The sequence below is a fragment of the Sturnus vulgaris genome, chromosome 20 (assembly GCF_052056855.1).
Source record: "Sturnus vulgaris isolate bStuVul1 chromosome 20, bStuVul1.hap1, whole genome shotgun sequence".
NCBI classification, from domain to species: domain Eukaryota; kingdom Metazoa; phylum Chordata; class Aves; order Passeriformes; family Sturnidae; genus Sturnus; species Sturnus vulgaris.
This window is the reverse complement of record NC_142262.1, coordinates 7400416-7468300: the sequence shown is the minus strand read 5'-3', so window position 1 is coordinate 7468300 and position 67885 is coordinate 7400416. Positions and strand designations below refer to the sequence as shown.

Sequence of the window (67885 nt, the reverse complement as noted above, 5' to 3'; positions counted from 1 at the left end):
CTAACAAATCCTGCCATAACACAGTGCAGCTCCTGGCAGGTTCTGTGACACTCCTCTGCACCTTCCCTATGTCTCGTTTTGCTCCTAGATATGGATGGGGAGCAGGATATACCAGGGAGCCTCAAAGCCACCTCTGCACTGCAAAGCAAAGGACAGATTTAAGAGTAGTGGGCTTTAACCTACGAGATCCTTTAATCCATTCCCTCTTTACCCCCACTGCCTCAAGACCTGCCACTTCCACAAAGCTGGGGCAGAGCTGAGCTTAGGTTGCAGTGCAAGTGGTGGAGAGTTCTAGGCACACTCGTGGCTTCTCTGAAATGCCTCATATGGCCCCAGTCTGCTGCAAGGAGGGAAGATGCCACATGGGCCACAGAGGGACAAGGTGTGCCCTGCTTGAAACACCACAACCAGCAACTCCTCAGTGCTTTCCTCTCTCCTGCTCCAGGTTTTTAAAGTCTAAAAATTTGGAAAAGCACTACTGGAGGCTGTACAGACCCACAACAGGGGCTTTCCTGCTGCTGACTGCACTCCACCTCTGTGACCGGGTAAGGGTACAGTGATTCTTGCACCCAGAACTGTCTGGAAGTGGGAACAGGGGCAGGGGTGGCTGCTGTCTGCCTCGAGAGTATATGGGCTTATGTCAGCTGTGGAGGAGCAGACTGAAGATGAGAAACATCCCCAAAATAGCTCCCATAAGGGTGGTGAAGCCTGCTGTGACCTAGAGCACATGATCTCCCAGTGAGGGGACTGCAGGATCTCTGGAGCCAGTGCTCACAGTCTGCTCCTTCTGGAACCCCACACAGGGTCACCAGAGCAGCCCCAGCTGGCATCTCTGTGCTCACTCCCCGTTTGGGAGCTGTGTCCTGTATTTCACTTGCTCCTTCCATCCCTGGTACCCCTGCCCAGTGAACCCTGCATCTTTCCCAGGTCAGTGCCTATGGCTACATCACAGAGGGGCACGAGAAGTACTCAGATCACTACTATGACAAAGACTGGAAACGTCTGATTTTCTACATTAACCATGACTTCAACCTGGAGAAGCAGGTATGGAAAAGGCTTCATGATGAGAATATCATGAAACTTTACCAGAGAACCTGACTGTGGCAAGGGTCATTGCCTGGGAAATCTGAACAATACCTCACTGTGAAGAGAAGATCACCAGAGCCATTTGCTCGGGACTGCTGGGCACATTTCATCCCCACAAAGACATTTCCCTCCTTCAGCACCTCTGTTATTTCAGAACACTTCAACAAATGTGTGAATGCTGCAGACCCAAAGACCAATGAGAAAATGCAGCATGCCAACGAAGTCCCACGTGGCTCTGCTGCAGGACTCTTGCTGGTTGTTGTAGACGTGGGTATTAAGAGAGCAGAATCCAGGGTGGACATGGTCCCGTGTCCTTTGTGTAATTCAGGCTTTTTCCCTTTGCAATGAGGTGCTCCTTAGGCTGGGGCCACTTCTCTTCTGGGTGCATCCTCTCCTTTAGCAATGCCCATTTTGGAGCTGAGTATTGTCTAAACAAACTCCCTGAGGAGCTGGAGTGGATGGAGGTGGAAACACAGATCCTGTTTCAGGTTGACTTAATTTCTGGGGTGGGGGTTGCACTCACTCTGCTCCCTGCAGATAAAAAGGATGGACTGGACACTTCCAGGTGACTAATTTGAGAGAGAATGAGTTTCACATCTGCTCCCCAGTGTGGCTTTGCTATGACACTCCTAGAGGAGCACTGCCATCAACTCAAGGGCTCTCCATGGTGCACCAGACCTTCTGTACCTGGTACCTCTTGCCCCAGGGCTCCCCTGGCTGCACAAAATGTGAATTTTGTGGCATGGACCTGATGTGCCAAGTCCTTGCGTAGCTGGACTTCGTTGTGCTTGGCTCCCAGCTGTGCCCAGAGCACTGTGTTTGTCCTGTTGCCAGAAGAGGTGGGAGCTCTCCAAGTGCAGGGATGGATGCTGTCTGTCCTTGCAGCTGGCTGAAGTGCCTGTTCCCCATGATGCTGGGAGGGGCCCAGCTGCAGCCAGCAAACCTGGAATTTGTTGGTCTCCTGGAAGGGGTTTTGTAAGCGAAATAAATGGCCCTGCTTTGGCCAAGCTGATCTTTCATGCAGCCCTGTGGGTTGTGGTTGTTTAGTGCCCCAGAACCGATGCTTTAAAGGCTGAGATACAGCAGATGGCAAAGCCAGGAAAGGACTGAGAGTAAGTGAGATTACCTCCACCTGGAGAAGCTCTGCAGCTTGTGTGGACACACCTGAGCCTATCCCTGTTCACCTTGCAGGACAGGGATCAGCACCAGCCAAACACCTCCCTGAGGAAGTGGATGAACACTGCAAGTTTGTCCTTGTCCCAGCAACTTCTCTCCAAGTATATCAGATGCTCAAGGCAGATGCATGAAGGGCTGGATGTTTCCCCCATGACACTATGCAGGCAAAAAGCCACCTCCAGTGTCCCAGCAGGTCCAGTGCATCTCCCTGGGGTTAACCAGCTGCACACTCACTGGACCTGCTTTGGTTGTGAGTGTTTTTCCATTTCTGCAGCATTTCTGTTGGGGGTAGCAGCGTCTCCAGGGACTCCCTGGGGTCCAAAGAAGGCATTTCAGCTGGGACTGTCAGCAGGATTTGGAAATCAGGCTTGATATCCTTTTTCCCTTTTTCCTCGTGCTGCAGACAGGCCAGGCAGTTTCTCTTGTCTCACTGAGCTTGTTTGTAAAGGACAACCAACCTCCCACACTGAGAATCTAAATGCAGAATTCAGCTTCTCTGGAGCAGGTGTAGCCTGTGCCTGGCTGCTGTGCCCAGGGAGCAGGGAGTTGTCCAAAATGCACAGTGCCTCTGTGGGCAATGATGGTCCACAGGGAGCCACGGGCTTTGGAGCAGACCAGAAATCCTTCCTGAGCAGCAAACAGGGAAGCCTGAGTGAGGCTGGCCACCAACCTGAGGAGAAACTCCTGTACCCAGGAGCTCTGGACCTGCTGGATGCCTCAGCCCCTCTTGGTGGCTGTGCACCCCATCCCTAGGTGGCCCTGGAGGTGTCCCCTGTCCCCAGGCCCTGCAGGCTGTCCCTGATGGGCTGTGGGTGGGCAGTGAAGCAGTTTTGTTCCTTCCCTGTCCCTCAGGCACATTGCTGTGGGTTGCTTAGTGACCGGCTCCACCGGGTATTCTTCCTGCCTGAATAGGGCTTTTCTCTTCCCCAGAAGTTGGAAGAAGTTTCTCTCAGACCTTTCCCTTCCCCCCTCTCCTCTTTTGTTCCTCCGTCCTTTGGGAAGCAGGAGGGGGCTGAGCAAGGATTCCCCAGTGGGCGAGGGGGCTTTGGGGATGGGCTGGCAGCCCCCAGCCCATGTTTTTCCCCAGTGCCGAGGCTTCCCAGAGACAAGGGAAGGAAACTTCCCAGGAGGCTTTCCCCAGAGCCTGTTCCCTCCAGGCTTATCTCTCAACACAGCTGACTAAGTTTAATGTTATCAGGGATAATCTTGGCTAGAAAAGGGCCTTTGCTGTCGTGTGGAATTTCCCAGCGAGCTCAAACCACATCCTTCCTGATCCCAGGAAAGCAACTCTGACCTGATGGTCCCCTTCACACCCTCACTTTGCTCCTGGCCCCTGCCCCAAGGCATCCCATCCCACTGTGGGCTGGCTGAGGTGTGACACACTGGGTCACATCCCCTGCAGCACGAGGCCAGCTGTGCCTCACCAGAGCCACCTGATCTTGTGGCATCGTGTCCACAGTGGCCACAGGAAGCTGAGCAGGGTTGGAGGTGGCATTTCCTGGCCAACTTCCAGCCTGGCACAAGCTAATGGAACAAAGCCTGCAGAGAGCAGCTACAGCTGGGGCACCGTTGGCAAGAGCCAGGATTCAGGGCTGGGCAAGCTCCCAGCAGAGTGGGTGTCCCAGGGTGAAAGCAGCCCTGCTGGGCTGTGCTGTAGTAGCTCCATCCTGCTCAGTGCCATCCCAAAATCCAGGTCTCTGTGGCTGGCACACTATCAAGACTGTCCCTGTGCCTCCAGGTGGCAGCTCCTGTTCAGGGATCTGTCTTTGTGCCAGGTCTGGCACATCCTGGTGCCACCGTGTCCTGGTGCTGGGCACAGCCCTGCAGCTGCCTCCCATTTATGGCCTGGGGGCTCCCTGGGGTGTGTAGGGACACAGGGAGCAGAGGTTTGGTACCTTGCAGTCACAAGGTGTGTGCAAAGGTGTGACCTTGGCTCCTGCAGCGTGGCGTGGAGCTGACGGTGGGATCAGGTCTGACATCCTGAGGGATGCTCAGATACAGCAACTCCTCCTGCACAGACACAATACCCAGTGCCAGGGACCAGTGGATTCCCCACTGCTAGCCAGGAGCTCTGGGGGCTGCAGGATTTAAACAAGGAAGTTAGATTTGGAGGATAAATAGACCACTGTGCCTCAGCATGTCCAGAAGTTGCTGTTTTGTCAGCCCTGCTTTCTTCAAAAGCTCTTGGAGTGTACCATGAACTGTTATTACAGCTGTGCCAGACTCCTCCTGGGGTTCCTCAAGAGTTAACAGCCTTTAAATATTCCCCACCAGATTGCAGAAACCAAAACCACCCAGAAACTCTCATGGTGTCACCTTCTTGGCAGGGCTTCAAACTTTTTGCTTCATTTCCACCTCTTCTGTCTCTCAGTGTGCCTGCTCACCTGTACAGCAGAAGCAGAGCCCATCCTGTCCTGTGTGTTCACAGAGCTCCTGGACTGCAGATGGAGCAGGGGGAAGCAGACATTGTCTTGCTGGAGGACAGGGATGCATCTTGGGGACAAGTGAGTGGTGCAGAGCCCATCTCATCCCTGCTCCTGGTCAGTGCAGCCCTGCTCTCTGGATCCTCTCTGGGTTTGGCCTCACCAGGAGCAGGGACAAGGTGGGCTCTGCAGTGTGTCCTGGGGTTTGACAGGTGACAGCCAACCCCAAACCCCACCAGGTGCTGGAGGCAGTCACTGTATGTCCCACACACAGCTCCAAAGCAGCCTTGTGCCATTGGGGCACATCCATATTGTCACTCCTGTCTCTTTCCTTCCCAGGCAAGGAACTGAGGCACAGAGCAGCCAGAGCTGAATAACAGCACAAAGCTTCCCTCTAGATGTGTTACTCATGAGCTTCTGTGGCTGGCTGGATGCAGTGGGAGTGTGGCAGAGCTATGTGCCTGCTCCAGGTCAGCACAAAAACCTCTGTGTTGGGAACTTAGCAGATACTGTTACTGTTCCTCAGTTGCTGAGAGGTTTGGGGCAGGCCTTGGGGGCAGAGGGTGGGAGGTTTCCCCTCCTTGCCTCCTCTATGTGGACCTTCTCCCTTTCTTGGGGATGTGGTAGCAGGTAAATCCAGTTGAACCAGAAAAACTATTGATAATAGGGGAGGGAGAACAAGATAAAGGAGCAGCCCATGGCTTTGTTGTGCAAAAAGCACCAGCTGACCTGCCAGGAGCCCTCACCTCCAGGTGCTGGAGCAGGGCCCTGCAGGTAAACAGCTCCAGGGGGTGCAGCAGGGCTCCTCTGCCAGGCTGAGCAACAGGACCTTGGATGCTGCAGAGCTTTCCCAGCTTGGCCTGGCCAGCCCTTGGAGTGGTCAGTTCTAGAAAGACACTTTCTGAGTTCTAGGGATGTCCCAAGGCTCACTCCATCCCTCCCACGGCAGCCACAGTGTCCAATGGCACCACACAGGTGGGTGGACAAGGGGCTGGGTCTCCCACCCACACTCAAACATGGTGTCCCCTCTCCCCAGCTTTGGGGACAGAGCCTGGCCTGACCCCGGGGATGTGTGGCTTTGAGCAGACCTCGGGGACTGGTTGTTCTGCCAAGAGCAGGGCAGGATCAGCCCACATCTCTCTCTGGTCCAGAGCTGACAAGAAGGGGGAAAGCAGAGGTTTGCATCATCACCCAAATTTCTCAGAGGTGTTTCCCAGCTCTGCACCCCTCCAGGCATAGCTCAGAGCCTCCCAGGTTGCCTCATGGCACTGGAGAGGGGATGGCCTTTGAACTGTGTGTTTGGCTTATCTGAGCCCAGGTCAGCGGTCCGGGGCTGGCCAAGGGCTCTGCCATGTGCAGGCGCCTGCGATAAGAGCCAGGCTGGGCCAGCAGGGCCACGGGGAGCGAGCCAACATGAGCCAGCCTAAGCCACATCCTGTCACTGCTCCCGAGGTCCCGACCTGCCAGTTCAGCCAATGGCTTGTCCCAACAACCTTCCTGCTTTGGGGAAGAGCAGGAAGGGACTATAGGGTGTGTTTTCCTGACGGGACACGTCCTGCCACACTGGCACAAAGATCAGAGAGTCACCAAATCCATCTGGTTGGAAAAGGCCTCTGAGGTCATTGATTCCAGCCTTTGATTGAGCAGCTTGTTAACTAGACACTGTGTCACATCCAGCCTTTCCTTAAACACCTTCGGGGACAGTGACTCCAGCGCCTCCCTGGGCAGCCCATTCCAATGCCTGACAACCCTTTCTGTGAAGAAATTCCTCCTGATGTCCAACCTAGACGTCCCCTGGCACAGGACTGTGTTCTCTCATCCTGTCACTGGTTGCTGGGGAATAGAGCCCGACCCCCAGCTGGCTACACCCAACTGTCAGAGTTGTCATGAGTGGTGACCTCTTCTTCTCCAGGCTAAACAACTCCAGCTCCCTCATAGGAATGACATTCCATACCTTTCATCAGCCTCACTGCCCTTCTCTGAGCAGTTTTGCTGCACTCCCAAGCCCCTTTCCCCACCTGCAGCGCGGGGGTGTGGGCAGGGCAGAGAAGGGCAGAGCACAGCCCTGAGCATCTCTGATCCCGCAGCCACGGCACTGCTGTCACCCCCATCATCTCCAGGCATCCTCCACGTGGTCACTTCTCCTGACTTGGGTTGTAGTAACACCTACAAGTCCAGCACAAAGCCGAGCAGAGAGTGCCAGGGAGCTCTCTCAGCGGGCGCTTTGCCTGGCCCCGTTTGCCCCGGGCAGGGAGCCTGGCAAGAGGAGCTGTGGCTGAGCTGCTCCCGCTGCCCTCCCCGCCCCAGCAGGCAGGGGCCGTGTGTCAGCCTCCCGGGACATCTGCTGATGAATTTTTCATGCTGCCATGGCCGTGCCTCCGCAGGCAGCCATATGGCCCCGCGGTCTCGGGGGGTAACACAGCCACCCGCTGCGGCCGCCAGGCTCTGCGACTCTGCGACCTGCTCTGTGAGCAGATTGTTGGCACTTGCTTAGATATACCTCTGCCCCGTGCTGAATGAATTTGGATATATAAATCCTCCAGGGGATTTTTGGAGATCTCGTTCTCCCACCTGCACAGTTCATCATGGCAAAGACCATGCGATTTTCCTCCACCAACCTGTGGCTGGCAGCCAGCTGGTGCAAAATATGTTTATTCTCCTCTTGTGCTCTCTAGCCATGGGGAGGGATTGGGTTCTGTTTCCAAGAAGTAATCACTGGAATAAAAGGCCCAGGCTAAAAATGATACTTGCTGGTTTCTATTGTAATTTCTTTTATGTTCTTTTCCTAATCTTTATTTGGCAACTACCATCCAAAAAGGTTTTTCACACTTATTTAACTTCTAAATTAAGTACCACTTAATTTTGGGGCATAGTCCAAAATGCATTGTAGCACAAAACAAGTGGAGCAGATGAAGAACTGTGCATATCATTTTCACCCTGCTGAAAATAAAACCAACAGTAGAAAGCCATATATCATGGAAACAGAGAAATGTGAAGAAACCAGCTCCTCCAGCCCTTGAAGCTGCCACTCCACCAGCATTTGCATGATTGGGCCATAAATGTTTCCAAATGGCAAATCCCTGACTCTCCCCAGGTCACTTCCTCTGGACCATTGGTCATCCATCTGGAGCCAAGCCTTGCTATGTCCCTTGTGACTTACTCGAGCAGTTGGTAATAATTAGCTGTGGTTAATGAAGGGCCAGAATCAAGAGCACATGAGCCAAGGCACTGGATTGCAGGGATTGAATCCAGCAGGTCAGAATGAGCAAGGCCAATCCTGAGTCACACCAGGTGGGGACAGCTCAGGCTGGCAGACCTCTGAGCAGGACCCCAGACTTTGAACCACGCTCTGCTGGCTCTGAATCGTCCAGAAAATGCCTGTCCCCCTGAGGGCTGGGAGCAGCTTTAGTGATAGAGGCAAAAAACATCAAATCCCTCCATCCATGCACCCCTATTTCTCTGAGCTGTTTTTTACTACTGGGGTACATGTGAGCCCCTCTTCCTGCCCATCCTTGTGCAGCTTTAGCTCCAGCTGGGCTTTAAGCTCGATTTCATCCCTGTGTGTCCATGTGGCCATGGTCTGTCCTGTCCTTCCAGCTTCTTGCCTGTTCTCTCCTTCCCTGAAACAACTCGTGCCCAGCCAGCCTTCCTGCCACAGCTCCCCTGTGCAACAGCAGGGAGGGTTCCCTGCAAGTTTGCTTTAAAATCAGCCTGGTCAGCATCTCTTAGTGGGGTCCCAGGTCCAGTGGCCACTCCCAGTGGGACAAGGCCAGCAGTGACATCACTGCCGGCCTCGGGCACAGAGCTGCTCCCGTGTTCACACCACAGCCTGGGCACTTGGTGGATGCCAACGTGGTGCCATCCCCACACAGCCAAAATTCCCCAGAGGACCAGGGCTGGCAATGGAGGCATCTGTAGTGATGGAAGCAAGTGGAGATTGAAGCAAACTCCTGTTAAAATGTGTTTTGCTTTTATCTTTCTTTGAACCTGTCTGGGCAGGCTGGAAAGGAAGTGGGGAGTGGTTGGATCTGAGGGGATGAATGAGTGTTGGGGAAAATGCAGCCACAGCAGGACTCGGGAACAGGGATGGGGTTTTGCCCCAGGTTTTGGGGCTGAATAATGAAGGAGGGTATTTGAGGAGGGACTAGAGGTGTGTGACAGCTTGGAACAACACATGAGTGCTCAAGGAGCCATGGGCACAGGGTTTGGATGGAGCAGGGCTCACCATCGTGCTGCTCCCTGAGTCTGGTTGACTTCCTAAAAATCCAACCCCAAAAATTCCCAATAGTTCAACTGAAAATGCTTGTTTGCCTGCTGAGTCCCTTCCCCCGCTGCAACAAACATTTTGGTATGCATATCCTTCAGTTCACAGGCTGGTTCTTTCGGAGTTGAACTAAAATAACGCCTAGTTAGTCTTTCAAAAAAGAAACTGGAGCACATCCTCCCTGAAAATACCAAAATAATTCATGCAAAATTTCCCCCAAACCCTTTTCTCCTTTCCTCCAACCCAAACTCTTTGTCGAGCTTGCCACAAAGCCCCGAAAGGTTTTGTTTGCTGCAAATGCACACCATCCATTCAGCCAAAACGTGGCGCCGGGGACCCGGGGGCAGCACCCCAGCCTTGTTCCCCCTCTTCCCTAGGGACAGCACCCCACCACTGTTCCCCTTTCTTGCCTTTTCCCCCACATTTGCGCCCTCCTGGCGGGTTCACCGGGTGGCTGCGGGTGCGTCACAGAGTGCTGCTATCGGGGACCCTAAGGTCCCGACTTCAGAACCTGATAAGCAGTTTCTGATAAGCACAAAATAACCGGCAAGTGCCCGCGGACACGCTCGGCACCGTGGGGCTGCCGGGTGTCCGTGTGGGTGCAGCCCAAATACGCACGTGTTTGAGTCGGACAAGAAAGTTATAAAAAGAGGAACCCTGTTTATGAGCCGTGAGTGGGTGGTATGAAAAGGAGGTTAAAAAAAAATAAAAATAAAAAGCAAAAAAGAAAATCTCAGTTCCCTTCTGGTCTGGGTAAATGTTTAATCCCCAGCTCGGAGAAAAAGCAGCTCAAAAGTGCTTTTTTTCTCAGCAAGTCTGAACCAGTCAGCCTGGTGCCTCCTCCCTCCGGCTTACACCCTCCCTCCCACTGCTCCGGAGGAATATCCCAGCCTGCTCCGAAGTGCGGCTGGGCACCCGGGGCAGGACGGAGCCAGCCCACAGCGGTGTCCGCGCCCACCGGGCTGGGAGGGCAGAGGGGCCGGCAAGTTTGTGTGCCCGGGACTGGCCACGCTCCCGCTCGCCTGCGCGGCTCCAGCGGCTGAATTGCTCGGGATGGGGTCCCCGCACTGGAAAAGGCTCTGCCTTTTGCTGCTGGCAGGTTTAACATCCTCTCTGCTCCTCTACAGTCACTACCACGCTACGGTGGAGGCGCCCACCAGCCAGAGGATCATAGCCAGGTAAGGGGGGACGGGAATGGGAGAGGGGTGGGAGGCAGGGATCCGTAAATCCAACACGAGGTGCCGTGCGCTGGGATGGGGAGGGGGAATCGGGGTCTCAGCGTGGGCCCCTTAGGGCAGGTGATCCCAGCTCTGCCCCCGGCCAGTTTGGAAAACATGCTGGCATCGGGCTCTGCCCCTGCTCTGAGGAGTCCTGGCCACCGGCTCCTGCCCGCGGCCACCAGCCGAGCCCAGGGGTATCCAGAGCGGGACCCCGAGGCCATGGGGGATCTCCAGGGTGGGATCAGCGCATCACAGCGCAAAGAAACCATTGCTGGGTGCAGGGACGGCTGAGGGTGAGGATCCAACCCGCTTCATGTGCCGGTCGGAGCCGCCGCGTGTTCCCGCCGGGCTGCTGCGGGATCGGAGCCGGCCGATTGTCCTAGGGGAGCTTTGGCCCCCATGGAGCTACACCGGGGCCCCCTTGCAGACGCAGGGCACGGCTGCCCCGCTCTCGGATCCCCCGGGCTGCCCACACCGCTCACCCACTCAGGGCTGCAGCGTTTTCTAAACTCCAGCAATTTGCAGCTCCCCCTTGGTCTGCCTTCCCTGCATCCTCCCAACCTCCCGAAGCCCCTTCCTGAGCCTCCCCCGTGCCCAGCTGGGGTGTCCCGGGAAGCCCCACCGGGTGCGGATGAGCGGGCGGGGCAGGAACCCGCTCAGCGCTTGGGCTGCGGGACAGCTGCCCTGTCCCCTGCGAGCATCAGGTGCTGGGCCAGGAGAGCGCTGTGGGTGTCCCCCACCTCCTCCTGGGTGCTTTAGGGTTTGACAGAGCCCATCAGCCTGGGCGCTGCCCGGGAATGGGGGATGCTGTGGGGACCGGAGCCGGTCCCGTACAGGGTAAGATTTGCAGCGGGATTTGCTGAGGATGCAGCCGGCTGAGCTACCCTGGGGTTCAGACCTTCTCTCTTCCCCAGCTGGGAGCTCTCCTTGCCCCATCCCATCGTGCCAAAGGCAGAGGTCCCCTCTCCTGCCGGGCTGGTGGATCAGGAGTATCTGCAGCAGCCCGGGCTGGCTGTTGGCTCTTTCCACCCTGGCCGTGCCGGGTGTGCAGCGGTGCCAGCGGCAGCGATACCCGGGACTGCCCGGGGCAGTTACGGCTGGGCTTTGGAGCAACTCCCCACAAAGAGCTTGATGTCCATGAAAGGGGAAATGGGCCCATGAGGGCAGAGGAATGTGCTCATGGACCACACGGGAGCTGGGAATGGAAACCAGCCGCGCCCTGGCACGGAGTCTATGGCCCAGCGACAGCAGGGTGTGGAGAAAACCCATGGGGTGGAAGCAGGGAGCAGGTTCCCCCACCACATGTCAGGAAAACCCTGCCTGGACCTGCTGCAGTCCCAAAGCCAGCCCAGGCTCCAGCCCCTTGACTGATGGCACCAAGGATCAGCTTGTCCGGCCATGGAGAGGGGTGCAGGGTGAGGTAACACAGAGCTGATCTGTGCTCCAAAGCTCTCCTGGACCCTCCTCTTGGCTTTAATTACACCCCTAAAGCTAAACCCAAACCAGAGTGCAGTCTGTTGGCTTTGATTCCCTGTGTTTACAAACACGGCACCCCATGAGTGCTGCCTGTCCCAACAGAGCTGTGTCCCAGCAGGAATTGGTGCTGTTCTGCTGCTGGATGTGCGGCTGAGTCCAGAGCTGGAACTGGGCTGGATATTTCACATGGCTGAGGTGCCATCACAGCACTCATTTCCTGCTCTGCTAGTGGGGACATGAGGGTCAGGGTCCTCACCTGTGGGTGCAGGTGACTCAGTTTCAGCAGGAGGTTTGTGGTATGAGCAGTGTCTCCATGTGGAGGTACAGGGGGAGCTGATCCTCTGATGAGTGATGGCTGCTGCCAGCGCCAGCTCACCCCAGGAGCAGATCCCCACAGCAATGCCAAGTCCTCCTCCAGTTTTGCACAAAGCTGGTGGCCCTATGGAAGGGGGCAAATCCCCTGTTCCCTGCAGAGTAGGGATGGAGGGAGCCAAATCCCCTGGGGCTTGGTTGGGCATAGCCCTGTCCCACTCCCTGCCTGTCCATCTCTCCCAAACCCCACTGGTGAACTGCTGGCTGCACTCGTGGCTTTATTATTAGGGCAGATGGGACGAACATTGCTCTGCCCAGCCTCAATGTTCCACTCCTGCTCTGCACCAGGGCAAGATGCTTCTAGAGCTCAGCCCTTCATGGTAAGATGGAGCAAGAGTGGGTTCTTGTTGCTGTTTTGGCTCCCTCAAATATCTCTATCGGGCCCTGGGAGTATTTGCTGAAGATAAGGCTGGAGTGTGTGCTCACAACACTCACAACACAGCGTTATCTTCCGGAAATGAGGGATGGCCTTGGACCAGAAACGTCATATTTGTGAATGTCACGATGGCGAGGGAGCGCACCCAGGCTTGGCTGGCTCTGCTGCCACCGCCGGTGCCGGGCAGCCACAGCCACTCCTTCCCACAGCCCCATTGTGCATCGGTCGGTGCCGGGCAGGATTGTCATCCTGAGTCAACCAAGCAGCACGGGGCGCTTCACCACATCCTGGCAGGTGACGTCAAAGCGCTTGGCTCCCATCACACTGCAAAGCTGCTGTCTGGTGGGGGGCCGGGTGCCCCACGCCCTTCCCGGCAGGGCTTGGGCAGCAGCAATGCTGGAGAGCTGGCTCCAGTACCCACAGCTGGCAAGCAAGTGCAGGGAGGTGCTGGCACAGATTTATCAGCTCAGCACAAAGCCTGGAAGAAACGATGAGCAGGTGCCACCCACTGTGTCCGGCCATGGGTGGAGGTGGGGCCCAGCTCCCATGGAAGGCCAGCAGGAGCCAACCTGCCTTCCATGCTGGGCACAGCCAGGCTGAGCCCCCGGAGCTGCCACAGATCCCTGGCAGCTCAGGAATTAGTGCAGCACTCTCCCACTGCCACTGCCCAGGGCTGTGCCCTGTGCTGCAGGCACTGGGATGAGCTGGGGAAGGGAAAGGGAAGAAACAGGAGCGGGAGAGCTTGGAGAGCTGGGGTTGGGGCCAGGGGGGCAGAGATGTGCAGCTGAGGCTTGTGAACCAGGTGGGAAGGGCTGGGGAGGTGATGGGGCTGGGAGAGGCTGTTTGGATGCAGCTCAAGCCTGGACATGGTAAGGGTAACAGCCTCGGGGTTTGGTGGGGATTGCACCTCTTTGGCCAGAAAATGGATGGATGGCCAACCCAGAGGCTTTTCATGCAGGGACTTCAGTGCTTTGCAGGAGCCAGCTCTGGGATTGGAGCAGGGAGGTTTCCCCAGTCCCTGGTCCATCGGTTGGGTGGTGGAGGTGTTGATAAGCTCTGCTGTTGAGGCACAGGAGCTGGGGGTCACCTGCACTGTGAGATGGAGGCAGCAAGTGGGGCTGGGCAGCTGCCTGGGGCGAGCTCCCTGCACCCTAGGGCAGCTCACCAGGGCTGAGCCCACTCGGGGTCCAGAGCTCCTGGCTGTGGGACACTTGTATGGGAGAGCTTTGCTCTGAAGAATGCTGTCGGTACCTGGGCTGAAAGAGCAGCTCCCAGAGTAACCACCAGGTCTGGTACAGCCTCTGATGGCCCTGCCCTTGCTGTGACAGACCCTGCACTGCCTCCTGCAAGCCGAGGGAATAGACAAGTCTGCCCAGACTGGGATTAGTTGGATGATGGCAGGATAACACCAGAAAGGCTCTGCAGAAAGCTGCAGCTCTGCATCTCTCTGGGATGGCTCAGTCCCATCCTGGTGGACCTTCTTGGGGATTTGCCCTCCCTCCTCTCTCTGCCTGCTCAGGTGATGTCAGGATGAGCCTCAGGGGTGAGCTGGTGGGGGCCATGCTGTGCTGAGCTCTGGGCTCTAGCGTTGTGTTTGGAGTGGTGTGGGGGGGGCTTTGCAGGGCTCTGCTCCTGCTGGGAACCTGGGGACACCAAGGCAAGACACACAGGCTTGATTTAAAGGCTGCCCTGCCCTGCAGCTGAGGCTCAGCCTGCTGCACCCTCAGCATCCCCTGACCAGAGCTGGCAGCACTGGGATGGTGCAAGGAAGGTGCTGGGACTAAAACCTGCCTTTCCATCCATGCCTGGGGAAATGCTCCAGCCCCCAGTTCCAGACCCAGGCAGAGTGCTGGGCTGTCCCTCCATGTTATGCCATGCCCCCAGAGCAGGGTTTGGGTGTCAAACAGGTTTGGATCTGCTCCTGGGCAGGGCTGTGGGTGCTGCTGGTGTTGGCAGGGGCCGTGGCAGGGACAGAAACCCAGCCTGCTGTTCCCCTGTGCCAGGGAGGGGCCGGGGGGTGAAGCTCCAGTCCCCACCTGCCTCTACCTGTCCCCAGGCTCCCAGGCAGGGATCCTGTAACAAGGAGCCCTTGTCTCCTCCACAATACCCCCCTTCTGGCCACAGCACCTGCCGCCCGGGCTGGCGGCGGGGCCGGGGGCTCTGAAGGGCCTTTCTGTGCAGGGATGAATGGGAGCCTGTTCCCCTCCGGTGGGCTCCCACCTCCTGCTTGCCTGCCCACCCCCAGGGCCTAGGTCAGCTCAGCCTGGCCCCATGGGGCTCAGGGCACCCCAAATTGCTCAGGGTGGGCAGCCCCTGCTGCTAATAAAGGATCAGGGCATGCCCCAGCTGCCCCCATGGCAGAGGGGGTCCCATGCACCCCAAGAGCCTCCAGACCCCAGCTGCTGATTGCTTCTTCAATATTACAACTAAATGTGTCCTGCTGGCCTGTCCAGTTTATTCCAGCCTGGTCCTCTTTGTACTCAGGAATGGTGAGATAGTGGGAAGAGCCTCAGCAGGATTCCCCCAAGGCTGCAGGCTGGGCTGGGTGTGGTTTTTGGTAAATGGGAGTCCCGGAGCTGGAACCCACCAGCAGATGGTGATTGCACAACTCTGTATTTTTGCAAATCCTCATTTCTCCACTTGCAGATGGGGGTGGGTGGGCGCAGGCAGCAGTGGAGAGGAGATAAATGGAGGGGTCATGGTCCTGCCCTGTGGCTCTCACAGGTGGAGGATGTCAGGGTGCTCAGTGTCACCTCCTCAGCTGAGCCATCACTTGTCTTCTCCCAGCTTGCTGCAGCCAGAGCCGCTGGTCCTGGCTCCCTCAGGGACACCACACGGAGCCGGCAGCCGCAGGTGGGCTCTTGGAGGCAGCTCAGAGGGGTAAGGAGGGAAAATGCTCAGCCATCCTGGGAGGCCCCTGCCCACTGAGGGCTTCCCCAGTGCTCAGCCATGGATTTTTAACTCTGCCATATGTTTCCCCTGTCCCAGTGGGAATTCCTTCAAGCCCTCTGCCGAGCTGGAGGCGCCGGAGCCCAGCAGAAAGCAGGTAATCATTAGCACAGCACAATAATGTCCATGGTGCCTCTCTGTGCTGGGTTTTGCTGCTTGAAGGGCTGTGTGGGGAGGCTGGGGAGGAGCAGCATCCTCTGGAAGGGGTTTACAGAGGAGCAGCCTTGTCCATCCTACACAAGAGATTCTCCCCAGGCCTCCCTGCTGCCATTCCCCAGTGTGGAGGCTGGAGCCAGCATCACCACTCCCTCCGACCCTCTGACTCCTGGGCCAGCAGTCCAGGCTGGAGACTGGTGGGGATGGACCCAGGGCCTGGGGGGGCTGTTACTGTTCTGTTCCCATAGAACAGAGCCCTAATGGGGCCCACACCTTTAATGGGATGCCCACACCTGAGGGTACTGAATCTTTCACACCCTCAGGTGATTCTGTAAGCCCTGGTTCTCCCAGCCCCCCTGAGCTGGGTGCCAAAGGCTCTTTTGCAGCACAAAGCCAAGGCATGAGGCAATGCCCTGCCTGGGTGACCCAGCAGAACATGTGATGGACAGGAGCGTTTCTGTCCCTGGGATTGTTCTCACCTTGGTGCCTGCTGAGGGGTGGAGGTGTCACAGGATAGGCAGACCCAGGCTGGAGATTGAGCAGGGATCCTCCTTCCTCCCTCTCAGCCCAGCCCCTGCCTCCACTCGGTGATGGCCAGAGCAAAGGCAGACCCCAAGTTTCGGGAGATCTTCCGCTTCAACATCCCCGTGCTGATGTGGGACCAGCACTTCACCCTGGAGACCTGGAACAGGCTGAAGACACGACACGTCCCCTATGGCTGGCAAGGCTTGTCCCTCGCAGGTACACACCCAGCTGGGATGTGGGACAGCTTGAGGGGACTGGGAGCCCAGCAGAAGGGACTGGAGATGTGGAGCAGGCAGAGGAACCCTGCAGAGGAGCCAGGAATGTTGATCTCTTCACCCCCCCACCTCCCAGGCAGAGTGTGCATCTTGTGACATTTTCCCTGAATAAAAGCTCCAGTGTGTCCATGATTATTAACTGGGGCCGGAGGAGCTCAGACAACCAGCTCCATTGTTGTGCAAGGAGATTGTTTCCCTTCCCACCCCAAACCCACTCTCTGTTCTCCCTGGTAGCTGCCAGCTTCAATCCCTGGGCTGGGAAGTGCTGGGATCAGCGAGTAGGAGAGAACCAGTGGCAGAGACATTGTCAGGAAGGGACGTGGCCAGCACAGGCAGCAGCATCTGCAGGGCTGGGGCTGCAGGTATCTGGATGCAGCCCTGTGCCTTGCACAGCCTTGGGTGGCCTCTGTTTGTAGCAGGGTTAGGAGCACGGGGAGATAAGAAATAGGAGAGAGAAGGAATATGAGGAGGTGACACCAGGCTGGGAGAGGAGGGTCTGTCTGGTGCCCCATATCCCACCTGCAGACCACGGTGGTGGTGTGAGTTTTGTTGTGCCGTGCCAGCTCTGTGCGTGCTGTTGCACGTGCTCGCGTGGGTTGGCACTCACCTTTTCCCTGCTGGCTGGTCACATCCTGCTCCATTCCAGTGGTGGGCAGCACCCTCCAGCTCCTCAACGCCTCGGCCAACCGGCACCTCTTCGACAGGGCCGCCCTCCCCGGGGGCTGCGTGCGCTGTGCCGTGGTGGGCAACGGTGGCATCCTCAATGGCTCACGGCAGGGCAAGGCCATCGACAGCCACGACCTGGTCTTCAGGTGAGGATGGATCCCAGGCAGGATGGGGCTCTGGGTGCTGGGAGATGCCAGCCCTGGACAGGTGTTCTCTGCTTCTCCTGCAGGCTCAACGGTGCCGTGATCAAAGGCTTCGAGGAGGATGTTGGCACCAAGGTCTCCTTCTATGGCTTCACGGTGAACACCATGAAGAACTCCCTCATCTCCTACGAGGAGTACGGCTTCACCCAGATCCCCCAGGGCAAGGTGAGACCCTGAGGGCTTGTTGGGGAGTTGAATCAAATTGTCCCTTCAGGCTGGGCTTGCTTCTGAGACTTCTCCCCATCTCAGGAGCCCTCAGTCCTCACCTGCAAGTGTGGGCAGTGTCCTTAACTCCCCTCCAAGTGCCCTGTCTGTGTCCCTGCTGCAGGACCTGAAGTACATCTTCATCCCCTCGGATGTCCGTGACTATGTCATGCTGAAATCCGCTATCCAGGGCAGCCCGGTGCCCGAGGGCTCGGACAAGGGTGACCAGTGAGTAGCACCCCAGGATCCCCCCTGCACCCCCAGTGATGCAGGCATGACTCGCCTGTCCTCACCCCATGTCTCTCCCTACTGGGATAAACCCCAAGGAGCTCCAGGACTCCTATGACAAAGTTCTGCCCTTCTCCTTGCCTTGCTGCAGGCCACAGAAGTATTTTGGACCAGAGGCATCTGCAGAGAAGTTCAAGCTGCTGCATCCTGATTTCTTGCAGTACCTGACAGCAAGGTGAGTGTGATGAGCACTGTGGCTGCTATCTGGCTCTGCTCTGGGCTGGGCTCAGACCACCTCCCTCCCCGCTCTGCTCATTCCAGTACAGACCAGTAGCTGTAGTTCCCCTAGACACTGGAACCACCCCTGCCCTGCTGTTTGCACACGAGACAGAAGTGTCTCTCCCCTGCCACTCCTGCTCACATCCCCTTCTACACCTCCCTGTGCTCACCTTGTTCTCATTCCCCAAAACAAGTTATGTTTTGTCCCAGTGTAACAGGAGCAAAGGTAAGGTGCAACAGCATGGTCTTTCCTGCCTTTCACAAAAACAGGTGCCCAGGTTGGGGTGGCTACAAATAGCAGAGAGGTGCCTTTTACCAACCTCTGAGTGAGAGCAGCCATCAGAGAACCCACCTGAGCCCTGTGTTTCACTCAGTGCTCCTGCCTTACTGGGCACTGAAGAGGGCTGGGTGGGTGTGAGTCTGGGGGCTGCAGGGCTGTGCCAGCCCTGAGCACCCACAGCCACCGTGTCCCCGTCAGGTTCCTGCGGTCAGAGATCCTGAACACTCAGTATGGCTCCCTCTACATGCCCAGCACCGGCGCCCTCATGCTCCTCACTGCACTCCACACCTGTGACCAGGTAAGGCCCCAAAGGACCACTGTTCCCTTGGGGAGAAGGGAATCCCCCCCTTTGGCTGCTGTGGGGCTCCAGTGTATCCTGGTGGCTGTCCTACATGTCCCCTGTCCCTGAAGGGAGTGGTGGTGGTGATGGACCATCCAAGGTGAAGTCTTGACCCTGTCCTCTCTGCCCCACCTCCTTCCCCCCAGGTCAGTGCCTACGGGTTCATCACATCCAACTACGAGCAGTTCTCAGACCACTACTATGAGGTGGAGAAGAAGCCTCTGGTGTTTTATGCCAACCATGACATGATGCTGGAGGCAGCGCTCTGGAGGAGCCTGCACCGTGCAGGGATCATCACCCTCTACCAGCGCTGAGGCCAGGTCCCTGCAGGGGCAAGTCCAAGGACTCTTGTGGCTCTTCTCCTTTTTCCTGAGGGTCATCTTCTCCCTCCTGAGGGCTCTTCCCAGCCCATGGAGCAGGTTTGCACACAGCCAGCAGTGATGTGAGGATAACAGGGAAGCTGAAGCTGGTGGAGAAATGGCATTTCCTCAGGGATCAGTATGATTGAACATAGCCTTTAGGGCAGGCAGAAGCACCACAGCATGTGGCTGTGCCCTGCCAGTCCCATGAACGTGGCTGTGGGGCAGCATGGCCCCTGTGGAGCACAGGAAGGGCAGGGTGATGCTGGAAGAGGATGCTGGAGATGCTGGAAAATGCCTTTCACCTTAAATGCTCATCACCATGGTGGGACCACAGCAGGCAGGATAAATCCTTGCACTGAGACCAGGTGTCAGGAGGTGACATGTCTGGAGAATTCCTCCCTCCAGAAAGACTGCAGAAAGTCCCAGCTCTAGCCAGCAGCGTGTGGATGTGTGCCACGTTCCAGAATGATCTGTTTGCCTCCCTGATCAGCACACAGACAGCAGGACAGACACAATGGGCCCTGTCACTGTCCCCTTCTTGAAGTCTGCTGTTTTCTGACAAGGAAAGGACTCAAAAGCCATCAGCTACCAGGAGGGTCACGGCAGCTCAGCCAGGACATCAGGAGCACGTCCAGGCTCTGAGCAGCCCAGAGGTGACACTGGCCTCAGCCACCTGTGTGGCACTGGATTTGTTGGCCTTTTCTTGCACAGGGACTCTGGTACCTCTGGCAGCCCCACACCAGGTGGGTCAAAGTGATGATCACTCTTTTAATTTCTTTCCCCAATCCCCAAAAGAGGGGAGGGTCCTGAACCCTCCAGCTGTCGCCCATATACCAGCACTGCTCAGGGAGACCCACCTGGGGAGGCTTCTCCAGCCGGTGGGGCCTGGAGACAGAGCAGTGTAATCACTTTCCCACTTTGTGTAATTACATAAATGTTGAATGTTTTCCTTAACACCTGTTTCTGTTGTTTTTATGAACTGGGGTGACGGGGTGGGGGGGGGAGTGAGACCCCCCCCCCCCCTTTACGTCCCACAGCAGAGGAGCACTAATAGGGAATAGAGACTTCCAACTGGGGAACAGCTCCAGAGGCAGATGGGGATGGAAAACAGTTTAAATAATGGAAATTCAGACTGGGAGACCTGTTAGCTCTCAGCACAGCCCTTTAACAATTGGAATCCTATTTGCTGTATGAAGTTGGTGTACAGAGATGGCAAAAGATACCCTGGCCCAGAGCCAGGGAACCTCCAAACCCCCTGAAGCTCCCAGTGGGCTGCTCCCAGCTGGTTCACAGGCAGGTTAGGCTCCAAGCCTGTTCCAGATGTAATCTCTAGCTTGGGGCCCATCTTGTGTTCCCACGTCTCAAATTAACCTTTGTTCCCATCAGAGCCACCTTACACTGGTACCACAGCAGCCTGTCAGGCCTGTTTTGTGTTCCCAAACACTCAGCAAAACATTTCATGACACGAACGAACCTGATCCTCACATCCTCTGGCCAAGACACTCTGAAACCTCCTCAAACCAGCTCTGGCCAAGCCTCAGGTGCCATCAGCAGCACCGTGACACTCAGGGTAAGATAAGCAGGATGTTGCTATCATGGTGCTGCAGTCCTGCCCGGAATCGCCCAGCTCACAGGCACCATATCAGGAACCCCAAGGAGCACCTTCCCTTCCCCTCTCAAAAAGAGATGCTCCCAGCCAAGGGTGGAGCCTGGTGCTGGAGTTAACTCCATTTTAAGGACTTACTCATGGCTGTACTCCCAAGCACTCCACGAACTGTTTGGCACCAGATCTTAGCCATAAGTTAGTTTTGTCTCACACTGTTCTCATGAATTACTTCTAGGACAGAATCTGCAGATACTGAAGTGTTTGTGTTATGGGTTTGCTATGAAGGGTAAGCTCACAACTGTAATTTCAGGAAGGGTTTTAATACAAAATCCTTCCTACCTGCACAAAACCATTTTTGTCCAAGAAGAATCAGAATCATTACAGTGGGAAAACACCCTTTAAGAGCATGGACTCCAACCTTTACAGAAATAACCAAACAAAACCCAACTTCGACTTGTAAGATTTTCCACAACTTATTTTATTCTGGAACAGAAGAAAGCAGGGAACCACTTTTTCCTCCAGTCAACTGTAGATCAGTTCCTGGTGAAAAAAAAACAAAAAACAAATGTATCAGAGCAACTGAAAAGTTCCTGTTTTGCATTGTTTAATCTGGAGCATAGGTCTCAGGAGACAAAACGTTGCTCCCACCCAGGCCAATAGCACTAGTACCCAAATCCTTTTTGGTTTTAGTGGTCCCTTACCAATGGTGTGGCTGCAGCAACCACTGAGCAGTGAGGAGGAGCCTGTGGCCATTTCACATGACATATCAGCAGTCATTTGTGACACTCATTCCAGAACAAACTTCCTTCTACATCTGTGAGAAACCACAAACCAAGGCTGGTAACTGTTTTCCTAAAAAAGTCCATTCTGAAACAATTCCTGCCCCTCTGGTCTCAAAGCACTGAGTAACTTTTACTTTTCCCATTTATCATCAGGTTGCCTCTCCACTTTCTTTCCCTTGTTACACCTTGGAAGCCAAAAGCTCCAGGTGCTTGTCCCAGTGCCTGATCCTGCCTGGGAGACAGCTGTGCTGTCAGAGCCCCAGTGTGCCTGATTTGTGGTGCCATTCCCTCCCCTTTCACAAACCAACCTTGATTTCTGACGACGTTCCTTGTCACCAGCTCTGCTGGGCGGCCTGTCAGAAGCTGTTATGACCTCCTGCAAACAAAGCCAAATTCTGTTCAATAAAGCATAAAATCATTTAGCAGAAGGCAGCTGTCAGCTGCCTAAGACAAAGTGCTGTTCCAGCCTGTGTGTTCAGTGACTGTACATCAGGCGAGATAAAAAATGTATTTCTTATCTGCCCTTCAACCTGTCACTGTTTGCACAAGGAACTTGAAAGCTCTCTGCAGCTCTAAACTGTGCTATGACAACAGCAGCTCTGCAGCTGTGTCTGTGCCTGGGACTGCACCTGGCTGCTGTTACACAGCACAGGGTGGCAGGACAGGGGACATATTCTGTCATACTGGTGCCACTCACACCTGTGGACTCTTTGCAAGGGGCAGGGGACCCACCAAGGGAAGTACCTGAGCCTCAGTGAACATTTTCCTCCTCAAGCTGAGTGTCAGACAGGGATAACAGCACATCATAGGCTCAGTGTCTGTCCCACCCCAGCTACACAAACCCCCCATGTTCCCCAAAGCCACACATAGTACAGATACCCAGCTGTTTCCCTTGGGATTTTTCCTGGTAAACCCTTCAGAGATTCAGCTCACAAAGTGACTCAATGTGCCTACAGGCCTGGCATATAATTAGTGAATTAAAAACAAGCAACACACAATACTGAAAAGTTCAATTCTCTTACCAGCCTGAAGCCCAACATAGCAGCTGTCCTCTGGCCAAAGCTGTTTTTGGGCAACAGCAGCCCCAGGATCCTGCAGGACCATTTCCTCCTAAATACAAGTTGCAATGAACACTGTCAGCAAAAGTACTTTAAATAAAGTTTGTCCTCTTTTCCTCATCTCTCCAGAAAGAACCCCAGCACTGGATCACAGAGCAAGAATTAGACAGAAACTCTCCATTCAAAGATAGGCAACTTTTGTCTCACACTTCGCAGAGCAGAAACCTGTCCCCCAAGACACAGAAGAGCATGTTTGCCAGGGACTGTATCATTCACAAACAGGAAACTTTGGGAGGTGGATGCTATTTAAATCCTTGCTTAGGGAAAAACCCCACCAGCTCTAAGACATTGCTGATTTTAAGCTGTTTCAACCTGACATTCTCCTCCTGATCTTCTAGAAACCTTGCAATCCAACTCGTTCCCTGCACACAAGAATAACCCATCCATCCATGGTTTAATTTGTTTATGGGTTTATCTTAAGAAAAGCATTCACCAGAGCTAGGACAGTCACATCCCCTCAGGTGGATTCTTCAGGGTGTGTACTTCACTGGTTGACCCTTTGGGGCAGGTGAGCTGCACCTCCCCACCCCCAGCAACCTGATGCAAGTTTGAAACTGTCCCAGAGCACCCCCAGGTAAGCAAACAGAGCAATTATTCTGTCACTAGGCCTATTTCTGTGACAGATACAGTTATGAGATGAGCTGTGTCAAGTGTCTCCACAATGGGCTGTCATCCAATCCCTCCTACCTCTAATCCTTCTACTCTGGCTCATCTCTGACCATGCTGACAAGCAGGTGCTCTGCAGGGCACCAACACCAGTAAAATTCCCATTCAATCCATGCTGCTTTTCAGCCTGTGCTCCCTGGCAGCAAAGGGCCACACACTCGGGTGGCAGCTGTGACAAAGCTACAGCCTTGATTGGCCTAATTACATTCATCAAGCCGTTGGGGTTTTATATCCCCTCCCAGGAGCCCCAGGAATGCAGAAAGGTATAATCTGAGATAGAAGAGAGAGTCTTTCTTCCATAACCCCCCAAGAGAAAGAAAAAAACCCAGACTATACCAAGACAGATACTGCTGTTTCTCACCATTGTGCAGGTGCACTGTGGGTAAATCAGCTCCCCAGCCAAGGGAGTGTTTTTACCCCTTCTTGACACGGTGTCATGCTCTGAAACCGAGAAAGAGGACAGTTAGTGCACGTAACAAACCACTCCTTTACCTTTGCGTCTCTAACACTGAGCCTCAGAGTTACGCTTCCACAGAGGAAAGATCAAATTCAGACAGGGATAACTTTTATCATCACTAGCTCAGCTTCCAGAGCAGCTAAAGAGTGGAGAACCACCGCAAATCGCAAATCTGTTCTTGCCCTCGTGGCTGTCACGCTCCTCACCCGGGTAGCACCGACGCCTGCGGGTACACGTGGCTCCCCTGCCCCCCTGTGCGCGGGGTCTCGGCCCGCTGAACTCCCGCCTCAGGGTGCTGGGAGACAGCCCCGACAGCAGCGCCCCGCCTGAGCCGCACCCGCGGCTCATAAAACGCTGAGCATCACTCGGGCCAGCCCGCGGTTCCTGTCCCGTCACGGCAGGGCCGGAGCCCGCGGGTCCCAGAGCCCTCGGCCTTGCTCTCTCCATCCACCATAGCGGGGGCAGGGGCCACTATCCCCCATGCATCCCTCGAGCCCTCGCCGCAGCCCTACGGGCAGTTGCGACAGCGTACGGGAGTTCCCCGCACACTGTCCCGCCGTCCCCGCGCCCCTTGAGGCCGCCGTGCCCGCGGATGGCGGCCGATGGCGGCTGGGCCCACTCACCACACACAGCTCCGCCGCCATGCTGTCCCAGAAAGCGCAGGGAGAGAGAGCCGCGGGGGCTCATGGGACCTGTAGTTCTGTTCCGTGAGGGCGCATGGGAACTGTAGTCCGGCCCCCTGAGGAGCGCGGGGGCTGACGGGAAGTGTAGTCCCATCCCTCAGGAATGCAGAGCGCTCCTTCCCCCCTCATCCCACTCCTTAATGATATTTGCTAATTATTTATTAATTCTTCATGTCCCCTGCTTATTAGGGAGACACGTATAATTGTTCTTTGTAGGCCAGATGCTTCAAAAGGCTGAACATGCATTAGCTCATGGAGGATGGGGCTAATTAGCTGAAATCAGGGATTACTCAGACATTCGTTAGTATATGTGCCACGCTTTGATGATGATTCCAGGATGTACTGTAATTGTCCTTTGCTGTTAAAACCTGACGTGAAATCCATAGGATCCTATTTAGCTTATATATGAAACTATAAATGAAATTGTAATTTATACATGAAACATAAACATGATGATTCTATTAAGCTTGTAAATGAAGTCTGCCTGAACATTGACAAAGTGCAAACAGAACCAAGGAGAAGAAACGTAAGAACTGCCAATATCTACTTTCTCCCTTATCCATCCTTGCGATAAAAATCTCCAGTGAATGGGAGTGGAAAGCCAACAAACCAGAATCTGAAAGCAGCCACGTCTGAGTACAGATGCCACTCCTGAAATGTCTGGGAAGTGCAGGATTCGTGGTCCCTTGAGGTGTTTGGATCAGAGGTGTGCTCATGGAAAGTTGCCAAGTTCCCACATTCCCTTTGCTCTCTAGAAAGGCTTGTGCTGTTTCTTTAAATTTCTTTTAAAAAGTCAACAGGCTGCAGGAGGCTTTAAAAAATAATTAAAAAAAAAAAAAAAAGTGCAAGAAAGCTGTAGAGAGATGCCAAGGTGCTGTTACAAATAAGCTGCTTCCAACACAAGCAGGTGGCTGTGGCGTTCCCCTGCTCGGTGCAGAAACCCCGAACGCTGCCGTGGCTGGGAAGAGCCGCCCGCAGAGAGCTCCGGGCTCCGACATGAGGACACAGGAGCCTCCCTGCCCCACAGGAGCCTGTGCAAGGAGTGTTTGGCCTGGCAGGAAGGCAGATGATGGTACAGAACAGCAGGAATTAAGAGCCCTCACTGGAGCAGCCTTTGCTCCATGAAGATTTGGCTGGCGATCCGCCTGGCTGCTTTTAGCTTCCTAAATAAGCAAATCTAACCCATCTCGTTCAGATGCTAATAGAATTAGCCCTTCTAGGTCCCTAGGGAGGCAAGTTTTAAAAAATAAAACAACCAAAATGTCCCTTAAGCAGAGTTGAGATCCTGGAAGGAGAGAAGATGTAACTGGGATGTGCTGAGAGGTTTGCCACTGCCTTGATTTTTGGGTGGAAGCCGTCAGCCCACAGAGCCCGTGTGTGCCTATAAAAGGATAAGCTCTGCCAGGTACTAAGTAATGAATGGAGTCAACAATTAAAAGTCGGGAGAACAGCATGAGCTGAGTGTGCAGTCACTTGGACACAATAATTCATGTTTTCAGTGCAGGGATAATGTTTCCAAGGATATCTTGGAGTCAGAACAAAGACTCCGGGTGAAGAGCAATAGCCGTCGCCTCGCCCATGCCCACGCTGTCCTAATTCTCTGCAACTTTGTGTGGGAATTAATCAGATTTTCTCAGCTCTTTCCTTTAGAGGGCGACCATGTCCCACAGATCTCTGGCATGGAATCTTCACCAGGAGCTGCAGGACAAGGCAGAGCCTCCCCGAGGTCAGCAGGATGTGGTGGCTTTTCTGAGGGCCTGTGAACCTTCCGAGATGTGAAGGAAGTTACAGCCTTGTCCGAGAGTTGTGTTTGAACATACTCTCCTTCCTCAGGCAGCTGCTCCCAAGGGCAGTTGGGACATAATTTGGATAGATTTCCCATGGCCAATCTCCATCAGTTATGGTATTTTCTTGCTCTGGATGGTTGAACAAGAAAGAAAAGCTATGAAAAGGGCATTCAGATATTCTACACATGAACTTTTGGGAGCTCTTCTCAATTTCCCTGCAGAGGATTTGGAGAGGATTGCTTCCTCCCACAAATCATGTGAAAGATCAGTATCTGACAGAGGAGGGAAGGATTGAAAAACAAATGGAAATCAATGACAGGACCACTCCATCTTCAGCTGGGCTTTGATCCCATTCTCAGATTGAAGGACAAGGTCATCTCTCAGTTTTCCACTCATTTCTTCTCTTAGCTGCCTGTAAATCCCTCGAGGGAGAAACTCTCCATGCTTATTGACAGTAATTTGATTTCCTCCTGATTTCCCCTCTGCCTGGCCTGGTCCCACCCCGCAGACAGGGCTCCACAAAGCCTGGAGAAACAAAACATCTGGGGGTTCAGAGATGTTTTGCCGTGCTTATCTTTGACATATGGCCAGGGGGAAGCAGCTAGGGTGTTTGAACCATTAAAAGGCCAGTTCCTCCCTGGCAGACCCCAGCCTCCTGCCAGGTTTCAGTGTACAGAGCAGGAGGAGATGCTGGGATGCAGGGATTGATGCTGGTTTGTGTCAGAAATTCTGGGTGCCCAAAAAAAATAGTCTCTTCAGGTAAGACTGGAGATTGTTTGCTGGTATTTCAGGTGCCAGACTTACAAGAGAAAAGATCTGTACTGTTAAAAAAAAAAAAAAAAAGCCTGCCACAAGGTCCCTAGATCCTGGTGTCAGTTGCTTCAAATCAGCCCTCTGAAATGGCAGAAAGGCTCTTTGGAGCTCAGCAGCAGACAAGAAACGTCTTCCCACATAGGACAAGGCACACTGCAAACAAAACATCCTTCCCTGCTCCTGCCAGCAAAGCTCTTAAGCCTTCATTTAATATTAAATACACGTTTAAACCTAAGCCCATTCCTCAGCATGTCTCATGTGCTTATGTAGAACTTCAGCAGGCTCAGGAATGCTCTGCTGTAGCTGCAGGCCTGTGCACTGCATAACAAGAGCTTTATGCTTACAGAATATCTGTGCAAAAAAGGGATGGCTTTTCTGGGATGGATTCTGCAGGTTGAGAAGAGAAAATATTCCCCTTTCTCCTGATGGTACAGAAGAAATTGCAGCTCCAGCCGCTCAGCTGTTCCTCCTGCTCCTTTCCCTTTTTCTCAACTGAGTTTTGGGCACAGTGCAATAAAACCAGTCTCAAGATACTGTTTTTTGAGTGTAACACAGAATAGATCATGAGGAGATTGTGTCAGAGTGATGGAGACAAGCTGATCAACACTTTTGATCCTTCAGGTCTGTGTCCCAGCCAGGCAAAGTGACCATCTCATTAGAGTGAGCCAGATCCTGTTCCCAGCTCCTTGGAGGAACGACCAGAACAGAGAACACACACAAAATGTTCCAATGACAGATAAATGCACAGATAAATCCTGGGGCCAGACAGATACATTTGTTGAACAGTAGAAGCAGGAATCCACCTTCTCCATGGATGAGTATGTTTAATTGAAATATACACTCCCTGAGCATACCCAGAGATGGGAGATGTGTGCAGCTACACAAATGCACCCAAAGGTAGCAGGAAAACTTTAACATTGTAAAGCTACTGAGACCAGGAGAGAGATTTCCTTTTAGGCCAAGTTAGAGGAGCAAGGAAAGGAGAGTTGTCCTTGCTTTGGGCAAAGAGATGGATCCTATCTCTATTTTCTGTGTCAGCCTGAGTGATTACAGCACAGTAAGCAGAAAGGGAGTCAGCTGGTATAAAAATACCCAGGTAATATTAATGGGAAACTTCTCAGACCCTCTTTTATCACAGTATTTCTGTTTGCTTGGATTCCTCAGCCAGCCAGCCATTGGTCCAGCCATCCCCATCTGCACTGTGCTATAGGCAATATTTCATCTATCAGGCTCAGATACCAGAAATATGCTGGGCATGCACAGAGCAAACAAGCATTTTCTTGCAAGTAATTAGCATAAGCTGCACCGAGGTCAAGCAGTTGTGTCAGAGCACAATGCAAATCAACATTTCTTCCTACTGCAGATGGAAAATGGAGAATTGTAAATGCCATATCTCCAGCTCACCTCTTGCTTCCCACCATTTATTCCAGAGGAAGGAGATAATTGTTTTGAGGTACTTTCAAGAATAGCATCTCTGCTGCTTTCATTGCTTAATGGAAAAAAAATATTCAAATGATGAAAGGTCACATTATTTCAGGACCTTTTAGCTAATTTTTCTTGCCCTTGTGCAGGGAAAGTAGGCCAAATGCCTAATTTGAGCAAGTCTGAAGGTAAACTGAGGCATTTCAAGATGACAGAGGGCAGCTGGTTAAAGGACAGTGGTTATTCCTCCTGCTGCCTGTGAAAAGGTTTCTTGAGAACAGTTTCCCAATGACATCTGCTTGAAGGAGCCCTGCTGCAGGGCATCAGACCAAGGGCCACCCAGGCTCATGTCATTTTTCCAAGAGATGTCCAAAATCAATGCCTAGGGAATGCAGGAGCAGCGATTACTTCCAGTACATCTCCCAGCTCCTTTCCAGCCACCAGCCATTTGAGGGGTGCAGAATCTGAAAACTAGTGGTCAGTTCTCTGCCCCTGCTAATGAATGTTCCCTGGAACAGAGATTTCAGTAACTTTGTTTTCCATGAATTTGCTCAGTGAATCTGGAACAGCCATTCCCTCCTGTGGGGAGGAGAGGGACCAGCTTCCTTTTGTTTGCTCCATGTCTGGCTCCTGGTGGTTTTGTTTGGTGGCCCCAAGTTCCTGTACAGGAAGAGACCATAAATGGCCTTTTCTATCAACCCTCACTGTCTGGGCAGAGCTCATGGATCTGCTTATCCTAGCCTTGTCTTAAGGCTCACAAGTGTGATCTCTTCAGGGTAGATCAAAGAGGGTAGTGTTGTTTTAAACCATTGTTTTCCTCCAGAAGGTGATCCATCCACTTGCAGATGGCTTTTATGGTCTCTAAAGCCTCCCATGGATTAGCCTGAGTTTGACTGTATAAACATTTTCTCTATCCCACATCCTGCTTCCACAGCATGTCTCACATTCACTTCTCTGTCCTTTCACTCAATCCAAACATCCTGCAGAAAACCTCCAGCTCTCCTGGACAGCCTTCCTCATTCCCTTTCCCCCCAGGTTGCAAATAAAACTCAGCCAGCCCACCACAACCCCCAGATTCCTGGAGACCTGTCTACAGGGGAGAGGCTCACACACCTTTCTTTCTGACCAAGCTACCACCACACCGCTGCGGTGCTGTTGCTGCAAGGTCGGTCTGTCTTCAGCCATCTCCCCCCCTGCACTCCTCAGTGCTCTCCTCTCTTCCCTCAGCTGTCATCTCCTCTCTGCTGAAGGAGGTGGGCGGCAGAACACGCTCCGCGGGAGATGGCTAATCTTCCGTAGCGCCTGTGCTCGGCGAGGGGAGCGCTCAGCTGCTCCGGCATCCTCCTCCACCTCTCCTCACAAGGTCAGGGGGAGAAGCCCCACCGTGGCTACCTGGCAAGTGCTGCTGAGTGCTTGGGGTGTGTGTGGGGAGCTGGACATGCACCCCTTTATCCCACAAAGCAGGGGCTGCACCCAGCACACTGCAGAGGGTGTAAAGGACTCAGGCTTAGGGGGGTCCCGAGGGTCCCTTCTGCTCGAGCAGCTGTGGGGCAGGCGAGGTGAGGAATGGGGAGCCAGGACAGCGAGGGTGGTACTGTCACAAACCGCAGCACCTGGTTTTCCAGAAGTTGCATGTGAAGTCCTGCTGACTTGGAGCAGCTGGCAAAAAAACTGAAAACAATCCCCCCTCCACCTCAATCATTATTTAAACAGTATAAAGGTCTCTGTAAATGTTTAAAACAACGTGGTTGTGAGGGGAAGGAGGAAAGACAAACAAGTTTGCTGTTTCAGCTTTGCAGAAACAGATCTTAATTTTTGGCAGGGTTTAATTCATCCAGAAGATCCAGCTGCTAGCCCGCTTTGAGAAGCTCCAAATTCATAATCACTTCCCAAACATCTTCTTCCAAGAGGCTGCAGTTTGGCATGGGCATCACCTTTGGTATCTGTGTTTGGTCAGGGCCTCATGCCATAGGATCCCAGTTCAGTATCTGACAGAGGAGGGAAGGATGGAGGGCACAGCGCCTCTGCTAGGAGTCAGTGGCTGTGAATGCTCACTCCCAGTAATGTTTTGCTTTCCCAGACTTAAGATTTATGGTGGCCAAAGCTCAGCAGGAGCCAGGAGCTCAAAGGTGCAAGGTGTTACGGGCTGGGTGACTGCTGAGGTACCTTTCCTACCTGTGAGCAGGGCAGGAATCAGGAGCCCTCCTGTTCCCTGAGCACCTCTCCCAGTTCCAGCCCACTGCCCTTCCTTCCTCATCTGTCTTAGCAGCACTGCCAGCACCTGCTGCATTACCACAGCACAAACCCTATGTAATTCCTGTTACAGCTGGCACCACGACTTCAACAAATTCAGCTTTTTGCTGTTGAAGAGCTGGAGCTGCATCCTGGTTTGGCTCCAGGCTGAGAGGGAATTGATCTGAAGCACTGGGTATTGCAGGCTGCTGGAGCAGCCTCCATGCAGATCTGATGCCCTAGGTCCCATATCCCAACCCTGGAGCATCAGTCATGGAGCAGGACCATCATCTGCATGGGCTTTCAGGGAAAGGAGGGAGCATGAGACAGATTTTGGACTGGAAGAAAGAGGGTTCATCCATGAGGAAGACATATGAGAAACAGGTCCCTGGGGAGCAGAGGACTGTACTCCCCACCAACTTGCCTGAGGTCTCAGCTTGTCCCCAGCCCCCAGCCAGGGCTTGCTTCTGCCCAGTCCCACCTGCTCTGCTCTTGTCCAACCAAGGAAGGAGTCTGTGCTCCTGCTCAGTCTTGTGTTGCCCTGGTGTCCTTCTGGCCCAGTCCTGCTCAGCCCCATGCCCAGCTATGGGGTGTAGATCCCCTCAGCACCCAGGGCTGGGTGGCTGCTCTCTGCTCTGAGTTGCTTTGTCCAGTGTGTGCAACCTGTAGTGCTACAGAAATATGTATCTCCTGTGTTTGCTCTACAGCCTCTAGAAGGACATTCCTGCCTCAGCTGGTTAGTCTGATAATGTTGCTGGCCTGTGATCTGAAGATGCTGTTTTCAGAGAAGCTCAAGTGTTGGGTGGCTAAAGAAGCCCTGCTGCTGCTGAGTTGTGTGTGGCTGTTCCTCTCTAGATATGGGAGGAGGATGTAAATGATGGTTCCTCATATAGCCAGTCCCAACCTGGCTCTTTGCTGTTTCTGTTTCTGGAGAGACCTGATCCAAAACAGAAAGACTGAGCTCAGCTGGGTTGGCTTAGCTCTTGAGCAGGGCTGCTCCTGTTGCCTGGGGCTTCATGTAGTTTGGGGGGGAGAACTCTGATGCTATTTTCAACCAAAGCCTGAAGAGTGATGTGATGGACCAGCTGCTTGTGTGCTGTCCTGCCTCCCTGGAGTCCTCTTCTACCCAAATCAGCAACTGCCCACAGACAGCACCAGGAAAAGCTGTTGCTGGGGTCTCCTTTGCCTTTCTAACTTCAGCCAGCTCCTGTGCAGAGCCTACACTGAGATAAAAGAGACTGACACGGTGTGAAACCTTCCTCCTCTTCAGCAGATGGTGTTTGTGACAGTGGACTTTGCTTGTGTTGTTGTAGCAGAGCGGCCTGGCTAGCCAAGAAACGGAAGGAGAAGCTGCAGTCAAGGCTTGCTGGAACAGGCTTGCTGTGTAAACCTGGCCTGAACGCCACAAAGGAATTGTTGATTTTTCAAGGACCAAGCTTCTCTGTTATCTCCAGCTCACAAGCTAAAGTGCTGTCATGGCTTGTCTGCAGTCAGCAGCTCCAATCTCTCTGAAGCACTCTCGGCAATCTCCCGGGAATCTCAATGAGCAGGGAGGTGATGTGTGTTGCAATGTGAACTTCATGTTACCTTCACAGAAAACCTTAATGCATCTCACGTGAGGCTAACCTGGTGTTGCTGCCTTAGGCTTCAGCAGATCAGCGCTGCATCTGTCCTAGCTGTGAACTCTACATGTTTCATGCCTAAAATTCCTCATGGTCAGAGAAACTGCCCTGAGTGAACTAGAGGTGCTGCTGACTGAGCCTGTTCCTGCATATCCTGCTAAAATGATCACTGAGAAGGTGAAGCTGAACCTCCACCAGACCCATTTCTGTCATATTGAGACTGCTGAGCACTAACTGCCGTGGATGATTTCAAGATTGAGATTCAATCTCAATGAGGGTGAATAAGAAAAACATATTGCCTTCATATTGTCTGAAGGCTGCCTTCTGCACCATGACTGAGGGTGGAACCCTGTTATCAGCAAGGAGCAGGTGTCAGCTGGCATAAGCCCTCCAAGAAACTGGATTGCCAATATTTCTGTCCTTATTCTATCTATCACATTCAAGATGTGAGCGAGCACAGAGCAAGTGGTGTTCCTTCAGCTGAAAGGGGCAAGAAGCCATGTGCTTTGAGGCTGTTTGTATGTCTCAGTAAGTTCCAGGCCTCCAGAAATGCTTCCCTCAGTTTTCTTCTGGCTATCTCTGACTATCTCCATGCTCCCAACCTTGCCAAACCACAGCAATCTGTGAAGAAATTGGTTTGCATGGCAGGGAGAGTATTGCAGGCTCCATCCCACATTTGGGAGAGACACTAACCTTCATGGGGAAAGGGTTCTGTTCATCTGGGAACTCTGCTATTCAAGCACACAGAAATCCTAGGGACACAGATACCTCCACATGCAATCCACACTCAACCCCTTGTGCACTTCCCTCCTTGCCAGTCTGACTCTGATAGCACCAGATTTCCTCAAAGCACTTGGGGACAAACTTCTCTTTGCCCTGACAAGCCTCAAAAACTCTTTCACAGCAAGCCATGTGTGAACTTATCATGCTCCAAATCAGCACCACCTACCTGCCTCTACTCTGCCCAGTTACAATAGTGACAACAGGCCTGAGCAGGTAGGAAGACATTTGACACAGCTGGACTTAAATGCTGGGGGGTTCAGCCAGAGTGCAGTGTTCCCCACAGCACTGCTTCCAGCTAAAGATCAGATCTCTCTTCACCTCCTTTTTGACTCAAAGCTCTCAAAGCAGTGCCGTATGGATGTGATCACGATGTTCATTAGTCTCTGTCTGAGCCCCCTCATGCTGCAAAATCCCTGGAGGGGATGGGCTCGAGTGGGATGGGGTTTGCTGCTGCTGAGATCTGGTGGTTTTTCCCCTGGGGTTTCAAGAAGTTTTGTTCCACTCATGAAAAGTGCCAGGCGTCAGGGGAAGATTTGTTTCTTGGCAGCTGTTCCCGTTTTGCTCCAGAAAACCGATGCTGTGCTAGGAATGCACCGTGACTGAAATGCCTCTGGGCTGCTCAGGTCAAATAGCAGCAATAGGGGAAACGGGGGACAGGAGAGCAAACAGGAGGGCCGAGTCCTTTCATTCCCCTTTCATCCTTCCCTGAGCCAAATACCTCAGGAGCTGAGTAGCTTGAGGGAGAGGAAGCTGGGGGTTAGCAGGCTGCTTCCTCCCACCTCTGGCAGCCCCGGAGCACAGGCATGCACACTTGGCTCTGCCTGTTCCTGCTCTGGGAAGCTTTGACACTGTCAGTCTCATTGCTTTTGAGGTGGTGTCTGATCCCTGTGGAGAACAGACCATGCTCTCTCCATTTGTTTTGCCGAGGGCTCAGGAAAGCTTTCAGGATCAGAAGTTTAAATAAAGGGTGTGACAAGCAGCGACAGTTTGGGAAAAACACAAGCAGCAAAAGGTTTTGGTACTGTCAGAGAACATGACAGGCAAGTTCACAGCCCCTGCGGGCCCTTGGCTTCCTGTTTTCTTTTACCAAATGGAGAAAGCAATCCTGTGTGGTGACAGAATCGCAGGTGGTGACCTTGTGGCAGGCAGGGCAGAGCTGGAGATGCTGAGAGCAAAGCAGCAAGCCTAGGCAGGGACTGGGATGGGGAGATGTTCTGCAAGGGCTAGACAGGATGCTGTGAGGCATCTGGAAACTCAGCTCCTCCAGTGTGCTCAGCTCTGTACTCTGCACCCTGGATGCTGAAATTGCTCTCAGGGCATCTCTTCCTGCTGCTCAGAGGCTGCCAGGGGTGGTAGAAACCTCTGGGGCTGGAGAGTGGGGGGTGAGAGGAGCCCAAAACTTGTCTCCTTGCATTCCAGCAGATGAAGATCCCAGGACTGGTAATGGGGCCAGTGTGCCCTGGGTGGGCCCAGTGTGGGGGCACATCCCTGATGCTCCAGCCCCTCAGTGCCACTGCAAAATGGGTCGTCCCATCAAAACAGATCTTGCCTTGTTCCCAGACTAAAAGAAGGGGTTTTGTGATAAAAAGCTGCAGCTGGTCTTTCTAATCTTCCACCAGCGTCTGCATTAACTGTCAAGACAGTGATTTCCTTGATGCTGAGCAATTTTTTTCTGTGCACGCATCCAGCTAATCAATTAAGTTTCTCAGCAGCTTCCTCCAGCATTCAGGCTTGGAGGGTGGAAGGAATTTGTTATTCTAGGCACTTTTGGAGAGGCATGAACTGTACTAAAAGCAAATTGGTTGCGCTTTCCAAGCACTGACACTCTTCACTCACAGCTTGTCTTGCTGATCCTCCTCCCTCTGCCTCCTCCCTGCTCTCCTGAGCTGCTCTGGGTGCAGCCCTGGTCCCACCAGCTCACACAGGGCTGGCCTGAGGCACATTGCTCAGCACAAGCTGTGGCCAGCTGTGATGGGGCTGGGTTTTTGAGATACTCAGTGTCCCAGGCAGAGGCATGGACATCTTCCTTGGGGCAGGGTCTTCCTACAGCAGGTCATTTTGGCTGCCCAAGGGCTGAATGGTGGTGGTTTGTCTCTCACCTGCTTTCCCAGCTGCAGCTGGTACAAGGTGGCAAGGCTGGATACCACAGCCCTGTCATGGGGATGTGCCAGGGTAGGTCGGTTTGCCTCTCAGCTTTTTCCTCTGCTAAAAAAAATACTCTCTCTTGATGCTTTTATTCTTTCTCCCTTCTTGTTTTCCTCTTTCTCTCATTGCTCCTTGCCCTGCCTAGGTGTGGTCCTCTGCATATGGGAGGCAGATGCCACAGGATGTATTCACATCCCTCCCAGGAAGCTTGGGCTTCGCTGAGCTGACCACAGGGCTGAGAAAGGGAAGTGCAAGGATCCAGCAGAGTGGGTGGAGGCACCAAGAGATATGGTGAATTTGGGGTGACCTTGGGAAGATTTATGGATGGTTGAGAAGAATCTCCTGCCAGATCAGATACACCCTGGCTCTCTTCTAGTGGGAATGGGGATGTTTTTAATGAGTGTTTAGCAATGCAATGGCTCACACATGGGAGCGGCAGGGTTGCTGGAGTCAGGAGGGCTGCAGAGGTTTGTTAGGAGCACAGCCAGTTGTGTAAAACTCCTCACTCCCCACTCTCTGGCCTGTCAGGACACACGCATGCATCCTCCCAGGCCAAGGAAAACTTGGCCCCAGCAGAGCAGAGCAGGGTGGCTGGCGAGTAGGGATGGCCACAGCCTGAGCCCAGCCTGGCCTGAAGGTGAGCAATTTTCCTTAAAATGCAGTCTGGCAGGCTCAGGAATGCCTGCTCAAAGGCTTCCCTGCAGATTTATTGTCCAACATGTCATCCTGCTTGGAAATATCAGCACAGAGGATCAGGAGAAGCTGTGTGAAGAAAATGAGCCATGCCTTTTCAGAGGGTTATCTTTATCAGCAAGAGGATTTCAGCCACCTTCAGTCCTGTTGCTGCTAATGACATTCCTTCTGTGGGTGAAATCCCATAGATGTTCTGCTTGTGAAGTGATTTGGTGAACAAGGAAAGAGAACCCAGGACCCCTGCTGCCAATCTTCTTTCCAAGCTGTTACACAATACCATTCTGGGGTTAACAAACCAAAAACATCTGGGAATAATCAAAGCTATTTAGGCTCTGAGAAAGCATGGCTGGAGAAAGTTTGAAGGAAGCAACTTGAAAGCTCAGCTTAAAACAGTCTGGAAGCCCTGAAAATTAAAACTAGGGTAACATCTACAAAGAGTGAGCAAGTATCAAAAGAAGGATCTAATATCCTCTGAGGAGCAGAGAGGAGCTGGAATGAATTGCAATGCTTGAGCTTCTAAGCTACAGGGCATTAAAAAATTACTTTGGAACAAACAGATCTGCCTTTCCGGTGGTTTCCACTGGCATGAGAGCAGAGGGAAAGATCAGGGGTCTGGCTTAAAAGCAGCTTAGGGATTGGAAGTGTGATTTAAAGACAGATAATTTCAATCTCCACAAGCCTGGTAATGGTGCAGAGCTCACAGTGAGCAGTACCTGCCAGGGCTGGGTCAGGGGGCACTCAGGGCACACAGCAGAGATTTGGGGCCCAGTGGCATCCCTGGCAGGAGGGCACCAGGCAGACAACAGCTGGGTAAAGGAGCAATGGAACCTGCAGGCTTTGCTTTGCAAGTGGCAGGATGTGTGCTTGGGCTGATGATGGCATTGCCACCACAGGCTGTGATTCCTGGGGGATATTCCTCGTGGAGGGTGGCAGTGCTTTGCTGTCTCTCATGGGGAGAACATGCTCAGGTCTATTCTGGTGTGGGAGCACAAACCATCCTGGGATCATCCTGGTGGATAACCCAGCACTGGCAGCTGGAAATACTGTCCATGGAGTGTCCAGCTGGCAGCAGGGACTGGGGGGCTCTGTGTGCTTGCTGAGCTACCTGCAGCACTGACCCTGCTCCTTCTGCAGGAGCTGGAGGCTGCTTCCCTGGAGTGACTCAGGGAGCCAGCCCTCATCGATGGAAATCCCCTCTTTTAGCATCACAGGAATCAAAGTCTGTCCCTGGGAAACCTCACTGCTGCTCATCTCTAGAAGCTTTAATCTTGGAAGGCCTCTCTCAGTGCTTTCCATTCCCTCTCATATCACTTTACATCTGCCATTCCTACCCCTGGCTGGGTATGGGGTACAAGCCTCCAATATCTCCAAGGGATGGAAAAGTAGCCTGGGTATGGGGAGGGTGAACACACTGCAGGAAGGACAGTGGCACAGCCAGCCACCATAGGAGCTGTGGAAATTGCTAAAGATTTGGGGAATCCAGATTTACTGCATCTTCTGTGGCAATCTGGCCTCCACAGCATCCTTGTAAATGAGAAACCACATAAGCCTCACACTCTATTATTGCTTCAGAGCATTAGAGTCCTCATTTAGGATAAACATTCTCATCTCCAGCAGAGCATGAATAACATTAAATGAGATAGTTAAAATGTTTCAGGCCAATTATAGCCCTGGTGTAACTTCGGCAGAGTTACACCAGGGATTAATTTGATCCGGAGAGCTCTGCCTCCTGTTCCAAACTGGGATTCCAGCACGGGTAATTACATCCTGCCTCTCTGCACTTCCTCTGGAGTTTTAATTGGGTTGAATGGACTCAACTTCTGCTCTTTTCCTCAGAAAGCCATGAAATTTCCAAACTGCTACAGGAGCCAAAGGAGCTGTGTGCTGCATCCCTGCCCTGCTAGTGCAGGCCAGGTCTTCCCTGGCTGTGGGGGCACACCTGTACCTTCTGCTGGTAAACCCACCACCCCAGTCTTATGGTGGGGATCCAGCCCTCCCATCCCAGCCTGGATCCCAGACCAGGATCCCTGTGCACTGAGACAGGCAGCTGGACTGTCTCCCCCTTCCACTTCCCAGCCCTCTCAGTGAGTAAATCAGCGTTAATGAGGGACATTTGACCCCCTCTTTCCCTGAACAGCCTCATGAAGCATTTTTGTTCCATGAGATAGTTAAGAAATTTGAAGCAATTTCCTCTACTTGCTTCTACTGTAGTTTTTTTCTTGGTTTTCTTTTGTTTGGTTGGTTTTATGTTGGTTTTTTTTTTTTTTTTTGAGAAAAGGAAAAGTTATAGGCCACACACAGCCTTTAGGATGCCTCAGAAGTGGGAGCAGAGGAGAAACAGCAGGGTGTGATGTGGAGGGGATGGAGCAGACGGGGCAGCTGAGATGAGGTGACCCCAGTCTTGGTCCACTTGGTTTGTCAGAGAGACCACATGTGCAACTGAGACAAGAGGGTCAGAGCTGGGAAAGTGCACATGCTGGCTGTGATTAGGAATTTAATTGGGAAGGAATTGAATTCCGAGGCATTATCTCACTGAGCTGGAGCAGTACAGAGCCATACATCCTCCATAGCCAACTGCATACAGGGGCTGGAGCAGAGGGAAGGGTGCTGGGAACAGTCTCCCTCGCAGATTTCCAGGACTTTCTGCTGCTGTGTGGTCCACTTCCCTTCTCAGAGAGAAATGATGAAAACAGACAGCCTGATAAACCCCGGGGAGCTGGGCCCAGCAAGGCCCCACAGCTCCACCCTCTCCTCCAGAATGTGTGGGACTGGTCCCACACCACCTCCACTCCCCAGCTGGGGCTAGCCCACTCAATGTTTCACTTCCCTTTTTAGTTTTTCCCAAGCTGTATTGGAAAGAAGAAGAGCAGAGATGTCACAATCCTTCCTTCCTCCTCGAACAAACATCTCCTCAGTGGGATCACGACAGTGGGACCACGATGGGGGGACCATGTCCATCAGCATCCCTCAGAAAAACACTGGTGACACCATTCCTGACCTGTGAGGGCTTTCCACCACCAATTCTGTGTTTCTCATGAAATGGAGGGTGGTTTTGGCTAGCAGAGAGGACACAATGAACAAATTAAGTGAATTCCCACTCCCACCCACCAAGGGACCATCCCAAATCTCGGTGCAAGCAGCAAACACCTCTCCATGGCCAGCAAGCTTTGCCAGCCGCTGGCTGCAGGCACTCACCCGCTCTGAGCTCAGCCACTGGCTGAGTAAATAAAGAACATTTCTCACCAAATCCACCCTCTCGGAGGTCCCCAGGCAGAGAGCTGGCCTTTCCATGGCTCAGGAAACCTTTATCCCCCAAATCGACACCAGTCCCTTGCAGCTGATTTAGCAAGCCCTGTTTGCACACCCAGTTTTGCAGGGCAGTGACCCTGTCCCAGCAGCACTGTGACATTTGCAGGCACCATTTCCATCTGGCCCCATGTTGTCCTTTCTGGGAGTTTTTGAGTGCTAATCCAGATGGGGAGAAAGGTCAGAGCTATTGATGGAAAGGTCCAGACTGAAATCTGGATTTTCTCTGATCCCAGAATGTGTCTGGGTTAACCCTGCTCCAGTGGGCTCCATTCAGTGAGGTTCTGCTCCAGTCTTGGGGGGTGTCATAGCCCCAGCATGTACCCATCATTCTTGAGGCTCCTCTCAATCCTGTTTCTGACCTTGCAGATCCTCTTTGTTGCTCATTTCTGCCCACCAAGACTGAACAGCACCTCTCAGCTAAGCCCTTGACCTTTATTTTGCCTTAAATCAATACATAAAAGCCATTCTACAGCAATACCAGTATGTCAGGGGAATCCAGGTGATTCATATCATCAGAGAAGCTGAATCTGCTTTTGAGGCTCAATCTTGGTAAGCCTTTGTCTTTTCAGATTCCAATCTTTTCTGTGCTGCCTTCAGCACAGCATTATATTCATCCCCTGACCCCCCCCTTCCTGGCATTATTGACTCTGTATCTTGCTTTTAATCTGCTATAAAATGAAGGTAGCTCCAGGTAAAACCAGTTTTATTCCTCCTGATCATAATACGTCTTTTGCCAAAAAGAAGAAAAGAAAAATGCTCAACATGCGTTGAAGAAGCTTAATTTAAAAACTTACAGGGGAAAAAAATCTATTAGGAAAACTCTACAGACATTTGTGAAATTCTTGGTATGGAGAACCAAGCTGCTGGGAGCTCTTCTCCTATGTCTGGCCTTACCTATGAGGCAGGGAGGTGACTCTACAACCACAGGATGGGGAGAGGGTGCTGACATCAGCCAGGAACATCCTGGGCAGGAGACACATCCCAGGTTTCTTCCCCACCATCAGCCTCTCTCCTTCCCCCATTCCTGTGGCTCTCAGAAGGAGCAAACAGCCTGGTTTGGGTGCAAACTGGGTATATTTGGCACGGAAAATTCATGCCAGCCATGGTGAGGCCAGCACAACTTTGCCCATGGAAAAGATTCAGCTTGTTACTGCTTCATTCACCAAAAAACCAAAGATTTGTCTCCTTCTGTCTAATATCTATTTGCAAAAGCTTTGGGAGCTGCTTTTGCAGTTGGGTTGGAGCTGATGTTTGCGAGCCCACCCCTCCCAATGACTGACCAGCACACTCTGATAGACATTTCCCATCAGAGCATTTATTTTTACAACAGGACACCGAGTCCTCAAACAAACGAAGGCTTGCACAAGAAATCGTCTGCCTCAGTTTGGCAGCAAACAGGAATATTTCTCTTTATTCTAAACCCAAATTTTTGTGGCTAAATAGAGCCAAAAATATATCTCACCCCACTACTTCTCCCAGACACAAGTCATCTCTGAATGCTGAAAGCAACTCTTCCCCTGCCACAAATGGACCAAACAAACCCAGCACGAGACTGGTGCTTAGGAGAAGCCAATGTGCCTCTAGTGCTGTCATCTACAGCGAGCTGTGTCTGCAAACTGATCTTTTATTAATGGATTTACATCCATGGGAAAGCTGTGGAGCACGTGAGAACCCCATGGCTGGGAGCAGGACCCCCGATCCCTCTGTGCCTGCAGCTGGGGCTGCTGGCCACGACCCAGGGCTCAGCCTCACACAGGCAAATTTCCTTCCTGCCCCAGTGTTTAGCCCAGAGCCTGGTCCTCTCTGAGCTGTGGGAGGGCAGCTGGGTGCTGTGGGTTTGTTGCTGTCATGGGTTGTTTTGCCGAGGGTTTCAGCAGGTGCCAAGGCTGGGATGTGCTCAGTGCCGGCTGCAGAGCGCAGGGGAGCTGCAGGACGAGAAGGAGTCGTGGTTAATTGGTGAATTGTGGTTAATTGTTTGTTGAAAGCTGGGACAGAGGAGGTTAGAAGCCTTGGGGGATCTGCCAAAGGAAACGCAGGGCATGGTGAGTCCCTGACCTGCCGTGGGCATTCAGCAGTGCCCAGGGGGGATTAGGAAAGACAGCTATGACCCCAGTTTCTCCCCATAGTCCAACCCAGTGTCCCCTTACCCTTGATGCCAAATATTCCCTCCCAGAGCCAAGGCTGCGGTGTGTGAGTGACCCAACCTTTGCTGGGAGCTGCACAGGAACACCCCAGAGCCAGTCCTCACTCCCTGGGGTCACTGAGCAGGACACAAAGTCCCAAATCCCACATAGAATCACAGTATGGTTGAGGCTGGAAGGGACCTCAAAGACCATCTTGTTCCAACCCTCTTCTACTAGACCAGGTTCCTCAAAGCACCATCCAACCCATCCATCAACACTTTCAGGGGTGTGGGCATCCACATGCTCTCTGGGCAACCTGCACCCACCCCTTGCACCCCATCCCAGCTGGATCACCACTGGCTCTGCTGCCTTTCTGTCCCTACGAGATGCTCCTGGCATCCAGGCAGCAGGTGGGAGGCCACAGAGAAACAGCTGGCCATGCCCTCCCCTGGGAACTGAAATGCTACTGAAAGTAATGGAAAAAATGGGGTTTTCCCTTCCAATCCAGCCATTCCAGCTTTAACTTCCTTTCTCCAGAGCAAGAACTTTTCTTGAGACTTCACAGCCTCACCAATAGGCAGGAATACCAATAAAATCCCGGGTGAAACACAAAAAAATCACCATTGAAAAACTTGAAGGTGAAGACCAGGTTTTTTGCACGTTCTTCCCCCAGTTTCCTCAGAGCTGCATCATCCCAGATAACTGGTGCATCCCACCTCGTCTTTTCTCCAAAGTGCTGTTACGTGGTGTGAGGGTCAGAGCCAGCCTCTCTCCTGATCTCTTCCTCTCCCTCGGAGTACCTGGGGACAGAGGAGATGGGGTGAGCTGTGGGCAGTGGTGCTGATTGCAGCCCCTGTCTAAAGGGAAGTGATAACTTGCTCCAGTAAAAGGGCATTTTTGCACTGAAGAGCAGAGCCCTCAGTAACAGCAAACCCTTCTTTTCCCCACATCCCCCCAGCTCTGCAGAGCATTGTGCAGCAGCAGGAACGAATCTCCCTTACAGGGGACCAAGCAGCTCAGCTCCAGTCCCACAAGGAATTGCTGCAGCACAGTTTAGCCTGGAATATGCTGATTTTATCCAACAATTCTTTTCTTCTTCCTTTTTATTTCCCAGGAAATAAATAAATCATGCAAGTCTTCCATCACCCACTCTCCAAGCAGCTGTCCCCGTATCACGGCCCATGCTTCCCCTGGGATTTGGAACTGGGTCAGTGAGCAACATCCAGCACTGGTTCTATCCACTGAAATTCATAGAAAGCAGATATGGCCCCCGGCTACTTTGCTGCAACTTTGTCTTTTCAGCACAAATCTCAGCCAGCCTGGGAAGGGCAGGAGGAGCAGGCTATGCCCAAGCACAACCCTCAGAGGGACCAGGGGATCTGCCAGCAGCACTTCCCTGCATCCCTCTGCCACATTGGTGCTCATGGCTTTGCATGTTTGCTACCTGGTAGGGGCTGGATGTCTTTGAACTTCCATCCCCTGCCAAACTTGGCTGAAATAAGCCAGCAGGCTTGAGAGCCATCTGGGGGAGCAGGCATGGACACACACACACAGAGTACACAGCACTTACTGCTGGGGAAACCAGGCAAAAGAGGGAGCAGCTTCATCCTGTGATTGTGCCCCCGCTCTTTGGACAGTTTTTTCTCTGCCCAGTTATTCCCCATGGTACAAGGGAATTTGTTCTCAATGGGTTGGGGACTGGATCTTGGGACAGAGCTTGTCTCATCATAGGGAACATGGCTGAAATGGGACCTCCTCAAGCTGCCCTGCAGAGACCAGCAAGGTGGGTAAAACCTATCCCTACCTCTTGATATCATTGGCTTTTGCACTTGTGCTCCTTTGCAGTGCTAGAATTTGGGGTGACTTTCAGTAACTTGCTCCAAAATCAGAAGGAAAAGCCAGAGACTCTCTCTGAGTCACTGGCATGTTGTTACCAAGGACACTAAGGTTCCTGATTTTGAAGAAGAGATTAATTACATTCTACAAATAGACATTTTATCTGCACTGAAGAGCAGCAAGAGCAAGTTCTTTTAGCGTGGCTCATTATGTATCAGCAGGTAGTATTGTGACAGATGTAGGAATGCAGTCGTATTGTCACTGGGGTTTAATCATCAGAGAGCTGTCTTCCCCAGGTCAGCTCCCTGGGAGGATTTGTAATATTTACATAGCACTTGGGGCTGGCTTCTTTATTGCCAGAGTCTGTATTCACTCGTCAGTCTCTCATTATGCATGTGCCAGTATTAATTGCATTTAGAAATGAGATTCTAAAGCAGAAGTGAGAGCTATTTAGACCTCCATTCAGCCTGAAAGACAGCAGCCTTCTGTGTGACAGCTCTCGAGATGTTCTTGTGCTCAGCTCTCTCCCCAGCTGAAAAGCAGGTGTTGGAGAGAGTTGGTGTCAGAGCCACTGTATCAGCACTGCCTTTTGTGCATGCCCAGACATTTATATAACCAACAGGATAATGACTCCGCAGAAGTGGCACAGAATTGACCCTTCTGGTACTGGATTGAAAACAGCCAGGGAGAGAGTGGATCTGCTCAGCTGCTGTGCAGATATGGGGGAAAGCAATGCTGAGCCCTATCTCCTGTGGAAAGAAGAGGGGTGTTCCCTTGCTGGTAGGTTTGGGAGTTATTTATCAGCTCGCCTGTGCCTGCAGCACTTTGGGGCTGTGTTTGTGGCCTTGCTAACGTATTGAAAGTGTACAGAAATTCGGCTGACACTTGTCTGTGCCTGCCTGCAGCGCTCTGATTGCTCCAGCCTGGAGAAGCAGAGCCGTGTGCCACCGCTGCTGGCTGCCAGCCGTGCCTGGCCAGTGGAAATGAGGAGGTCATGTCCTGCTTCCCAGAAGGAAATAAGCTGGAAGGTTAATCTAGATGATGCCAGGCTACTGGCTCTGCTTTCCCCTGCCTGAAGTGCAGAGGGTCTGTTCTTGCCTTGCAGCACAGCGTGGGGTACAACAAGAGTGTTCTGGGGGGAAATCAGCACAGGCACGAAACACTCCCTCTCTCCATGGCCCTGGCTCCCAGTCCCAGGAAAACAACCCTCTGGGGCCCAGGGGATTCATGTCCAGCCTTTTGGGAGGGGACTCAAAAAACAACAATAAAGCAAACCCACTTCTCACTTCCCAAAGCACCTCCTTTGCTTTGTCATAGTCCAGCACTGCCTCACCAAGCCTGAGACCTCTCCAGGAGCTCTCCATGGAGGACATCTCACAGACAGGCTCTTTCCAGCTGGGTCCTCTGTGTGACCTGTGCCCCCCTGGGTGCTCCTGTACTCCCTCGGGTGCTCGGTCCCCTGCATCCCCCGTGCTGGACCAGCACCAAGACCAAACCCTGTGTTCCATGCCATCAGCATCTCTGCCTCCCCAAACCCAGGAGCAGACAGTGAGCAGCTCCTGCCAGGAAGAGACTGGAGGGGAAGAACATGAGAAAGGCAAACAGAGCAGACATCCATAGCCAGCCCTGGCCCCTAGCCAGGACCTACTCGTTAAATATCACACAAAACAAAGAATAAATCACTGCTTGTTGAGAAAATCTAAGCACTGGAGCCCAAGGAGTCCCTCTTGACCTTCCTGTCTCTTGACAGCAGGTTAGTTCAGGATAGTGTTCCAGTTTGCTTTTCAACTCCGGGAAGGGGTGGGGATAACAGATCCCACAGCTGGGATGCTGGGAGAACTCCCTTCAAACCTCTCTGTTTGAGATGGTGGCAGCCAGCTCCCATGGCTAATCCCATGGCTGAGCCCCCCAGCTCTGAGAGGGTGGGCCAAGAAGAACCTGTGCCATTCCTGGCAGCCCCAGGGCATATAAATAGAAGACAGGGACGTGAAGGAGGTCAAGTGAGCAGGGGATTTCACATAATCTGATCTTGCCTGTGCTGTTCATTTGTGTCCTTTGCACACGAGGACGTCAGAGGCAGAGGGTTGATCCTTCACCGAGCCAGGTTTATCCCATGGAACATGTGGGCTCCTGACTTTTTCTTTACATGTGCTATTTCTCAGGGATGTCTTTAATCCAGCAGTCATCCAGAGCAGTGCACATATGGAAAATCCTGGTCTTTGTTGCTGTTTGGGGTCCTGGTGCCTGAGCAGCCTAAGCCTGGTTGTCTAGTTGGCCAAAATCCAGTTGGATCAATACAGCAGTGGGGCTCTGGTGCCTGGGTCTGTTCCTGGTCTTGAGGATGCTGCCTGCCCTTCACAAGATCCACTGTGCCTTGGTCTCCTGCACCACTTCTCCCCAGCAGCACATTTTTCTCTTGCTTCTGCTGCTTTTCTTTTCCAGGACATGAAAGTCTGGAAACAGAATCTCTCTTGGTGTAAAGCTGTCAGTGGAACAGCTCTGATTTATGCTAACACCAAGCAAGGTGAGTAGATGAATGTCCAAAATAGATCAAGTAGAAAAGTTGTTAAAAGCCACTGGTCTTTAATTGTGAGAGTAAACTTTTTATTAGCAAAAGAACTAATCTAGGAGTGTACAGCTTTTCTATGGGCTGCAACCAGACCAGGTGCCTGTCTGAAGACTGCAGCAGGACTTGAAGGAAATTTTTCCTGGCCATCCAGCTCTGAATCTCCCTCATGCTCCCAAGTCCATGCCATGATGGGAGCCCTTGTGCTCATCCCAGCTTTTTCCTGCTGGTGCTGGCACCAGCCACATTCTCCTTTTCTTCTGTACTGCTGCTGCTGATGATGATGGTAGTGGTGGTGATGATGAAGCCAGTTGGGTGAAAGGACTGACCAGGCTACAGGCCCCCAGTTTAAATGTGGTGGAAGGAGTGTCAAGTGGAAGTAGCCAGGGCAGCACCATGCTTGTCCCAGGCCCAGCTTTTAGAGCTCCAGGCTCCTTCCTATCACCCTGTGCACAGATTTGTGCTTTATTCACTGTTTGCTGCTAAGGAGCTGACCCTGCACACTGCTCCCCTGGGCAGGGCTTGTGCTGCAGCTGGATCTGCCTGTCCAGGGCTGAAGCACTGGGCTGTCTGCACACTGCCAGCTACGGTGCCATCATTCCAGGTGACTTGTCCCCCAGCTACGTACCTGCCCATTCCCCCTGCAGCTTCTCAAGGGATGGACCTGCAGTCTGCCAGCCTTGCCAGTCGCCCCTGTAGCCTTTTCCCAGAAACCCCCACCTCTGCAGCTCATTTGCTCAAACACTTAATGAGTGTTTAATTCAGCCGGTGCTGCAGGTAACACAGGACAGCCAGGGGCACAGAGGCCAGGAGATGCCTTCCCTGCTTTGAGTCTTGTTTCTCCCTCCCATGACTTAATCAGCTCATTAAGTGCCAATTTGACCTCCCCACTTTCAGATGTCTCCAGTCTCCACTGGTAAATAGATTTGTGCGTCTCCAGCGGAAACCTCCTGAGCTGAGCCTGCTGTTGGAGCAGGCGGCTGCACAGCGATGCTCGGGCTCGCCGTGAGCGCGGCCCCGCTGCCACCGAGCTGAAGCCAAGCTCAGCTCGGTGCTGAGCAGGAACGAGACTCCCTCCCAAAAGACATGGGGAGCCGCAGGTAGTGGAAGCCGCAGCCGCCGGCACCGTGCCCATGGCGCAGCGGGGATGCACCGAGCAGGAGGTGACCCTGCCCTCCTGTCGCAGCTTTGTCATTACCTCGGTGTGGGACTGCAGCAAGTCCCTTCCCATCTGCTCCCTGCCTTCGCCTTGGAGCCAGGATGAGTGTGAGCGTGTGTGTGAACACGGAGCGCAGCGCAACAGGGTGCGGGTGGTGGCTGCTGGCTCTTTGCAGAGCCAACGTTTAGCTGATGCTCTAAAGCATTCCACACGGCCAGACACTCATCCAACCTCCTGGAGCGATAAGGATGGAGCAGGACCTCCCCAGGGCTGTTTAACACCCGTTGAGTATCAGTGTCAGCCTGGTGATGTCCCCACAGCTGAAATCACTGCTCAATCTCCTCCCAAGCCGAGGCATGAAGACAGTCAGGCAGCCAGGCTGCGGGACTGCTCCATTTGGGAAACACTTTGATCAGTGCTTATAAAAGCATCCCAGTGGTTCATCCCTGGCCCTTTGCACCAGACAAACAGGAGGACCAGTCCTTCATTTCCTCCTTACCGGCACTGGTGCATCGGAGAGGAGGTGACAGCACATCACAGAAGGCTCCTCTCTACCCAGCTCGAGCGAATGTCTCCTGTGTCCTCCAGAGAACCGAAACCAGAAGGAACCCAAACACCTCCATGAACATGCATAGGTTGAGGAGTGAGATCCTCCACCCCAGGGCCTCCCCTCACCCTGCCATCCCCAGCCCCAGAGCCCCGAGGGGACAGGAGAGGACGTACGGTTCGACTTTGTTGCAGAAGCGGCGCCGCAGCAGGAGGACCAGTGGACCCAGGATCAGGATGGTGGTGCACATGGCGCTTCCTCCATCACCTCCAGTGCCCACAGCCCTTCACATCCCTCTGGAGGCACTGCTCGGCCCAGCTGTCACCCGTGCCTGGCTGGCCTGTCACCCCAGCTCATGGGCACATCTCCTCAGCAGCCACCTGAAAGCTCTCAGGGAAGGTCTTAGGAGGAATTAAAGCAGGATCAGATGTATATAAGAAGCAGCAAATGAGGACGCTCTCCTCTGACCTCTGGATGGGAGGGAGCTCCAGAGCTGCTCAGTGACCCCTTGAGCATTTAATTGGTTTTGGTGTGTGGTGCTCCTGCCCTGGCAGGCCCCAGCCCTGCACCTTGGCCAGGTGGGTGCTGGGGGTGACGTGTCATGGACCAGGCCAGTTCCCACCTCATGGCCCTCCCATGTGTTCCTGCGCCCACCAGCCCCACACCACCAGGGCTGGGTACTCCCCTCTTCTCCCCCCTTTCCCATGTGCCTCCCTCTCCTCTGTGCCCACCTTCCCCTACTCCTCTCTTTCCCTCCAGCTCCTCCATCTCTCCTCCTGGCACACCTGCCTCAGCCTGCTCCCCCCGTTCCTGGCTCCACTAATCTGACAGGCTCAGACCTGCCTGTAATTCCCCATGGGCTCGTCTCAGCCAGCTGATCCCAAGACCTTGTCTGCATCCTTCCCTCATCCGGGCTCGGTTTGCCTCCTCCTCCCTGCTCTCCCATGGCTCAGCAGCACACACCCCTTTCTTCACAGAGCTGCTCTGGCCCTGTGCTCTCCCCCAGATCTTCTTGCCCATTTTCCTGCCAGGGAAGCCTTTCCCTCCACCCTAAGCTCCATGGGCAGTGAATCGCCTTCACACATCCTGTCCCAGCTCAGCCCTTTACAAAGCAGAACATGTTCTGGAGTGACTCTGTGGGTTTAGGTTAAAGAGAACAACTGGGAAGCATCTGTGCAGGAGGGGCAGGGGGAAGACAGCTGTGTGTGCCATGCAGATGTGTGGGTGGGTTTGATGGTGGTGATGGTGCTGACCTGGAGAAGAGCCCTGGAGCAGGCAGGGAGCTGCAGACTCTAGCTGTGGGGTTTTGCCATGAGGCTCCTCCAGTGAATGCTCTCTTCCCTCACCCCCAGCACTGCCTGTCCCATGTGGACACCATGGCAATGGGCTCTGATCCAAGGAGTCTAACACTGGTGCTCATCAAAGTTGGAATGTGTCTCCTTTTGGGGCTGTTTACACAACCCTGAGGGTTCTCCCCATGCCCAGCTCCATTTTGTCCTCTGGGCATGAGACAGGGCCTGACATGGGATGGACATTGGCCTCAGCAGGACAGCTGAGAAAAACCCTAATCTGGGCATTCCCATAACTCAGACAGAAAACAGCTTCCTTCTGCAAAAGGATTTTGAAACCAGAACCAAATGCAAGCAACCTAGATGAGTCTGGGTTCATTAAGTGGTTTTGTCTGAAAGAAAGCAGAACTGAGCTTTCCAAGAAGCCTGGCTTTCCAACCCCATCCAGCCAGGGCCAGAGATACCCCATAAGTCCAGCCATGGCAGGGGCCTGGAGCAGCTGTGGTTAATTCTCTCCTGGTGGACATGTCCTCTCAAAGTACTTGAAGCCCTGAAAACAAGTCTCAAGCAGCACTTGAAATGTCAGTAAAACCGAATTCTTCTAAGGCTATCCAGTAAACAGTCCCCATTCCTGAACTTGGAAGTCAACTGGGAGCAAAGGGGATGGACCTGGCCTCATTACTGGCACCAGCAGGATGGGAAACCTTTGTGGGAGTGGTGGAAGAAACATCCCAAGTGTGTCCTGCAGCCAGATGGAGACAAGAGTGAATAATTCCTTCCTGAGTGTAAGTCAGGCCGGACACAGGGTGCGGAGCTGCCTTATGCAAGGCACTGGGGAGCACTGGGGTGGCCAAGCCCCTGACCCAGCCAGCAGCCCTGGAGCACACTGAGCCCCCAGGAGCATGGGCCGGTATGCTGGGAAGTCACTGGAGCCAAATAAGCTGCGGCTTCTGGCTGAGCTGAAGCCCGAGGGGCTGAAGGACCTTCTTTTCCCTGGCAATCAGCAGCCTGGCTTTCGTAATCCCTGGGAGGACATTGCTGCTTGTGAACTCTTCTCCCCTCGCCGAGACCCAGCCAGGCTGACACCAGCAAAGTCCCCATTCTTGCACCCCAGATGCTGCCTGAGGCCCCGAGTTTTCTCCTTCTACTTGTTTATAACCACACAGCTCTCTCCAAGCAAACAGGGCACCATCAAACTGTGAGCCCCGAGTGTGCAAGGCAGCCCTCCTGGTGTAGGGAGCAATGGCTGAGTATCAGTCAGCACCTGAGTGAGTGCTGGCTTCTGCACTCACTTGGGTGACCTCTGTAATGCAAAACACCTCTTCTGGAATTGATTGACTTTGGCACTGAGGTCATTGGGTGGCCTTGGCAGCCAAAACTCGCCCCTCATGTGGGAACATATCACCTCTAAACACTCTTGAGTGATGCTGAGAGGTGCTTGGTTCAAAGGCAAGGTAATGTGAGCAGATTAGTTAATGCTTCTTGCCCTGGCCCTTGAGAGCAGGGCTGGAATGACAGGGCAGACAATGGGTTTTGAAGGCTTTTCTTTTTAAGATATGAATCAATGAAGCTGTACAAGGAGCACGGATAATGTGATCAGAATAAAAATCAGGGCTCGTCTTTGAACCAGAGCGAAGTCCCTGACGGTGTTTACTTCATGTCCTGGCACCAAATGTGAGATGATATGAATATATTAACTGACTGGCTTTCCTGAGCAACCCCATGCTCAGACCAGCTTAGGAAGGAAAAGAGCAGCAAAGAGAATCAGTTTGGAAGTGTGGACTCGTTTCCCAATAACCCTGTCACCCTTACTTACCACTGAAGGGTCTGGCAGTGACAGGGGCTGTGCTCCAGGGGGGCACTGGGGGTGAAGAGAAAGGTGGTGACACCGGAGGCTGGTCAGGATCTGGGGGATTTTACTAGCTGACTAATGCCTTGTTCATGAAGTCCCGTGGTTCTGGATCTCTCATCTGCTTCCTGAGTGTCTCTTGCTTCATCTCTCCCAGTTGTATCACAAGGTTTCAGTTTCTTCAAATCCCAGTACGGAACTGGGAGCTTTTGCAACATTCCCAGTCCAGGAACAGGTTGGTCTGAGTTGGAAGTGTTTTCCAGGGTTGTCTTAGCAGTGTCTCACCCTGCCCTGCCCTGTCCTGACAGAGAGCCCTGGGCAACACCAGCCCCTCTTCCAGGACTCCTTTCTTCCTATTCCCTTGGATTTCCTAATCCTTGGGGGTTTTTATATTGTGTGGGTTGGTAGGGATTCTTGGAGGAGGAAACCAGAAAAACTGTCATAAGATTTAAGGTCATAGGGAGGTTGTGCTTTTCCCATTACACCCAGTGCCTCCACCCTGCCTGCTGCTGCCAAGGGTCTTCATCCCAAATTCCCTTCCCAAGAATCACCTCAGTGCTGCTGCTGTCCCCACCCCCAGCACCCCACACCTCCCTGCTCCTACACATGGGGATGCTGAACTGAGATTGGAGTGGCTGCAGGGTTTGTGGACCCCTCTGGGAGCTGGGGGCTTGGGGCAGGGTCCCACTGGAAGGTTTGCTCTGGTGGCACCTCAATCTGCACAAAGCCACATTTGTTGGACTTGGAGCCCAGAGCAGAGGAGCCCTGTTCCCATGTAAGAAGGGGCTGGTTCTTTAAGCACATTCCTCCCAGCTCCTGGAGCACTGCCTGCAGTCTGGATTCCATCAGCAGAGCAATGTCTGCACCCAGCTTTGCCCCTCACCACAGCCCAGGTATCACAGAGCTCCCAGGGCTGGAAGGGGACAGCAACTCCCATCATTGTCACTTCCCTGGCACATCTCTTCCCAGCCAGGCTGAAGACCTGAGGAAATCCCAGCTTCTTGGTACCTCAGGTCTTTCCAAGTAAATTGGTGACCAAGCCTCCCAGCAATGTGGACAATGACTGCGTGATTAAACTGGGATCACTCCTGCCTTGGGATGGAGATTCAGGCAGCAACTCAACCCCAGCTGGGTTTGGGGGGGGGTCCTGCTGCCTGCAGCCCCTTTTGTCCTCCAGCCTGATCCTGCAGAGATGGCTCAGGCCACAGGTACTGCTGGCACAGAGCTGGAGCATCAGGATTGCACACAGGTCTCCTGGGATCAGAGAAGCTGGGGGAAGGAAACCTGCAATAAGCACAGAGCATTTGTACAGGCTTTAGGCTAAATCCTTCCCTCTCTGGGTAACAGCACTGCAAAGCCATTTCCTAAAGTCTTGTTATTCCTTTTCAGGCTGAGGCTTTGCAGCTGGCAGCAGGGCTGGATTAGGAAAGGGGAGAGAGGCCTGGCCTGCTGAGGGCATGCTGAGTGAGCTGGGCTGGCAACCAGAGGCTTTGCTTCAGCAAAGGTCAGGGTGACAATCCAATATCTCCAGGTCAGGTACTGCAGCAGCCCAGAGTAGCTCTGGGAGGAGAATGAAGGAGGAAAACCCAGCCTGGCATGCACCACACTGGTGCCTTCAGCTTTATTCCACCCAGAATCCCAGGACTGCTCCTGCTCTGGCCAGGTTGGTGTCTTGAGGGTCTGGGGAAGGGATCCTCACTGCACCCCTGGAATCCCACCAGCACCAAGGCCTTGGGGCAGCTCCTGCAGCTCCTTCCCAGAGCACTCCCTGATGGATCTCCTGTGGTGTCTTCCTGGGACTACCCCAAGTGATGGTGCCTGTCACAAGGTCCCAGGGAGCTGACATTGCAAGGGACACAAGAAATGACCTGTCATTCTCCAGGAACTCAATAGAAAGGCTGTCCCTATGCACCAGAAAGGGTGGACTCAGGCCCAAAGGTCTGGATTTGGGGTGTCTGCCTTCACCCCAGAGACAGTGGAGAAGTCAAAGGTGGGGATGTGCCATCATCCACATCCCACACACTGTGGAGCTGAAGTCTTGGGTTTTTTTGCCTTCACCTCCCACTCAAGGATTAGGAGCCAAGTACATTTCTCATTGCACCCAGCACATAAGAGGAGGAGAAGCAACGTGGGAGGGGACGGGAGGAGTGGGAGAAGCGGTCGGCAGGTGGGTACAGACCCTCAGGAACATGGCATGCCACAAGCAGAGGCTTGGAGGGCCTGGACACCCATCCTCACCTTCTGCAGCCGGGAGGAAGGATGGCTTGAACAAGCACTTGATCTCTTCCTGCTGTGCAGAAGCTCTGGGAGAAGCAGGTTCAGGCTCAGCTGGGACAGGGCACCATGGTGTCACCCCATCACGGGGACAGGAGATGGAAAGCAGGAGGGCTGTGATGCTCAGCTGGTGAGGGGAGAGGGATCAGGGTGTCGAATCAGGATCTGAGAGAGGTGGATTGATTTCTTCAGTACGGATTATGCAGGCTGACCCCATCCCAGACATTCTCTGTCCCCCTCCCTGAGCCCCATGGTCCTGGACTGCCCTGTCTGAGCAGCAGGCGCTGTGCTGAGCTCCCCTCTGGGCCAGCAGGCAGCAATGGTGTCAACACAGCATCTTTCTCCTGGAACAAGTTGCCTCCTAACCCCAAGCCCTTGAGAGCAACAGTCATGGGAAACCATGGAAACGGGTGGCAGGCACGTGACAGCGTGTGCTGCACTCCTGCCCTTGATTTATGTCCCACGTCTGGGACGAGACACAGAAATGCAGGGCTGTTGGGAGCATTTGGGATTTCAAGGCAGCAGAGAATCACCACTGCTTTAGTCCCCATCCCCTTTTGAGGAGCAGGATGGCACACGGGAACAGGGCTGGGCTGCTGCCAGGGCCAGACGTGATGAGCACAGAAAGAGAGGCAGAAAACTAGAAAAGGCTGGGAGATTTCTCACTCACTTTTCTAATGTTTTCTAATATTTTAATTTTTCTGAATGGAGACATTTGAGCCCAGACATTTTGACTCCAGGTGCCAGGGAGTGAGGAAAAGCACCTGCTGCACCCAGGAACCAGGCTGTGAGCCTGGGGTGGACTAAGACACCAGGTACAAAAGCTTGAAGATTTCTTTCCTTTAAACACACAGCAAGTATTAACCAATGCTCAACCCAGATTAACCTCCCAGTGTTCACATTGATCAGTGTTCGATTTTTCCCCTTTTTGAAAGCACTCGCACTGCATTGCAATTTTGTGCTGGGTTTAAGCTGCTCTTTAAGCTAAGTTTAAAACATCTCTTCCCCTACACCTCAAGGGAAGATGATAAGCTTGGCTGTGCCATGCCGGGTCTAGAGGGGTTTCTCTGCTGCCTGGTGACCACCATGGTAGTTAATGTTTGAGCTGGGGCTCATGGCTGCTCATCCCAGTGGCTACTGGCCACAAGGCAAATCCAAACTTGGTGAAGATCTGATGATTCAGCAGATGGTGGTGCTGTTATTGAGCAATTCCTGACCTCTGGCTGGGTCAGGCTGGCCACACTGCTCTGTTGTCACACTGCTGGTTTCAGCAGCTCGCAGCTGAGCTTTGCTCTCGAGCCAAGGGGTTCAGGGATGCGTGGGGCTCCCGGTCTGTCCCAGCACATGTTCCCTGGGGGACCCACAGTGGGGAATCTGTGAGCAGCATCTTCTCCACCAGCTCTCATTAGCTCTGCAAGAGCAAATCTGCTGACACCACCAGTCTGGCGGCTGCTAATGGGGAGCTGGCCAAGGCTGGATTGAAGGAGAAATACAGCAAAAAGCCTCCACAGCTCTGCAATAACAAAGCTCCAGCCCCTCAAGGGGCTCAGCCACCCCCCAGCCTGAGCGGTACCCGCAGCCCGTCTGTCGGTCTGTCTGTCTGTCGGTCTCTCCGTGTGTCGGTCTGTCCGTGTGTCCGCCCGGGCAGGGCGCGCAGCGGTGCGGGAGGCGGAGGGGCAAAGCCGCTGCTCTCCGGTCTCTGATCCCCCCCTGGGGGACTCGCGGTTATTACAAGTCTCCCTAGGATTTTCCTGCTCTCTGTGCAATGGACTGAGCTGTGTGTTTAACATGCCGGATTGTCAGGGAGCTGGGAATGGCATTTGGGTAAGAGCAGCCCCAAAAGCACACCCACGAAGGCGGCGGGATGCCTGGAGTGGAGGTGTTCCCTCCAAGGCGCTGCCAGGAGCCATGCGATTGTCAATAATACCTTCATTTCACAAGTGCTTTAACTCTGGAAATCTTTCAGCTGGATCCTGCCACAAGAAGGGAGATAAAATTCTCAACATTAAAAAGTCCCTATGGGACAGACCATGATCTCTTTTGGGGGGCAGAGAGATTCTCGCAGTGGGGAAGCCTCGTGCTCCCCTCTCGACCCGACTCTTCTTAGAGGTGAGGGGTCTGTCCTTCCAAACATCACCTCCTGCAAAATCAGGGAGTGCAAAGAGCAGAGCCGGGGCAGAACTCGGTGCAGCCAGCGGCTGGGCTAACTTTAACTCAGCACTCTGGATTCTGAATTTCCTTTGAGCTGTTTACAAAGGGCTGGAAAAAAAACTTCCAGCACTACCTCCCCCCGCCAGCCCCGTCCTGATGTTGCCCAGAACATCTCTCTCATCCCTCCCTTTCAGGGAGAAAAAAAAAAAAAAGGAAAGGAGGGAGGAGTGGGAGAGAGGAGGAGAGAGGGAGAAAGTGAGCTCACGTTCACACATTGGTGAAGAGGCTGGTCTTGCAATGCCTTTGAATATTTTACTTTTAGGCAGTTCCTCATCAGTCAGCCACACACATCCGAGGCGAGCTGAAGCTAACTACAGCCATGGACAGCACTAGGAGATCTCAAATCTAATCGCATGCATCATTCCTCCGGGATATTTTTTAAATTCCATATCTAAACACGCTGACTGGCAGCTGCACTCACACACACACACTCACACACACACACATCCACATCCACACGTCGCAGAGCCGCCGAGCAAACACCTTGTCTCCTCTCGCAGGATATACCCGCTCACACACATCTCTCTTTATCTCCTCCTGGCTTCCCGGAGGATCCTGCCGGCTGTTTTTCATGGAGAAAGTCCAGGGAGAAATGGAGATTGAGAGATGGGAAAGAAGTGAAGAGATTTCAGACGCAGAAAAAAAGGTTATTCAAGAGATATGGAGCAGAGTATATGCAAACTGCGAGGACGTTGGGGTCTCCATACTCATCAGGTATTTAAAAAACAAACCAGAAAAAAGGAAGCAGCAAATCCAAGTGAATCTCTATATAGCTGAAAAAGAGGTAGAACAATATATAGAACTGAGTGGAGATGAATGACAGCGAGTGGGGAGCTGGCTGGGTGTATTTGCTGCCTGGGAGCAGGGAGGGATTCACAGCGCTCCTCGGATTCCCACACCTTTGAGCCGGGTGGCAGCGGCGGGGGGAGCGGGGGGAGCCTTGCCGGGGACTTTGGGGGAAGCTGCTCCCATGCAAAGGTCACCTTAACCTGCGGCCGGGGCCGGGGGGCGGCGGAGGCGGGGGGAGCCCAGCCCCGGCTTCGGGTGGGTTGGGGCTCTGGGGCTTTTGGCTCCCCCAAGGAGCGGCGTGCGGATGGCACGGGCCCGTAGCAGGCTGGCGGGTGAAATAATGCAAGTTGGGAGCCAAGATAAAACCCAAGCAGGTGTGTCTCCGAGGGCACCATCTGTCCCTCCGGCGGCAGCGTCGGCGGGAAGGAGAGCGCTGAAGTTGGCGGTGGAAGGGGGCTGTGGGGGGCACAGGAGGGAGAGGAGGGCAGGGGGGGACAACAGCCCTGGCAGGGGGTGCAGAGCATCTCCCGATGGCAATGGGGCACAGACAGCAGCTCAAAGCTCTGCAACAAGAGCAGGGCAGATGCTCTGGAGGTGGGCAGCAGAGGCAGGTGGGGGTTCTTGTGTTCTCTGGGAGAAAAAACATACCCAGGTACACCGGGAAAGAGCCAAGTGGAAATCCCACAGGGTCCCACTGGCACTGGGAGTTTGGGATATCAGTGGGGTATGGCACCAACAGGCCGTTTCCCTTGCTTAAGAAGGGATGGGAGGACGGGCAGGGCAAGGAGAGGGACAGGCAAGGTGCCTGCAATGACCTATTGGCAAAGATCCTGTCCAGAGAGCCACACCACTCACCCCTGGGGTCAGGAATGCTGGGATGTCCCTGTCAGACTCCCACCTAGACCAAACACCAGGTACCCCAGGTAGGAAACCTGAGACTGGGTCGTGTCCTTCCCATTTTCTCCTGCAGCAGGGAGCTGTGGGTGTGCAGGGAACCCCTTGGATGGATATGCTGTTTATTCATAAGCATCTGAAAGTTTTCCAGTTGACTGAGCTGAAGCCCTGAGCCCACGGGGTCTGCAGGGAGCAGAGCCTCCCTGGTCATCACAATGAGCAGAGCCAGCTCCCCTCCAGGCTCGCTGCCAGCACTGCAATGGGATTTTCTTACCAAGACCCCTCTGCAGATTCCAAAATGACATTGGAACCCCTTCTCTGGCTCCTTCACTAACATTTCCTTCTCTCAGAGCCTGCTGATGGCTAAGCCCATTCCCCCATAGCCCCCACTCCGTGTAGGCAGTCAGGGCAGTCAGGAGGTGTGACAGCTCCGTGGCTGGGGACCCCAAACCTACCTAGGCTGGGTTTGAAGCAGAAACGGCAGAGATCTGAGGGTTACAAGATTCCCCTCAGCCCCATCCCATGAGGTTCAGCTCAGGGCTTGGCCACCAGCCACGCATGGCCAGCTCCTTGCCCAGCATCTGGGATGTGCAATGGCCCCATCTGCCAGCACTTCCAGGTGCCCACTGCCCACAGACACAGGGACGGTGGCTGTGTGCCCAGGGCTGGCATCGAGGGACTCATGGCAAGGCCATGGGGGATTCACCCAGGGCAACTCACCTCTTTTGGGATCCCCACGGTGCTTGGAGCAGGGCTGGGGACCAGGTGGCCGAGCTCTGGTCCCAACTCAAACTTTCCCAGCAGAAGTTTTTGGTCCAGTTTGGTTCTTTTTTTAATCCAAGCAGAACTGTGAATTGTGGTGAAGGTTTTCTCCTGCTGTAACAACAGGGCAGAACAGAACTGCCTGCTAGGGTGAACCCTGTCTCTTTGGGAGCCTTTACATCCTTAGTCATGGCACATGCCATGGCACATCCCAGCTAAACCCTCCTCCCTCAGCCAGAGCTTCCCTGGGATGCTTAAAGTGAGGTCTGACCTTGTGCACGGCCCTGGGGATAGCGATGCACTTCGGGTGAGGTACCATCCCCTCCAGCAGCACCGGCTGGAGCATCCACCTGCACCCGCATGGCACAGCCTGGTCACAAACCCTGTCCCCAAAGACGCCTTTGCTCTGCTGCTCTGAGCCCTGCTGCCACCTCTGAGCTGCACCTGAGCTCCCAGGGGAAGCACGTGCCGGCCGAAAGCAGGGCAGCCCTGGCCGGGGCCGGGAGCACCGAGCGGCGCTGCCGCTGCTCCAGCTGTGCTCACAGCTGGCAGCAGCCGCCGGCAGAAGTGGGTCATGCGTGGAGGCCGCCGGGAGCACGGGCCGGCCGCAGCCTCTTCCCAAGACATGATTCAGCAGCTCCTGAGGTCGGGGCTGGGGAGGGGGCAGTGGGTGGCCGCTGGTGGGGTCGGTGCGAGGTGACCCGCCCTGCGCATTTTGGGTGGGCACACACACAGCGTGCCGGGGGCTGGGAGCTGCCCCAGTCAGCCTCTGTTTCACCAGTGCCTGCTGGGATTCCTGCTCACCTTGCTAGGGAAACTGAGGCAGAAAGGGTTTGCACAGGTGTGGCCAAGGAGAAGGAAAGGGGATGCGTGGCTGTGGACCCTCCTTTGGTGCAACCCCCACGGGCAGAGTGGTGAGAGCAGGTAAATCTGTCAGCACCTCTATGGCTGGCACTGTGACCAGGGCCTTGGCTGTGTCTGGTGGCACAGGGTCTCTCCCTGCTTACCTGCTCCATCCTCTCTCCATCCCTTCAGAGCTGCTGAGGGCAGGGAATTACATTTTCCAGTGTGGGAAGGGCTGAGGGGTTGCAGCACCACTGAAATTCATGGGCCTGATTCGGTGCCCCAAGGGTGGAGGCAGGGAGGCAGCAATGCCCACCAAAAGGCAGTGATGGGGGGTCTGCAGTGCTGCCATCCTGCAGGAACCCAACCCAGCTCCCTCTGTCTCTAACCAGCACCCCACCCCTCCACCCTCAGCCTTTCCAGGCTTGGCAGATAGGGAAACTGAGGCACAGAGCTGGGCATCATGTTCCCATCCCTCGTGGCCGCTGCCGGTGCTTGAACCCACATCAAACCCCCAGGGTCCTGCCCTAGCATGATGGGTCCCCGATCTCACAGAGTTCTGGCACCCCAGGGGACACAAACAAGAATAATGGGGGCTACGGCTGAGCAGCCACCGGATCCTGGGAATCTGCGCTCTGTGGTTAAAACTATGTCGCTAATTGACAATTTCCTCGGCGGGGAGCCTCGCCCCGGAGGAAGCAGAGTCTCCTCGCCACGCTCATCTTCCTCCTCGGGAGCTCAGGGGCCTCTGCAGGCTCCTTCTCACAGCTGCCTTAACCCTTGCTGGAGCTGGAGCAGGATTTGGGGCTGGAGCTGGAGCAGCTCATCTGGGGCTGTGCATCCTTGCTGAGTGCTTCCCGAGTGGGTTGGTTGGGAGCCCTGGGCTGGAGTTCTTCCGTAGCCTCCCCATGCCCCCAGGCTCGTTGCTGCACCTCAGTTTCCCCATCTGTTATTTAGGAATCAGTCCTTTTTGAACCCTCCCTCACCACAGAGCTCACAGGAGAGCAGGGCAGCCTTCAGAACCTGCATTAGCTTTCACTGTGCAGTGCAGAGCCCTCCAGCGTGTGGCTGTCCCTCCCCAGGCTCTCCCTTTTTTCCTTCCAATAGTTTATTGGCAATAGCGTGAGACAGAGCTGGGGGGTGCAAACACCCAGGGTAGCTCAGCCCTCCACAGCACACGGGGGCTGAGAGCACCCAGGAGTGAATATCGGGGGGGGTTTGGGACCCTCTCTCCTCTGCAGACCCCAACTAAGCCCAGCACCCCAGGGCTAAAACCACAGCCTGTCCCAGCCAGCACACACACTCGCTCCCACACCCACACACACGTACCATAGTCACAGATCTGAGACCACAAAACTTTATGGATTCCACCAGGGGATAAAACTCAGGGATAGTTTCTATTAGATTCCAAGACAATCTGGACCAAATGTTAATGCCGTGCCAAGGGCAGGCAACACAACCTGGCTCAGCCACCACAGGCTGTGCCTCCCCCACAGGGCTTCTCCATCACTGTTCCCCCCGTCTGCGCTTCAGAGCCATCAGCTTTCCAAATTTCCTTCCAAATTTCCACCTTCTCCATCACTCCTGATGTGCTCTTTCCCCCTCAAGAGGTGTAGATGGGGAAGCAAAAGGTTTGCCAATGCAGGATCAGGCCCCTGGATTTCAATGGCTGCTTAGTCTGAGCAAACACCTGGATTCAGAGAAGTTTCCAAAGAGCTTTAAAATATGAAAGCACTCCTTGGATGCCAGATGTTATTGTGAGTTAAAATAGCAAAAAATCTGAGTAATGAGTCTGGCAATGCAGAAAACCTTTTTTTTTTTTTCCGTGGCTGAATCAAAAAGGTATGGGTTGAATCTACCCAAAAATGACATTTAAAGAAGTGATTTTGCAGCTACCCCCAAAGCAAAGATGTGTTTTGCAGAGGCGTCCATAGGGAAAGGCTCCATTCCCAGCTGATGGAGGACACATTTCAGGGCAAAGTGGCTCAGAGAGAGATGCAATATCTGTCTTTGAAAAGGGCTCAGTGAACAGGCCAGCAGCAGTGTCCCTGTCCCACGCTCACGAATGGTTGTGGTCAAGCTGGGGAGATGTTTTTGTGGGGACAAGGAGAGCCAGAGAGCAGCAGGACTCTGCTCTGCTGGCACAGGCACACATAAGGGACATTTCCCAACCTAACAACCACTCCATGAGCCGTGAGGGGGCGAGTGAGGGTTTAATAAGCTCAGTCTCTAAACAGCCCCTTCTCCTACGACTGTGTTGTCTCTGAATCACAGCTCCCAGGACCAGCCCTTTTGGCTTCTCCATGGCCAAGGCAACTGTGTGGGGAGCCCTGTGGCACATCCTGCCACCAGCCATGACCTCAGGGATGTCCAGAGAAGAGCCTTTCCCTTGTCCCCTGTCCCCGTGCTGCCCTTGCATCACCTGCAAGCCACGTGGGGGTAGAAAAATCCCACTCAACACCCCAAGAGCTGCAGGGACATCCGTGACCAAGGCTAGCAAAGGCACAGAGGGCGAGCAGCTTCCCCGGACGGTTTCGGTGGCCGTGGCTAAGGATGGGTCGGTACCAGCGGTGACAATCTCTCCTGCCGAGCAGGGGGCGAGGGCCGAGGCTGGGCTGTGCCAGCCGGCCCCGGCAATGCGGCTGCGGCGGAGCGGGGCGCGCCCGGGGCGCGGCTGGGCGAGCGCTCGCCTGCGGAGCTTCAGGGCTCATTAACGGCAGGGAAATGTCAGGATAGCCCTGGCCAGGCTGGCAGCGCTGAGGGTGCCTGGGGAATGCTGGCGATCCTGCCCGAGCACGGGCAAGGCTGAGCCGAGGCTGCTGGAAATCGCCAAGGGAGGGAGGGAGGGGAGAGGTGGTGATGGACACAGCGACACACGGGTTCACTTTCAGTGGAACATGGACTGTGTCCTTGTGGATGTATGTTATCCACCCCTCTACCCAGCCAGGGGTCTTCTTCCAGCTCCAAGGGAGGTAGGTCTCCAGAGACACCTGGGAAAGCCACTTTGGTGATGTAAATTCACTTCTCCAGTGAAAGCTGTCCTAAACCCTAGCCTAAAGGCTCATCCGTGCAGCCGAGAGGCTTTGGGCTGAATCCACATATGTGGTAGGGGAAAACAACAGCAATAAGCACGTGGAGCTGTGAGTTGTGAACACAGAAGTGAGCAGGACATGCCGCTGGGAGTTTCTAGCTCATGTCCAAATATATTTGGTGGAATCTTTGCTGCTGAGTCCACTCCCAGCCTCTCTGGGGTGTGCTGGTCCATCTGCCTTGAGCATTGGGGCATCACAGCCTCCGAGCACAGTTCAGTGTTGTGCTGGATTCTGCTCCCAAGGATTTGCATCTGGATGTGGGCTTCACCTGGAGGAAGGCCAGCTACACGTTTCTCTCAGCTGTAGGAGCTGAATTTAGCATTAGCGTGTGGATGGGGGGCTTGGCCCTTTCCCTTCCAGCCCTCCCATGACAGAGCTGGAGATGTTGCCCACCACCATCTCCACCTGTCCAGGAGCTTTCAGAGAGAGCACAGGGGAGCAGACGGGCACCATCCTCTTCTTACTCATTGGATTTGCCTTTGTTTGTCTTGCTGAGCTGTGGCATTGACACGACTGAGATTTTCCTCACCCTGGGCTGGGTAAACACCCAGGCAGCACCCAGCAGCCTTTCCCCAGCCTGGAAAGGGGATGATGGGCTACAGGTGGCTGGGAGGAGCAGGGGAAACATGCAGGCAAAGCAGTGATACAGCCCTCGGCATAATAAATAGCAGCATCACACACCACCTGCCTACCCATTATCAGCTGCTTTGTAGGCACCCCAGAGAGGAGCTGGAAAGAGAGGTTTGAAAAGGGACATGAGAGGCTCCAGGCTGCCTTAGAGTTTCTCCCACGTAGAGGGACGAGGCGAGAGAAAACATGAAAGCATTGGTAGGTTGAGTCACCAACCCTGGAGGGATTTAAGAGATGTGTAGATGTGGCACTTGGGGACGTGTTTTAGTGGTAGGCTTGGCAGTGCTGGGTTAAGAGTTGGACTTGGTGATCTTAAAGGCATCTTCCAACCTAAATGATTCTGTGGAAGTCTAGAAAAAGAGCAGTCTGTAAGTCCTGGCTGGGGATTCAGCTGAAGCCTCCCAGAAGATCTGAGGGTTCATGAGCATTTTCACTCCACAATTTACAAACAGGATAAATGAAATATCATGGGTTTAGGTGCTTGAGGGGACCAGGCAGTATTCAGGTGTCCTCTTTCCAGCTAAGGAGGCAAGGAGGTGGCTGGGTTTGGAGGTTTTCTCATGCAGGATTTGCTCTGCATGCTCTGAGGAGATGGAGGAGATGCCACTCCTCCCTAACAGAAAACAGGTTTCCAGTAACTGCAGTGGGTTTGCACCTTAATTATTTCCTTTGGCTCTGCTACTGGGAATGGTTGTGTCCTTAAAGTTGTTATAAGGGCAAAAGAGAGAGGAAAAGCAATCCTGACATCCTGTCCGCTGGGTCCAGATGTAGCTGGCAGGGTACAAATTAGCGGGTGGAGAATGGAATCGCTTAAAAACAAATTTAATGAGATCGTATGCAGGCATCTGGTTCCTATCAATCATCATTTTGTGTGATATGCAATGGTAAATATCATCTTTTAATGACTCTGATGGAGAAAAAAAGCCCAAACCACACATGCACATGCATAATGATCCAAAAAGCTGCCACAGCCCAAGAGGTTTGAACTCTCAAAATTTTCTGTAGATGGAAAAATCCCAACTGACACCTCTTCTAACTCACTATTGTTGGAGTTATTTTATTTCTTTTTTTTTTCTCCTTTCCTCTAGTTATATTTAACCTTTGTGTTAAATTAATCTTCTCTGTTTATTAACAACTAGCACTGAGTGAACCTCCTTCCCCCTTCTTTGAGGTTTGACAGCTCAAATATTTGCTCCAGGCACAAGTTCTTGCTGCAGGCGCCTGCTGCTCTCCGAGGAGAGGTGGCTGCAGGTCTCTGGCCATCCATGGCTTTGCTTGACGATGTTTTAGGGCTCCTCTGTTTCAGCTCTCCACCAAAGAAATGCAGCAAACACAGGACTGAACACGTGAGCTGAGGGTGTGCTGGTTTTACATCCCCAGCACTGCTGCTGTCCTGATGGCAGATCCCCTGGGAAAGCTGCTGGGCTCAGCTCCCATAGGGGCATCAGCCTGAGGGTCTGCAAAGCAGGGAAAGGCTGGAAACCAAGGATTGGGATCCTTCATTGGCCTGGTCTCACACAGGTTGGGGTGTTCTGAGGGTTTAACCAGTCTGCTCCTGGCATATCTGGCCGAAAGTGGGGAGAGGTGGAGGTGATGGTCCCAGGGTCTCCTGTTGGCCCTTCTCTTGTTGGGGACACACTGTAAAGCCTCGTGATGCAAAGGTCAGTCCCTCCCTTGCTATTCCCTTCCCGGTTCAGACCAGGAATTTTTCTCAACTCGTTTCCCATGCCTTCAGAACATTCTGCCCTTCAGCTGAGATAAAACACAGCTTTTCAGGGAGCTTCCCGTGGTTTGGGGCTCAGAGGCTGAGACATGCAGGGTCCAGCTGGCAGCTGCCATCCCCTGGCTGGGGCAGCAGGTCCCACTTCCAGTGACATCCCTTGCTCCCAGTGCCTGGGGGGGAGCCTGTTGAGGTGAAACATCCACTAGCAGGAATGGTTAAACCCTTAGCTCTGACCCCAGCAGCATGACCCTGGCTGGAGCTGGAGGGCTCTGCTGGGTGACAGGAGCTGCAACAGCTGGATGGGATAGGGGCAGAGGAATGCTGAATCCAGCTGGAAAAAATGGTTCCATTAAACCAAAGTGGAGCATTTGCCCTTCTGTGGGGAAATGCCCAGGGCAGAAGTCTTAAACCCTGGGAATGATGTTATCCATGCAGCCCTGGCCAGCTCCATACCCCAGCGCCTCTCTGACAGCTCTGGGCTGAAGGATTGAGCATCTCTGTGGCAGCAGGAGCTGGAGACAGCCAGGCCTGGGAGTGATTTCTCCCGACAGGGACCAGATGTGTCAGGAGGAGCTGTGCCCGGGGGGAAGAGGCTGCACAACAACAAGAGGAGTTTTGTCATGGGTCCCCTCTGGGTTTTAAAAGCAACACCTTGTCTCCCCCTTCCACCTTCCCTCCTCCCCCACCCTTCCTGATGCACACTCTTCACACCTCCAAAACCTATTTTGGGCCATCTGATGAATCCCAGATGCCTTGGGAAGAACAGAAGTGGTGGTGCACTCCAGGAGCTGCTTCACGGCGCTTCCTTGGCAATGCCCCCAAGCTTTCACAAGCCAAGGGAGCGGGGGAAGGAAGGGAGCGGGGGGGAAAAGGAAGATAACAAATTGGTAAAGGAGCCTGGTACTCAATATTGTGATTATTCATGGAGTGGTGAGTGGGAAAGAGGATCCCACCTGGTTCTGGAGAGCAGTGGTGATGGTTGGAGAGAGAGGTGAGATGGGTTCAGGTTCCTGTGGTTTGGGATGGAGCTTGGGAACGGGTTAGGGAGGGGAGCAGGCAGTCTGCCTGGAGCCAGGAATGCTGGGGGACAGCCTGGGAGCACTCTGCTGCCTCCTGAGCATCCTTCACCAGTCCAGGAGCCAGGGAAAGCCCCGTAGGAGGGAGAGAGTTGGGTGAAAGCAGGGAACAAACACTGACGTGGTGCTCTTCTGCATAAATTAGGTGGAAGCGGGTGGTTAATGTGACTCAAGTGTCAGCCCCAGCTGCAATCCTGGCATGGGTTGGCATTGGTGGCTCTAGCTCTGGTCCCTGTTACCTTGTGCCCTTCAACTCCTTGCCCTCTCCAGCCTTCCCTCTCCATGGGGAGCTCAGCATATCAGCTGTGACCACAATTTCATTTTTTTCAGCTGCATTTTATTGGGGTTGACTTAATCTTGAGGTTCCCAAGCCCTTCCATCCAGAGGGGTTGGTGAGATTTTGGAGTATCCTTGTGCTGGGAAAAATGTCACAAATGAGCAGTAACATCAGTTCAGGCCTTAGGTCCCCCTGGAAACTCTGGTGGGGCTGATCTATGAAGAGTGGGGCAACTTGGACAAAGAGAGACTGTTCTGGGTGGCAATGCAGAAATAAAGCCCATGGTGGCAAGGAAGAGGGGCAAGGAGAGGCCGGATGGGATAAAGAGAGGTTTTCATGCTCATCTGCAGCTCTCTGAGGCAGGATGAGATGTTTTGATATATATGGGCACGTATCCAGCATCTGGCACGCCTGGGTGGCATCTCCGGGCATCAAGAACTCAGTCTTGCTTCTGCTTTGAGAATTAATATCCAGCTGGGATGACCTTGTGGCAGATGGGATTTGGGAAAAAGGCATCAACCTGCTGGTTTACAGACAGCTGAATGCTGCAGCTCCTGGAGAATTTGATAGGAAAATCAGCACTGGCTGTGTGAGACACAGGGCTGGCTTCCAGCATCTCCATCCCCTGTGCTTTGCTTTAACCCCTCAGCCTGCTCTCCCTCTCCTGATGGCATTTCATGTCTGTTCTTTCTGGAAGGTTTTTTGTGAACTTCCCCTCGGCCAAGCAGTACTTCAGCCAGTTTAAGCACATGGAGGACCCCCTGGAGATGGAGAGGAGCTTGCAGCTGCGCAAGCACGCCCGGAGGGTCATGGGGGCCATCAACACTGTGGTGGAGAACCTCAACGACTCGGAAAAGGTCTCCTCTGTCCTGGCCCTGGTGGGCAAGGCTCACGCCCTCAAGCACAAAGTGGAGCCCATCTACTTTAAGGTAAAGGATAGGAGCACAATAACCTTTGGGCTGCTTTAGGGAGAGGGCAGGGGAGTGGGAGCTGTGGTGGGTGGTGCTGCCTGTCCTTGGCTGGATGTGGGGGCTGCTCCCCACACAGCTGGAGTGTCCCACTGTGACACTGTCCTGTGCAGACCACCATCCCCACACACAGACAGGGCCAGAGCACCCAGAGCCTCCCCCTGCCCAGGGAAACCCCCCTGGCTCTGTCCATGCTTGTGGCTGTCCCCCTTCTTTTGGAAATTAAGCACGATAGCAGGGACTCTAATTATTAATAACACCAAGATCACAGGTTTGATCCCCATGTAGCCATTCACTTAGGAGTTGGACTTGATGATCCTTATGGGTCCCTTCCAACTTGGAATTCTCTGTGATCCTGTAAATAATCTGTGGTGCCCAGACCGGGGAGATGCTCAAGCAGCTCCCTCCTCATGCCTGGGTCTCTGCCCTGCTGGGCTGGTGACCTGTCCTGTCCTCCCAGGGGTGTCAGCAGGCCTCCAGGACATCTGTGTCCCACAGACAGCAACAGGATTCGAGTGTTTTCACAGGGAAAAGCTAAATTTGCTGTGAGCAGCAACCTGGAGAGTTATTAACCCCTTGCTTGCCGTCTGCCTCCCCTCAGAAACTCACTGGTGTCATGCTGGAGGTCATTGCTGAGGAATACCCCAACGACTTCACCCCGGAGGCACACGGAGCCTGGACCAAGATGAAGACCCTCATCTACACCCATGTGACAGCAGCCTACAAGGAGGTGGGCTGGGCTCAGTACCCCACTGCCACCCTGTGAGCGCCCAGGGGGCCACCAGAGGGGCAGGGAGGGCTTCGCTCACCCCAGGACTTCACTCTGGTCTCTTCTCAAGATCTTTGCTAGGTTTGGGGAGCCCGGTAGGGCCAGTTCTGTCAGCTGCCAAGTCACAATTTGATCTCCATGGGGTTTAAAAACAAACTAAACAAGCAAAAAGAATCACAGAACCATGAAGGATGTGGGTGGGCTGGGGTGAAGCAGTTGCAGGGGACGCTGGAAGGGGATGCAGAGAGCAAGGGGAGAGCATTGGTTGTTGGCTCCATCTTCCTGTCCTGGCCTGTCCATCACCACCTCCCAAATCCTGCACCTCACTTGCACCATCTCAAAGTTCCTTGTACAAGTGCTGCTGCCCTGTTCACTGATGAACAACACAACCCTCATTTTCCATGCAAAGCCCCTGGGTAGACCTGGCTTTTGGGGGCACACGTGGAGACCTCCAGCTGGCACCGAGAATGCTTTGCTTTGCACTTTCTGTATCACCTGGCAGGGCTGACAGCCAGAGCCACTCTGGGTGCCCATCACCCTGGCCTCCAGGTGGGCAGCAGCCCTCAGCTCTCCTGTCACCCACAGTCCCTGTCCTTGGCTGGCTGCTGCAGACCCTCCTGGGGTGGGAGAGAAGCACTCCCACAGCACGAGAGAGTGGGAAGGAGGAGGATGCCTTTGGGCTGCCTCCCCTCATGGCTCAGAGCATGTGTGTAGGTGGGATCCCTGTGCCATATGTGGGGAGCTGGTGAGTCCACCCACTGCCCTTCAGCTCCCTGAGGATGGGCTTGGGTGGCACATGCTGTGCCACTGCCCTGGGAGCTGCTGTGTGTAGGGCTGGCTGCCAGCTCTGCCCTCTCAGTGAGAACAGGGGTCAGGCTGTGACCAGGAGGAGGAAAGATGGCATGGACATATCAGGAGGGATTTCTGGGTGTGAGGAAAGGTCCCTTCTCTGTTAAATTTAATAAATACCTTGTATAGAACATATTCCTGCCCTCGTGGTGAAACTGGGTTCCTCCAAATAAAGTGCCTGGAAGAAATCAGCCCATGCAGGAGCTGTGTCCCTCCTGGGGACAGCAGTGCTCCTGCCTGTGCCTGACAAAGGCTTCTCCCACACCCCCCAAAACGTGGCTGCAGGGCTTGGAGCACTCATCCTGCCTCCAACTCCTCCTGAACCTCCGGGTGAGTCTGCCTGGTTTGTGCCTCGGTTTCCCCTGCAGTTATGAAAAAGGG

General features: G+C 53.6%; 3 protein-coding genes, 2 long non-coding RNA genes and 2 other non-coding genes across 16 annotated transcripts in view; 3 read left to right on the top strand and 4 right to left on the bottom strand.

Annotated features, from left to right (window-relative positions):
• ST6GALNAC1 (ST6 N-acetylgalactosaminide alpha-2,6-sialyltransferase 1) overlaps positions 1–2098 on the top strand; it is a 10649-nt gene extending 8551 nt beyond the window's left edge. Inside the window, exons 9-10 of one of the 2 annotated variants that reach the window (XR_015807845.1) lie at positions 446–545; positions 928–953. Coding sequence is in view for 1 of the 2 variants with exons in the window: in XM_014889191.2 (XP_014744677.2) it covers positions 446–545; positions 928–1098 (271 nt within the window). In the remaining variant the exon portion in view is untranslated. Of the gene's footprint in view, positions 1–445; positions 546–927 lie in introns of both variants that reach the window. The other variant, XM_014889191.2, reaches the window with a different exon arrangement.
• A 7383-nt stretch (positions 2099–9481) lies between these two features.
• ST6GALNAC2 (ST6 N-acetylgalactosaminide alpha-2,6-sialyltransferase 2) lies at positions 9482–19814 on the top strand. 7 transcript variants are annotated; one of them, XM_088176722.1, is made up of 10 exons: positions 9482–10127; positions 15118–15246; positions 15382–15439; positions 16065–16239; positions 16945–17110; positions 17194–17332; positions 17496–17599; positions 17751–17834; positions 18357–18456; positions 18645–19814. In XM_088176722.1, the coding sequence occupies exons 1-10, from the start codon at positions 10003–10005 to the stop codon at positions 18810–18812; spliced, it is 1248 nt and encodes a 415-aa protein (XP_088032848.1). In that variant the 5' UTR covers positions 9482–10002; the 3' UTR covers positions 18813–19814. The 7 variants fall into 7 exon arrangements, with proteins under 7 accessions (XP_088032848.1, XP_088032847.1, XP_088032850.1 ...); XM_088176721.1 differs by having other exon boundaries at positions 15118–15273; XM_088176724.1 differs by having other exon boundaries at positions 9484–10127; positions 15181–15246.
• Positions 19815–20914: 1100 nt separating this feature from the next.
• Positions 20915–24191, bottom strand: LOC106861011 (uncharacterized). 3 transcript variants are annotated; one of them, XR_015807846.1, is made up of 6 exons: positions 24113–24191; positions 23394–23473; positions 22271–22358; positions 21557–21624; positions 21168–21280; positions 20915–21006 (listed from the first exon to the last, which is right to left on the bottom strand). It is a non-coding gene; the product is annotated as an uncharacterized LOC106861011 (long non-coding RNA). The 3 variants fall into 3 exon arrangements; XR_015807848.1 differs by having other exon boundaries at positions 23369–23473; positions 24113–24184; XR_015807847.1 differs by lacking the exon at positions 21168–21280.
• LOC148221576 (small nucleolar RNA R38) lies at positions 21993–22063 on the bottom strand. The gene has a single exon (XR_015807870.1). It is a non-coding gene; the product is annotated as a small nucleolar RNA R38 (small nucleolar RNA).
• On the bottom strand, positions 23541–23616 carry LOC148221575 (small nucleolar RNA R38). Its single transcript, XR_015807869.1, has one exon. It is a non-coding gene; the product is annotated as a small nucleolar RNA R38 (small nucleolar RNA).
• Positions 24192–40877: 16686 nt separating the features above from the next.
• On the bottom strand, positions 40878–47492 carry LOC106861016 (uncharacterized). The gene is made up of 3 exons (XR_015807757.1): positions 47386–47492; positions 41723–41901; positions 40878–40903 (listed from the first exon to the last, which is right to left on the bottom strand). It is a non-coding gene; the product is annotated as an uncharacterized LOC106861016 (long non-coding RNA).
• Positions 47493–54970: 7478 nt separating this feature from the next.
• Positions 54971–67639, top strand: CYGB (cytoglobin). The gene is made up of 3 exons (XM_014889198.2): positions 54971–55546; positions 65616–65847; positions 66488–67639. Exons 1-3 carry the CDS (start codon positions 55404–55406, stop codon positions 66650–66652), a joined length of 540 nt encoding a protein of 179 aa, XP_014744684.1. The 5' UTR covers positions 54971–55403; the 3' UTR covers positions 66653–67639.
• The last annotated feature ends 246 nt before the right edge of the window (positions 67640–67885 follow it).

Bases quoted from the DNA above. Each gene is read 5' to 3' on its own strand.
- ST6GALNAC2 (XM_088176721.1), top strand. From the start codon at position 10,003: ATGGGGTCCCCGCACTGGAAAAGGCTCTGCCTTTTGCTGCTGGCAGGT. The intron at 15,440-16,064 runs GTAATCATTAGC...CCTCCCTCTCAG, and splicing joins CGGAGCCCAGCAGAAAGCAG to CCCAGCCCCTGCCTCCACTC. The intron at 17,835-18,356 runs GTGAGTGTGATG...TGTCCCCGTCAG, and splicing joins TTGCAGTACCTGACAGCAAG to GTTCCTGCGGTCAGAGATCC.
- CYGB (XM_014889198.2), top strand. From the start codon at position 55,404: ATGGAGAAAGTCCAGGGAGAAATGGAGATTGAGAGATGGGAAAGAAGT. The intron at 55,547-65,615 runs GTATTTAAAAAA...TCTTTCTGGAAG, and splicing joins GGGGTCTCCATACTCATCAG to GTTTTTTGTGAACTTCCCCT. The intron at 65,848-66,487 runs GTAAAGGATAGG...GCCTCCCCTCAG, and splicing joins TGGAGCCCATCTACTTTAAG to AAACTCACTGGTGTCATGCT.